General features: G+C 39.1%; 1 protein-coding gene, 1 long non-coding RNA gene and 1 pseudogene across 3 annotated transcripts; all 3 read left to right on the forward strand.

The window, feature by feature from the left end:
• The first annotated feature begins 9,177 nt into the window (after positions 1–9,177).
• Positions 9,178–10,295, forward strand: LOC311082041 (putative nuclease HARBI1; annotated as a pseudogene). Its single transcript has 3 exons — positions 9,178–9,426; positions 9,537–10,029; positions 10,151–10,295. The product of its transcript is annotated as a putative nuclease HARBI1 (transcript).
• A 1,958-nt stretch (positions 10,296–12,253) lies between these two features.
• LOC311080508 lies at positions 12,254–13,607 on the forward strand. Its single transcript, XR_014605616.1, has 3 exons — positions 12,254–12,525; positions 12,591–12,618; positions 13,194–13,607. It is a non-coding gene; the product is annotated as an uncharacterized lncRNA (long non-coding RNA).
• Positions 13,608–28,890: 15,283 nt separating this feature from the next.
• On the forward strand, positions 28,891–30,424 carry LOC311082042 (uncharacterized protein; the record flags this gene model as incomplete). The annotated part of the gene is made up of 2 exons (XM_084112786.1): positions 28,891–29,470; positions 29,587–30,424. The coding sequence occupies 2 exons, from the start codon at positions 28,891–28,893 to the stop codon at positions 29,832–29,834; spliced, it is 828 nt and encodes a 275-aa protein (XP_083968912.1). The 3' UTR covers positions 29,835–30,424.
• Positions 30,425–72,089: the final 41,665 nt, after the last annotated feature.

Here is a 72,089-nt window from a genome sequence, read left to right on the forward strand (position 1 = left end):
ACACTCGGTCTCTCTCAGGCGCACTGTCGCTCGTGGACTCTCGGACACCCTCTTTCGGACACACTCGCTCTCTCTTGCACAGTATCGCTCACTCGCGAGTTCGCTTCGCTTTTGTCCAGTCCTGCGCTTCATAGCTCTGCCCTGCGCTCAACTCAGCTTTTTTTTAATTATACTCTATTGCGCCACTCAATAAGTCGTCGAGATTGTCACGCGACACAACGAATAAATTCATAATCGATTCTTTTAATAATAAATTTGTTGTTGCAGCCCTATATACAATATAATAAAACAGAAACATAAAGAGCAATCATGAGTCAGACAATTTTTTTTAATTTACTGCCTCACCATTACAGTCATGATTGTATTAATGCAGATAAAAGCACTGCTGTTAGACCTGATGCATCAGCTAACTTTATCTTACTACAGATACCTGATGCATCAGCTCTAACATCAGTGCTTTAACCTGCTTTAATACTGCACTGAATAATAGGCCTACATTACTACAGATAAAAAAAAAAAAATCTTAATTACATTTTATGCATTAGACCAGGGTTTTCCAAAATCGTAAGGGACTGTTGTTAATTCTAGCCTAGCCATTTATAAAGTAAAATATTACAGATATTGAATAATCATCAATAAAATAAAAAACGTTTCAGTGTATAAATAAAAAAATGCTACTAGGTCAAGACCAGTGCGTGATTTTTTTCTTTGTCTTTCGTTGTTTGATTATAATAGCTACGTTTACATGGACACAATCGGAATGAAATCAATATGATTGATGAATCCAAACAAGGTGTTTACATGAATGATAAATAAAGTAATCGGGTTGATGTGCGTGTTTATATGATGTGCGTGTTTATATGTCACAAGTTTCAAATCGGATCTGATGTTTTGACATGCGCACACTGCACGAATATACAGAGTTTCCCGCTTTTCGCGCAGAAATATTCTCCTCTATTGGTTCTTTATTTGTTTTAAATAGCAGACGTAATATTAATCCGTCTCTGGTCATAATTTAGAGCAGTGGTTCTCAACTGCAGTCCTCGGGACCCACTGCTCTGCACATTTTGTATGTCTCCCTTATTTAGCAGACGTAATATTTATTCGTCTCTGGTCATAATTTAGAGCATATTAACCGTTTTGCCGTGCTGCTTATTGATCACGCAGTAAAAATGCCCCTCCCTGCGGCCAAAACCAGTCGTCTGTGGATGAGAATCCAAAACAAGGACTGGTGGGACGTTGTCCTGCTTCACTTCAGACGCGTGAGTGAAATGAGAATTTTAGAATGACGGGAAACTTATTAATATGACTTTATTCAACAGGAAGAACAGCTCGTTCCGCGCGTCATACGTCATTACGCTAGTTAACGTTATTGCACATGCGCAGTCCTTTCAGTTTAGGTTTTCATTCCGATCAAGTGTTTACATGTTCTCTCGATCAGATTACAAAAGGGATAAACCACCCCTTTCAATCCGATCGAAATTTCATTCGGATCAAGCTCAATCGGATCGATTAAGGTGTTTACATGAAGTTTTTTTAGTCTGATTGAGCCGTCAATCCGATTATAAGTGTCCATGTAAACGTAGCTATTGACACTCGAGCAGACAAAAAGCTTTTCACTGCACACGTTTCAATTAGTTGCGCACGCGTATGGCACTCACCATACAAAAAAAAAAAACGCATTCAAATCTCACATTATATTCTATATTCCTCTGATAAACCCTGACATTTATATAAACATCTTAAACTTACTAAATGCTTTCAAACTAACTTTAATGTGAAAGCCAAGGTTTGACAACCGCACTGGATGTCAAATTCTCCGCCATCTCTACCTGGGAAAACAACCAAATTAATACACAGGTTAATAAACAGTAACATTAAATAAAAGCGTAAATATTTACATAATAAGCGAATAGATACTCACTGATGCAGAGTTTGATTTTTTGTAATTTCACTGGGCTTTTATTCTTATTTGCCTGCAAAAAAAGATGTTCGTTTCTCTGCCGCGAAAACAACGATATTATGAAAGTCATCACGGCTGGTTTGAAAAACTGCATTAAAAAAGTTGTTACCAGTCCGAGATGCTTTTTTCACAGGACTGACATTGTGCACATATCCACAAATAACGTCTTTACTTTCCTCAACCTTAACTTTTTTGACCGGAGAACCCATTTAGCACGTGCTACCATAGATATCATATAATAAAGGCACATGTAAAAATTAAACTATACATTTTGAACATGGAGACATTTAATCAACAAGTATTAAATGAAATACAAACAACGTTTTCACAGTGGAAAGGAAAAAAATATTTCATTTCTTTTTTCGTTTTTTTACTGACCGCAAGTTTTTGTTTGTACCTTTTGGTTCTTGGACATGTGCTGAGTTGGATGGTATGTCAGTTTGTGTTTCCTGGATGGCACAAGGAGATGTGTCTGTTGGTGTAGGATGTGTTCCGTGTGGTGGTGTGTGCATTTGCAGGAAAGTATGATCAAACTCTGTATCTTCGAAGTCTTGTTTAGACTGTCCAGCTCTTTCAGTAGTGTCATCAGTCATGGCAGTTGTGTTGGTCTCCAGTGAAGATATTGGCTCAATTCTGATGATAAACTCATTGTGTGTTGTGACTTTCATTTCTGGTAGTTCAAGCAGACAATCAACAATATCATCATTAGATCTGCTGCGTTTTACATCAACAAGTGTGCTAACAATGCTATTGCCAATTTTTGCTTTAAAAATGTTGCCAGAGGAAGATTTCATAGTCAGGTTTCCATATGTTTTAACTTCTATTGCAGTTGATTTGAATTGGGTTTGACATTTTGGACACAGTATTTTTGAACTGGATAGTGACATGTTACTAATGGGATGTTTTAATGGACAGATGTAAGTGTTTGTTATTTGTGCACCAATTTTTTCACAGTTTTGAGTGACTGGAACAAAGATTGCAGTGCCTTGAGATGGAATGCTTGTAAACTCAGTGTCTTTTGTCGTACTCAGACATGGTTTGTGGTCATAGTGTCTCACTGAGATGTTTGACATACTATACCACTGTCCAATGTGAAGGCAGTGTTCGTCCAGACTGGCAGTTCTGCAGAAGATGATGTGTCACATATGGTGTAAATGGTTTGTGCAAGAAAAGTTCCATCCCTAATGACATTGTGTCCCTCACTCTCTTGCTGAGCAATTTTCACCTGGAGTAATACCTACTGAAAGATAAATTTACACAGATTAGTAAAATAGAGTATGTTAAAGCTGTTCTTTTCAATTTCAGTAATATTATATTGAGAATTGTGGCATCAAAGTTCCTGTAAGGGGATCTCTATTAGTTAGTGGTTAATGATTAGGTAAAGTGTGAAGAATTGCATCCATTTAAAATAGATACATCAATTTAAATTCAAATACTTAATTTTGTTATAAAATGTACTTACTCGTTCATATTGGGAGCTTGTTTTTAGAATATGCTCCAATGGCACAATTTTTGGATCCTCTTTTTTGGAGTTATAACTGAACCCAATATTTGCTGCACATGATATTTTGGAACGCTGCGTAAAAAGAATGTCGGTCTTTCCAACATATCCCTGTGAAGGTTGTAGCGACAATGAGAAGGAACCAACCACAAACTAATCTTCTTCCAGAATATTAATTCGAACTCGCTGCTTCTCGATTAATGAGGAGAAAAGATTTGTTCAGAACATCTCATGATCATCACCGGTCTGACTAATTACAAGAGCCCCCAGCACTAACATATAACTGGTCAATGCTAGCTTTGTTGCCAAAATACTGGAGACAAATAGAGAAAGACAGAGACCAAGGTCTCACACAAGAGTCCTCACATTCCAGATTCAAATTACCCAACCCAGAGCCATGAATCATTCACAGTCTCCAGAAAGTCTGCTAACCAAAAACTTTTATTGGTTAACTGAAGGAAGAACTGGTCAACGTTTGATAGTTTTGCAAGACGGATTAGTTCACAGATGTTACTGCTGACCCCTACGACCAACAGACCCCATCTTGGTCCTATGAGAGATTAACAAAACCTCTTTTCAGCAGGGACTATCCATGACCTTAGATTGGAATGTCTAAACTTTACACACCAAAAAGACTTTACATATCAAAATCCATAAAACTCATTCAAGAACAATTTTCAATGGACTTATAAACCTCATACATCATTCTATGTGTTTCTACGATATATGTGTCCATTTAATATGCCTTGATCCCATATAATTCATGTAATTGTTATAACTAGTATAGGTGTGTGAATGAAAGTGTGTACTGTTTCATATCAATGCTATCTTACGAACACCACTAGCAAGATGGCTGGAATTAAATCTGTGTAAAATGTTTCATATTCTGATAATAAGAAATCATGCCTAAACTGTTGCATCTGGTCTCTAGAGCTAGAGAACCCCCCAGGGGAGACATGATTTATGACTTTGCTAACAAAACAGCAGTCAGGACTCCATATTTGTAGGAGTAACAAAACCTTTTTTGTTTTAAAAGGAAACCCTTTAAAAACCCAGCTCAGAGCGTTAGAAGTTGGGCAGAAGTGAACAGAACTTGAGCAGAACGGGGGCAGAACCATTTTAGATAACCAGATTATTTTCCAGTCATCTAGCTAGCTCCTTTCCGTATCTCATTTTCTTTCTTTCTTTGTGTTATTCTTCTTTTCCGATTGAAAGTCTCGGTTTTAAGTTAAGTTTTGCTGCAAAGTTTCGTTTCACGATTCACGATTCACGGCTGCAACGCATGCTTTCAACTTCAAAGACCTTCAACCATCTGATCCACCAGCCACCACGTGACTGGTTCTCCCTAAACTCTATCCAAGCACGAGGAGATCAATCAACGGACCCCGAAAAACACCCTTTTTACCCAACAAAAGGGAACCCTCAAACGGAAACGCAAGTAGACTACCTCCAGACTCTTAAGCTGAACTGGTGTATTGATATACATTTAATAACCTGTCTAAGAAACGGCCAGGGTTAAATTAATGATTGATGGTTCGTCCAGGTTATGTCTTATAGGTGCATAGAATCTTGAGATTTCATCATCTCACTCTTAAACTCATTCTTTCCAAACTCTTTCTAATTTTCTTTCTAATTTTCTTTCTTTCTGCAACTTGTATGAATGCGTGTGCGTTTGTGTTAGATATTAGCTTTGTGTTAGTATATAATCAATAAAGTATTGTTTGTATTTGAAAAGAGATTGCTTGTGTATGTGCTTTCGAATTTATTGTCTTGAACTTCGATCTAAGTTACCGATGCTTTTACCCGTGATTATTTCTTAATTTTTTTGTTAGCTGGGGATTAATTCTTTCTTGGCCAGGAGGATATTATATTTCCTAGAGTTAATAATGGTTTATGCTTTCTGTTCATTGGATGAACTGATAAAATCATCATACTATTGATTCTGCTACAGTAGATTCTGAAAATAAGGTTAGGTTAGGTTAGGTCAGCCAGAACTGGGAACACTTCCCATAAATCCTGATGTACTCATTACATCATGAGAAGAATGGCATCTACGCTAATTTTAGTGTCTGTGTTTTTTTTCCAAGGTTTTGCCGCAGCCTGCCGTATCCAGATCTGACGAAGGACCTTCGCCTGGACCTGATGTCAACACAGTGCTGAAGTGCTAACTAGTCTCTCCCTATGGAGGATCCCGTTACCACTCTACAGATAAGGCGTTGTCGGGAAAATTCGTTTCGTGTTCCTACCCCGAAGTGACAAAATAAAATAAAATAATTTATCAAAATTTATAAGGAAAGACAAGTACTTTGTTTAGGCTTGGCTTGTAGGGAATTCCAAACCTGCGCACATACAGTGCAATGCATAAGTGAATACACCCATGCTAAAGTTGACTAAAAAGAGGAATAAAAAATCATATTTTGGAAATTGAATTAATGCCTTAATTTAAAAAATTAGGAAAAATCCAACCTTTAAGGACACCAATTTTCTTTGTGAATGAATAATGTATCGTAAATAAATAAATGTTCTTCCTTAAAATACATGGTGCATAAGTGAGTACACCCCTATGTTAAATTCCCATAGAGGCAGGCAGATTTTTATTTTTAAGTATTTTTTTTAAAAAATGTTTAGGATACTATGCATCCTCATAAAGTTCCCTTGGCCTTTGGAACTAAAATAGCCCCACATCATCACATAGCCTTCACCATACCTAGAGATTGGCATGATTTTATTTCAGTTAGCCTAAAAGCTAGTTTGATTTGCATTGAGAGATGATCTTATGGAAAGTACCCCATGCCAATCTCTAGGTATGGTGAAGGCTATGTGATGATGTGGGGCTATTTTAATTCCAAAGGCCAAGGGAACTTTATGAGGATGCATAGTATCCTAAACATTTTTTAAAAAAAATACTTAAAAATAAAAATCTGCCTGCCTCTATGGGAATTTAACATAGGGGTGTACTCACTTATGCACCATGTATTTTAAGGAAGAACATTTATTTATTTACGATACATTATTCATTCACAAAGAAAATTGGTGTCCTTAAAGGTTGGATTTTTCCAATTTTTTTAAATGAAGGCATTAATTCAATTTCCAAAATATGATTTTTTATTCCTCTTTTTAGTCAACTTTAGCATGGGTGTATTCACTTATGCATTGCACTGTATATTCAAACGTACATAACTATAGAACCAATTCTAAATGCGCATGTGAACGCCATCGTGTTTAAAGTCTGTGTAGAGAGAATGGTGTCGTCTTAGCGGCCCCTAATTTAATAACAAATGATCGTTGCGACGGAAGCAAATCAATCAAAACTAACTTTAGCTGGAAAATAACTTTATTAAAGAACCGCTATAAAGCCAAAACAATCTCTATTACCTTAAATTATACGTTTATCTCTGTAAAGCTGCTTTGAAACAATCTACATTGTTAAAAGCGCTATATAAATGAAGATGACTTGACTTCTACAGCTGACCACTGAGAGCAAGTGCACCCATACAGCCATCAGCCACCCGAATCAGACTAGTAATATAAATGAAGATGACTTGACTTGACGTTTCCCAGCTTAATGGGTCTCCTAGGAGTTGCATGGATAAATGAGATATAGTTACTCTTCTGATATACAGTTTAAAGAGTGAAGTCACACAGTCTAAAAATAAGATTGTTCTTTAAAGGTTTTTTACGTTTAGTAACATTTCTTTTTATAATTGTATGATACTAATAAACCTTCATATATAAATGGTTCTTTGTGTTACAGTTTATGGTTGTTTATTCCCACCTCTTTTTAAAAAAGAAAAATCTTTAACTATCAAAGATGCATAATTAAAACAAAAAGCATCGACTAACATCCATAACCTTTTCATGCTTTCATTTTTTTAAGTGCTTTCACTTCAGCAATAATCTGCTGAGTATCTTCTTTAAAACAAGACCAAACTTAGGTCTATAATATATAGGTCTATATAATTCTTGAATTACAACCATTTAAGTTTGAATAGTGCATTTTAATGTCCATTCTCAAAAAGGGGGCTGAGAGTTAAGGGGTTTAAGTACCATTTTTAGGTCTGATTTCAAAACAGTTTTCACAGGCTGAATCTTGAGTTCGTAAGCTTTTGAATGATATATATAGGGCTGTACCAGAATATTCGAGTATTCGAATATTCGTTCGGTGGGTTGGTATTCGATTTTCAAATTTGACATTCGAATATTCGTTTTAATTTATTTTTTTTTCACACCTGGCATCCCCCTAGAAACGGTTCCCATTCGCGCTTGAATGGGGCTGTCATGCGTTTTCTCAGATGGATAACTCTCTCTGATTTGTCAATATGAACAATGAACACATAAATGTGTTTTTGCATAACGGATATGAATCCGAACTTCAAATCCCGCGCTATAGGCAGATGTAATGGAGTGCACGTCACCAGCAACAGCTGCATTTTACTGATCGTCAGCTAAAATTTCTAAATCAAAGACCGCAATAAGAGAGCGGCAACAGCCCTGGTAACATCATTTCGGTTCTTTACTTTTAATGAAGTTGATTGTGTGTTAAAGCATCTGCGACCCACTTTCACTTTGGTTTGCGATAGTTTGCACGTTGGCTTGATGAATAGATGCTGATCTGCGGTGACGCGTGCTGTAAGCGTCGTCATATCTGGCTATAACATGATATAGCCTAAAACGCTCTCACACGGTTATTTTTTTAGCATTTTTGGGCGAAATACAATACTCTTATTTTAGAGCGCAGAACAGCGGAGTTTGTATGGGCAGAAGTGCATGCCTGAGCTTGTAGGCTATAAGCTGTGTTGCTTTGACATTGTGGAAATAGAATAGAAACAATATATTAGCCTACCCTTTACTGTGTCAGTAATTACTGTGCTGCTGATTTCTGATTTGAGGGTTATTTGTTACTCAGAAAAATATTAGGCTGTGTTTTGTATCACTAGTCGGAGCCCTGCGCGTGAGGCGCGCGCGCTTCCCGCTCGCGCTGTTCTGTATTAAAAGTTGATTAATTCTGAACGTGTCACGTCTCGCGTGTCTATATTGCACCAAATGTGACACTGCACTCGTGAAGTCGATTGGATGAACGGTTCAAAATGCAAGATAAATAATATAAATGCAAACAGACAGACACATAGAGATTCCTGCCTTTATTAGTGAGAAGAATATGTTCAGCCCCCTCCCTCCGAAGCTTCGAATATTCGATGTTAATTCCTATCGAAGCTTCGAAGCTCAAAAAATGGTATTCGGACCAGCCCTAGATATATATATAATCAACATTAGATCAGAAAATGTATAGGATATCATTTTTTTTAAATGCAGTGGCAAGTGGACCAGTAACAGTTAACAGATAGTGACTTGGTCCTTTTTTTATACCCTAATCAGGCAACGTGACCTGGGAGTCACAACTCATAAAATCCAAAATATCAAATATTTAAAAAATTCTTTTGGATATGGTTTACCTAAGTCCAGGGGCCGGTTTCACAAAGCTATTTTAGACTAGTCTAAAATTTGCTCATAGACTAGTCTAATACAAGTTAGACTGTTTCACAAAAATAAAGACTGACTTAATTTAGACCAAAAAAATTAGACACCTTACCCCCAGGCTAACTTAGGTCTAAGACTCTGTTACCTTGGCAACCAACAGTAACAATCAGTTACATTACAAGCAGCCAAAAGAAGAGGGAAAATGGCTCATAATTTGTGGTTTGCTGACGACGTTATGGAGAGAGCTATGAGAAGGGAAAGGGTTTTTAGGGACCGCAGTAACCTACTGGAAATATATAATAATGAGGACTTCATCGGTCGGTTTCGTTTGCACAAGGAAGCTATACTGAGTCTGACAGATGAATTAGCTGAAGTACTGAGCCCTGCCACTTCAAGAAGCCACAGCATCCCAGCAGTGCCACAGGTTTGCACTGAGCTGAGATTCTATGCAACAGGAACTTTTCTGAATGCTGTTGGTGACACAGTGGGTCTCAGCAAAGCTTCTGTTTCAGGGGTGGTATACAGGGTATCAAGAGCACTTTCAAATAAGCTCCCTCAGTTTCCAAACCAACTGGCTGAGCTTAACAAAGTCAGAAGAGATTTTCCAATGTTGTTGGAGCAATTGATGGGACGCATGTCAGAATCCAGGCTCCAACAGCTCATGAACATTTGTTTGTGAATAGAAAAGGATATCAAAGTCTAAACATTCAGGCTGTTTGTGATTCTGATCTCCGGTTCCTCAACTGTGTGGCCCGCTGGCCTGGATCAATTCATGACTCTCGAATTCTTCAAAATTCTCAACTTTTCCTTGCATTTGAGCAAGGCATTATCGATGGGGTCCTGTTGGGGGACTCTGGCTACCCTCTAAAACCTTGGCTCCTTACTCCCTTCCTGAATCCTACTACACCTGCACAGAGAAACTACAACGCAGCACACTGTTCAACTCGTAACACTGTAGAGCGGGCGTTCTGAAAAGATTTGGTGTTCTGAAAAGGCGTTTCCATTGTCTACATGGGGAATTGCGAATGGCACCTGACAGAGTGTGTAACATCATCTGTGCGACTGTTGTGCTGCATAACATAGCGAGGTAGGCTACCTGAAAACAAACAATTTAAATTTCTAGCTTTTTTCGATAGGCCTAGTTTAATTACTATTATTTACCACATGCTACAACTTTAATCAAAATAGTTTACTTCATTAATCATTAGGGATCTCCAGCTACTTGACCCTGAAGGAGGGGATATCAGAGATGACAATCACAATGAACTGGAGGACAGAGAAGATTTAGAGGAGCAGAATGGAACTGGTCGATATGTGCATCAGATGTATGTTGACAGGATTTTCAATGTCTGAAAAAACAACAAAAATCACATTAAAGTGGCCCACCATGTTGCCTGTCTTTACCTATTAGGCTTAAATGAGTAGCAAACAACTCAATAGATATATACATTTATTTTTATTTATTTTTTCTCAAGTGACATACTGTTCATTCAATAAATTATTCCAAGAAAATATACAGCACCTAAGTCTCTTTCATTCATATCAAAATCCTCAAGGTTATTAAAAGTAGGCTAAAACATACTAAAACTGTAAACCATTGTAAAAGTAATAAGACAGTGAGGTGTTTTAGGCATATAAGACGTAACTCAACATATTTACTTTTGTAACTGCTTTAAAAAACACACAAAATAATTAGCCTAAAATACCTCATTGTCTTATTGGAAGTACTCAAGATATTCACAACTCCAGCGACTGTTTGTGCAACTCTAATTTTAATTTATCTCTCTGAAGCTGTAAAACTTCAATCTCGAGCAGCAATTTCCTCTCTTCCAGTTCAAGATTTCTGTATTGTTTGTCTAGCACCATTGACATAGTTGTTCCTTTCGACACCGATGGGAAAACAGCTGTAGCTGATGCTGACGCTGACTGAGACTCTTCATCTTCCGTCCCCTCCCGTCTCTCACCCGGCTCCTCCTCCACTGCCTCACTTCGGTCCCAAGTCAAAGACAGGGTCACTAAAAATAAGTACAGACATAACATTACCTTACTTGCTTCATGAATCCGATCCCTACATTATATATATTGCAGACCTAGAACATAGGTTCCTTGTATTATAGGCTGAGTCATTACGTTGTTCACGTTTATTTGCCGGCTAGCAAGCTTACCGGTTCACATTAGCACACATCAACTTAACTTTATTAGCATCAACTTCGACGGCAATGAAGCAAAACTTTAAAACTTTAAACTTTTAAAACTTTTTCCTTTAAAACAATCACCCGCTGTTACCTGAATTCTCCTCTTGACTGTTTGGCTCTTCCTCTTGACAAGGCGGGGTGCTGCTGTCAGTGGCTGAGGGAACTCCGCCGGTAACGTCAATGTTGACGCCACACACTCCACTTTCCCGTCCTCCGCTTATCCCCCAGAACATAGACGACTGTCCACCATAAATGTTCATCACCATTTCAGTGGTGTCTTTAAGTTTCTCTTGGGGTCCTCCTCCCGTGGGGGGGTCAAGTTCGTGACATAGAACTTGTCCACCGTCCACGTGTCGTGGCACATAAACTTTGAGAGCTTCACCCAGTCATCATTGGAGTGGGTGAATTTTACCTGGAAAGACAGAGACAGAGAAAAGTCAAAACCAATGCCACCCGGAAGACCACCGAAATACGTGCCTGAGCGCCAAAACACTTACGTGACTGGCAATGGATGTCCAGACGTCTGTGAAGGTGGGGCAGTCGGGAAGGCCCATGGACTTGTTGAGGTTCTTGCAGGGGTTTTGTGTCGAAGTGAAGAAAAGGTACTTGGCCGTGGGTCTGCCCGTCAGCTGGTCCTTAATCCGGAGGAACCGCTGCACCCACCCAAACTCCTCCTCTGTCAGGACGATCTGGGCCGCCCCAAACGCCATGTTCATCTTGTGGTGAGCGACCTGTGGACACACAAGGAAAAAAATGCACACATGCCACTCAGGAGAGGCAGCAAACAGCTGTTTATCATATATAAACTGCTGGTGGGGGAAGTGTTAATAATTTGACTATTTATACTGAATAATTGCTATGGTAGGCTACTAATGAAAGAAAAAATGAAATTAAACAATAGTTTAAGTGAAATTTTATTTTATTAACAAGATAAGAGAGTCCACTTGAACGCTCCCCCGTAAGGCTCCCACTGCCCCATTGTTAGTGTGGCAGGGTAAAGGAGCTTGTTTATTGGTTTATTAGAGGATGGGGAGAGGACCAATGAGGTGAGAGCAGCGCGAGTATTTAAAGACATTTATTTTGACATCTGTTTACGTGGCTTGCTGATTCCGGGCTTTCTCCCCCCTGGCATTTCCTGTCCCACTCCAGGTTATCTCCAGGTATGTTAAGGCTAGCAGTGTTTTGTAATGGTGTGGATCGCTCTCTTGTAATCTGTATTATTTATAGTTTGATTTGTAGCATTACTGGTGGTGTAGGCATTGAATGGTGGCTGTATGCAGTCTCAGCTAACATAGCAAATGTGTGTGTGCTGGCCGGCGGACTGAACTGCGGCGGATTGAGTACCCATATATCGGGCATTTGGGCGGTGTTTATCTGTTCATCTAAACGTAAGTATCTCTTTCCCATTTTCCCTGGGGATTTCATAGACTTAATGTGTCCTGTTTGGTTAAAGGGAAAGAGATTTACTGCTCGTGCTAACGGTGTGTGAGTGTTGACTGGCAGATTGGTCTGCGTGCATTGTGAGTAACCATACACGGAGCGCGTGAGTGACGTCATCTAAAATTGTAAGTAGCGTATTCCCTTCTTATTTCAGCTGTTATAGATCGAGTCTAATGTTTAGTGTTTTATGACTTAAAGGAAACTTCCTCATCTGTAAACTCTATCTGGTGGGAGGACGTTAAGGAGATGCCGCTGCTGTTTTGCTTATTTGGTTTATTATTTTGATTCTTTATAGTTTCTTTTATTTTTTGGGGTTACAGTTGTTTTGTCTCACTGTGTGGTATTAACTTTGTAACTACGGCGTGTGAACTATCACTAGTAGTCATTATGTCTAGTGATTTTCCTTAACATTATTTCAGACTAATCCGTGGTTTTCTTGCGTCATAATTCATTTATGTGTGGTGCTGGATTCTGTTCCGCCAACTAAGCACTGCTCCTCGTTAGCCTCACTTGTGAGGAGGTTGGAGTGCTCTTGATGTGACACCTTTGTGTATGTTATTGTGTGTTTTGGTATAAATGTTCTTTAATCAATTGACCATCTTTTGTGTGTCTCCAGGAGCCAGTGTAGTCGTGGTGGAGCAGGGGAGGCCGGTTGTCGTGATCTAGAGGCACGCATGTCACAGTGTGTGATTTACATTGACACGATTTCCTTGCAGTGCTTTGCAGTCTGATTTGGGGTGAGTTTAGGGAGGGTTGGATGACCTCTCGATTGCGCCCGGCCTGCCTTGTCCCTGAGAAACCTGGCTCTGAAGAGAAATGTTCTATACCATGTGATTTTAAGAATAATTGTGATGTTTTAAATACAATAAAATATATTTTGTATTGTGACCCTGGTCTCACTGGTTTAAGTCTTTGCCCTCAGTGAGTAATACTTACCTGTGTGTCCTCCGTTGAGGTATTTCCCTGGTTCTCCACCAGGGTGGCGTAGTCTGGTACAAACTTATCGTGGTTTCTAAATCTCTTGCTTATAATAACGCCACATTAGGGAAGCCTGTGGAGCATCACAACACAGTCATATGGATCCCTGCGTGCCCTTTTTGGAGGAGGCCCATCAGACGCATCCATCCTCTGCTCTCTGCTCGTGGACGCAGCAGATCCAGGTCTACAAGATCAATGAATATACAATAAAGAAAGTGCAAATGAATGACTGCTTTGAATAGCAACATTACAAATAATAATCATCTCGTTCACTAGATTTCAGATTGCTTACCGTGTTTTTCCAGCAATGTCCTGCGCCAGGAAAGCGTCTGCCGGAGTCCTCATGCGGTAATGCTTCTCGGCTGTCTCCGGAGAGACCACGAGATCAGAAGGCATTGATAAAATAAAAGTTATTAAAATACACTTACGGTCATGTTGGTAATGACACCGGGCCGCTGGAGGAACTTGAGCATAACAATCGCCTCCAAATGGTAGAGGACAAGCAGGCGGTCATTCTTCAGGAAATCCATGAGAGCCAAATCCAGGATTGCCACGCAGTCTGCTGACAGCTTCTCCTTCCCGTAACCATGGTACCTAAGAAATAAAATAGTAATGTTGAGCTCATCTGCAATTTCCGTGCAATAGATAAAAAAGGAGTGAAAAAATCATAAAAAAAACATACCGTTTTTTTGTCAACTCTTTGTTGACCTTCTTGGACACACCTGCCCGTATGTCGTCCAGAGGATCAATGAAGTCTCTACAGTCAGTGTAGAGACTTTTGTCCTTGCTGTGAAGGCTAGTAGGAGTGACGGTGTACTTCATGAACATTAAAGAGAGAGAAAGAAATGATTGTTATAGCCAGAAGACAGCCTATCTGATATTTATCAGTTGATAGTAACATCATGTTTTTGTTACGTTACACAGTCCTGACCTCTTGAGACTCTTCCAGTAGTTGAGCACCGTCTGCTTGGAGAGTTGGGTCTGGGTGAGTACATTAAAGTACTCTTGCACCTTCTCCACCTCCCGAACAAATGACAAACTCGGCTCATTGGGGTCCATGTAGTGCATGAACCGTGAGACATTTTCCACCTGTAATTATACATTACACATTAAAATTGTCTTATATCTGGCAATATGAGCACCCAAATGTCATGCTTGGTTTCTCCAGCTTGGCAAGGAATATGTGACGTATGAAAATGAGATTTTCTTCAGCAAGAAGTTACATGATCCAGCTGACTTCTGTGACGATTTTGACAGGTAGGCTATATTTTAAACTCAATTATTTTGGCTATTACCCCTCCCTCAGCTTCTTACAACTATAAACCTATAATTAATCTACTGTTGGTGTATACTAAACATTTTGTACAAATGAATGAGAGAAGAATAATGAAATACTTCACGCTTCCCAGAGTTTCCCACCAGAGGAAGTGGCATCCCTTGGTCACATGCTTTTTCAACAAATGCTTTGGAGGGTTTTTTTTGTTTTATAACATAGGTAACAGAGTTGACCAGAATGTAGGGACAGACACGAAATCTATTTATTTATTTATTAAATTACAAATAATACAGAAAATATAATATATGCAATTGTTTATATAACTTAAGTCTAATTTTCAAATATTTTTTGTTTACACTCTTGTTTCATGATAATTCAACTTGAATGTATGAATCAGGAGGCGGAGACTGTCAATAATAGGTCCAGTGGGAGTCATTTAGTTAATATTTCCCCATTACATTGTATTCCTAAATATACATAAAGCATTATTTTTAGTGATAGTGTAATATAATTTGTGTTATTCAAAATTGATTAAAAAAATATTGATTGGCCAAAGATACACTGACCCCGAATCCAGAGTTATCTCTTCCTGTAATTCGGCTACGTTTCAACTACCATATTCCGCTGTCGGCACGATCAGAGACGTGGGTGGGTCTTCGCATACCGCCAAAATAGCAAAGAGAGAGCGGACTACCGCCATTTCATGTCTTGCCAGCCATCTGAACCAAATAATGGAAGATAAAACGCTGAATCTGTGAGTATTGAGCTTTGTAGCTTACTAATGAGTATTGAATAAGCCTAATTGGTAACGTGTAACGTTAGGCCTATTACGGTCATAGTGTCGTTGGCTGTGATGTTCCGTTTTGATTTTTAGGATTATTGAGCTGACAGAATTTCATTTGCATTGGAAATATGAAGTAATAAAAATAGGATCCGGTCCGAAATGTAAAATGTAGGCCTATTTGCAGTCTTGATTAATCTACATATAACCTTAAGTTATGGTAAGCATATTGGATAATTTCAAGATTTGTCTTTTCTTTTTTTTTACTGAATCAGCGATCAGTAAAGCTTCCATGAACTTCGGTAATGTTAGTTTTTTAATTTGTCTGCATTATTACTAGAGCACATGCTATATCTAGCTGAAGTGTATGCTAACCAAACTACGACCGCTTTCGGCTCATAAAGAAATGGAGCATTGTTTGCGACTTGTTAAAGGGATAGTTCGCCTAAAAATGAAAATTCTGTCATCATTTACTCACCCTCAAGTTGTTTTAAACCTGTATGAGTTTCTTTTTTCTGCTGAACACAAAAGAAGATATTTTGAAAAATGTCTTTAACCAAACAGTTGATGGACCCCATTGACTTCCATAGTATTTTTTTTTCCTACTATGGAAGTCAATGGGGTCCATCAACTGTTTGGTTACCGACATTTTTCAAAATATCTTCTTTTGTGTTCAGCAGAAAAAAGAAACTCATACAGGTTTGAAACAACTTGAGGGTGAGTAAATAATGACAGAATTTTCATTTTTGGGCGAACTATCCCTTTAAGTTTTAAAAAGCTGCAGAAACGACGTCTCTCACTCTAGAAACCCTTTTTTTTAAGACCCTTCTTCTGAGGTAAATCCAAGGTAAACAGCACAGCACAAACAGTCTTCCAAACTCGATGAAAAGCAGAGGAGTAAGTTTACAGGTCTGCGTTTCTCCGTGTGGATCATTTGCATGTCAATCGCGTGCGTGTTCGTGGTCACATTAAAGTTGAGGATGCTGTAGTGGCCGTTCGTCAACAAAGTAACAAAAAAAAAAAAAAATCTTATGTCAAAGTTCAAATCAAACAAAATCAAAAGGCCACTGATGCACCGTGGGTTTTGGTGTACGCGGGTGGGAAAAACATCAGGTCCAAACAAGTATTTAAAATTCAACAAAACGTGGTTTATTTTTTAACTGAAGTCGAGCAAACACAGAACAAAGCAAATTTCATGTGCCTCTCCCGCTCTGGTAAAAAACCATATGCCTAACCTGGTGCATACTAGTTCCTGCCGTGCGCTTACCTAAATAACCCATAGTGCCCCCTAGCGTGCCTGAAACAAACAAAACAAAGAATAAACTAACAAAACACTAACAGAAATTTAATCATAATTAAATCAAAAAATGAATAAATTTATCATAATGAAATCTAAACACAGCACTAAATAGCTCCAACAGACGCGTTTGAGAAACTGTACATGCCGCATGCCGCAGAGTATTTTGCACTGATATTTAAAAAAACGAGCAGATCACGCCGGCGTGATTGCCGATCTCAGGGGGTTAAATCGTGGTAGTTGCTCTCTGATTGCAAGCTACTTTCCTTGGCAGATCCGTGACTTTACCCAGTAATGATACATTGGATGAGACTCGAGTAAGTACCAATTAACACCACAAATAAATTTCAGGGTTATTCCATGTGTAATCTGACATAATTCAGTGAAGTGATAGCAGCAACATCTCAGGTTTTTTGTTGGGTCTCAAAAGTAAGTGCTCACCCACTGGCAGGCCTCCAGTTTTCACTGATTCATTACACCAAAACTGTTGTGACATTCAATGCAATTCAGTTAAAGTGATTTAGGCATAGGTGAAGTATCACTTTAATTATGTCTACTAACTGAATACATAAGTTTGTAAAATGTAACTATTTCCTGACAGGCCAGATTTGGTGTCTGTACTACAGAGGCTGGAGAACGAGCTGGACGCTGGACCTGCACCTATGTCATATTTAATAAATGTAATGAGAGACACCGTTTTACCAAGTGCCTTAAGAGCATTCAGTTGCCTGAATTTTTCTACAGAAAAGAAGCTGAATGTAGTATTCATTGATGCTGAAAACACAGGAGAAGGAGCAGTGGAAGGGAGTTTTTCCGACTGCTTAATGTGGCGCTGAAAAACAGCCAATACTTTTGTGGTCCAGACGAATCAAAGAATTTGACTTTGGTGTCTCGTGGTAAAAAACAATGTTCACTGGCAAAAATCAAAAATATTTTTTTTGTTATTGGGTTTTGTAAATTTGTGAAATTGTTTTGTTTGTCTTTCTTTCAGCTGTGCTGGCAGGCGAGTACAGAATTATTGGGAAGATGCCGGCATTACACCATCATTTTTTTCAGAAAGACTGTATAGTCTCATTTCCCATTGTCCTAGTCTTCCTGTTGACATTGATGAAAAAAATGACTGGGAACTGTGGCAGATGCTTCAAAAGGTAAGAAAAAAAAAAAAAGAAAGTTAATCAAAGTTTGACATTGCCTTGAAAAAGCCGGACCAGGAAATGTGACGTAGTTTTAACAGCTTTAAGTTAGAAATGTATAAGTTTGAAACTTTTAAAAAAGGTTTTAAGGTTTGCTTTAGTATTTTTTTAAAAGCTAGAGTGTTTGATCGATTGAAAGATATATAGATAGATAGACTGGTCGTCATTTTTATGGAAAACCTTTAGAAAGGAGTTTGTCAGAACAAACTGGCAATGTTTGGGGAAGCTACTCTGAAACTGTAGTTTGATAAACTACTTGTAAATTAAAGTAAATAATCAAGTAAACTATTTGAAAAAGCTACACCGTTTTAAAAGCAACTGAGCTACTGTCAAGCTACTGAAAAATGTAGTTGGTATCATCAATACTTGTGGTTAACTACTCTCCAACACTGCAGTCTGACGGTCTAATCCGAGTTTGGTGAATTTAGCATTAAAAGCTCTAGGAGCAGATGCGTCTAGAAGTTTTAGCCAAAAATAATAAGCTAGGTGTCACGTTTTGATGTGTTGAGTTCTGTGATCTTGTTTTCCCCTGTCTTTGTGATTTTGGTTTAATCCTGTTAGTTTTTCCCTGTCTGTTTAATTAGAAATTTCCATCACCTGTGTCTTGTTAATTATCCTGTTAGCCCCAGTACATTTAAACCCTGTGTTTTCCCTCAGTGTTTGTTGGTCGTCGTCCATGTATGGTTGTGCGTACTGAATTCCTGGAGTTTTTCCTTTGTTCCTGTATGTTTCTGGAAGCTTAGTTTGTAAATAAATCAACTACATTGAAGTTTCTGTGTCCTCGTCTTCAGTATCCCGCAACAACCCTGACACTAGGGGTGTTGGAGACACCCCTAATGTTTAAATAAAATTTTCATGAAAGTAGATTGTTATAAGCCGCTCTGCTCGGAAACGCTGGAAGAAACACAACCTGCACATGTGTAAATAGTGAAAGCGTTGTGTTAATTATATTTCAAAAATGCAAAAAAATTGGTCTTATGATTAATAAATATGTATAGTATGCTCTGCTGCGAATTTTTTTTTTAACGTGCGAAAATTTCGGATGCGAATTTCGGACTCAGTGTGCAATGGCCTGTAGAAATCAACTCGTTTTCTCCCCCCAGGTCACAGAACCCTTCGGATCATAGCCCGGGTTCTCTTAACCCTTTTTCTGAATTTTATATTCACTCTTGTAATATTGGTCTATATTTTGAATTTTGCAACCTTAACAGTTCTCCCCGGACTCATATAAGCCCACCGTTGGGTTCCCCGGGTCATCTTACCCCCTTTTGAGTGGTGTAATTGAATTTAATTATTAATTGGTGGTGGAGCAGGGATCCAAGTAACCGAAGAGGTCGGTTGGCTTAGATCAGCAGTTGCATTTGGAACTGTGGGAAGATTAGATGGGAAATGTTTAGCTACTTGTGTACAAAACATTTGAGTTAATAACAGAGGTAGAAACATATTGTGGGAACAAACTAAACTTACCAACTGTATCACTGGAACCAGCAGGGATAAACTTATAAACTTGATATCCTTTTGGTCGATTGGAACTTCGGACGCGCCTGGGGACGGCCCCTGCCCGGTCGAGAGACCGCTATGGGCAGCTTGCTCCTCCCCGATTTGCGCGATGACGACAACGACTCATTCGAATGTCTGCCCTATCAACTTTCAATGGTACATTCGGCGCCTACCATGGTGACCACGGGTAACGGGGAATCAGGGTTCGATTCCGGAGAGGGAGCCTGAGAAACGGCTACCACATCCAAGGAAGGCAGCAGGCACGCAAATTACCCATTTCCGACACAGAGAGGTAGTGACGAAAAATAACAATACAGGTCTCTTTCAAGGCCCTGTAATTGGAATGAGCGTATCCTAATCCCATGGGCGAGGACCCATTTGAGGGCAATTCTGGTGCCAGCAGCCGCGGTAATTCCAGCTCCAATAGCGTATACTAAAGTTGCTGCAGTTAAAAAGCTCGCAGTTGGATCTCGGGAGCGGGCCGGTGGTCTGCCGCGAGGCGAGCCACCGCCTGTCCCGGACCCCTGCCTCACGGCGCCCCCCGGATGCCCTTAACTGGGTGTCCGGTCCTCGGGGCCCGAAGCGTTTACTTTGAAAAAATTAGAGTGTTCAAAGCAGGCCGCCCGTCGCCGCTGAATATCGCAGCTAGGAATACTGGAATAGGACTCCGGTTCTATTTTGTGTGTTTCTGGAACCCGGGGCCATGATTGAGAGGGACGGCCGGGGGCATTCGTATTGCACCACTAGAAGTGAAATTCTTGGACTGGCGCAAGACGGACGAGAGCGAAAGCATTTGCCAAGAATGTTTTCATTAATCAAGAACGAAAGTTGGAGGTTCGAAGATGGTCAGATACCGTTGTAGTTCTGACCGTAAACGATGCCGACCCGCGATCCGGCGGCGTTATTCCCATGATCCGCCACCGGATAGGTAATGGATTGAAAGGCTGAAACACAGGAGTTGATGGAAAAAGCTATAAGCAACCCCTGCTGGGGATCCCTGATTGATTGGAAACATTTGCACCAGGGAAGGCCCCCACCTGGTCGAAAAACCGCTATAGGTGGCTTGCTCTTCCCCGCCTTGTGCAAACTCTTAGATGAGGCCTACCCTCGGGTAGCTAGCCCGTTGGCCCCACCAGAATCACTGGCTTTACAGCAAGAGGAATATGAAGCCACCTCTGGTTGTATGGGAACCAAGGAGAGCACCCCTCCTCTGGTAATATAGCTGTTAGGGTAGCCTGGTGGATAGGATGACGATACGCCTGGGGAGGCCTTTGCTCGGTCGTCAGACCATTAGGGGCAAATTTGCTCCTCCCCGTTATGCATGTCATGCGGATAAGGTTCAGTGCTTTAACAATGTAGATTGTTTCAAACATGACATCTAATTCGGTCATGAATGAACAGCCAGTTGGTGGTTTGGGGTCGAACCCCACAGGTATTGGAAGATCCCCGCCCAACCCCCAGGCCTGGGTTGCTGGTGTATGCGAAGAGCCTTCAAGCTACATGTATGACGCCGCTGGCGTAAGATTACGAGAATGTTCCGTGGTTCTGACTCGCCTAGGACCGGGGCGGTCAGTCGTTGAGTATGGGACGGCCACGGACAATGATGCTATGGAGAGCGGTTCACGGGAATGCTTTGTGTTTGCGACTGGCTCGGGACCGGGTCAGTCGCCCGTTGAGAATGGGACGGACACAAGCAATGAGATTATGGATTTGACGGAAAGCTCAGTTGTGTCGGCTCTCCCCCAGGGGGGAGGGTTGGAGACGGCATGGCGAGCAGTACTGCTATGGATGAAACACACCTTGGAAGAACGGGCAATGTCCAAGACCCTCTGAGTGCAGTGCAAGCTGCCGCTTCCCAGGGGGGTGATCCCGCCCAGGTCAACCTCCCTACGAATATGATGCGGGAGGGAGATACTGGAGTGGTGGTTTTACTGCCGCTTCGGGACTTCACCTGTCTCCTGTGTGGCATGTCGGCAGGCGCTCTAGCGTGAGTGAGAAGGCACTTCTCTACCCAGCATGGAAAAGCGCTTGTTAGATACAGTTGTAGGTCATGTGGCAAAACATCAGATTCTGCACACCCCATACATAGCCTGCCATGTTCCCAAGTGTTACGCCCTTATTAGGGAGCAACAATGAAGGAGGAGAAAACGTTTACGGCGGTTACAATACTCTTTTATTTTCACATTCATAATTACAAAGACTGTCTCTCAAATTCTCGCAATACGCCGCAACGCTGATCAACATCTCGGTCCTGGCTAGGGATCGATGTGACAGAATGGAACGCTCAATGAGGACGCCAAACAGGACGCTTTTAATGACAGGCACACCTGTGCACCGGTGTACCCAATCCACCTGATTGCCTCAGCTCCGCAGCACACCTGTAGGAGGAGCAAAACACACCCAGACACGGCAAAGACGACAATACACAGTATACAGCCGTGACACTCCCCCCCTTAAGAAAAGGAAACTAATAAGTTTCCGCCAACAATAAGCATTCATAACCGCACCAACACATTATCTTAGTATAGGCCTATACATACACAATATGTATAGGAAAAGCGTTTCAGCTTTTCAATTCACAAATAGGCGGATAATATACAAATATATTCAATTCAAATGTCCTACCTTTTACCCTCCTTCAAAGACAACGTTTTTTCAAAATCATTCGCACGAATCCAAACACAAATTTAGTTCGACGAGCCCCCAATTGTTACGCCCTTATTAGGGCGCAACAATGAAGGAGGAGAAAACGTTTATGGCGGTTACAATACTCTTTTATTTTCACATTCATAATTACAAAGACTGTCTCTCAAATTCTCGCAATACGCCGCAACGCCGATCAACATCTCGGTCCTGGCCAGGGATCGATGTGACAGAATGGAACGCTCAATGAGGACGCCAAACATGACGCTTTTAATGACAGGCACACCTGTGCACCGGTGTACCCAATCCACCTGATTGCCTCAGCTCCGCAGCACACCTGTAGGAGAAGCAAAACAGACCCAGACACGGCAAAGACGACAATACACAGTATACAGCCATGACACCAAGTGCCGGGGACCGAAGGTTGCCGCACCGGCTGGTGCGGTAAGATGCGAAGCATGCGAGGCTACATTTAACACCAAGATGGGGTTGAGCATACATGAACTGCACGTCCACCCGGATATTCGAAACAGGAAAAGGTTACAGATGAGGAAAAGAGGAAGCTCCTCTTCTCAGAGGACGGATGGGGAGACAGGAGCTCAGACGGCCTCGGGGGCTATTAGGGATTCCTCGGCTGAGGATTGCCCTGCTAAGAGACTCAGATCCCATACGTGTACAGACAGCGATATCTTGCGGATGTCGGTCCCTCCCATTCAACCCAACTTGCCAGAGGACGGCCTCCTGATACTCCTCAGAGAGGTGGCCCGAAAAATGGTGAGCGAGGGGGAGGGCGATGACGCAGATTATTCCAACATACTTAAAGCCTGGCTGGATGGCTGCGATCAGTTACCCGAACTGGTTGATGCGGCGACGCAAAGAATACTCCAGGGGTACATCCCCGGAGGGGAGAGAGGCCCCACTAGAAGGATGCAAACCCGGTGTAGAAGGTCCAGGCCCAAGTACAGGAGGTGGCGCAACAAAAAAGCTCTTGCCCGCAAAAGCGCACATCACACCTGCCAGTACCGATACCACACTGATCCGGCCCGCCTCGCTGCGGAGATTCTAGATGAAAGGGTCAAAGGGCGCTGCCCAATTTCAGATACCATCATTTTCAACACCTTCCAGGCCAAATGGGGGGTTTCTCCCCCCTTTAGAGGACTGGGCCGGTTCAGGGCCGAAGGGAGTGCTGACAACACTCACCTCATGGGGCCACTCTCCCAGGGCGAGATCCAACTAAGCCTCCAACGGGCATCGAACGATTCTGCACCAGGGCCAGATGGGACTGGGAAACGGGACATTCTCAATTGGGACCCAGAGTGTAAGACTCTCACTAGACTGTTCAACATGTGGTGGTTTACAGGGATCGTACTGACACGCCTGAAGAAAAGTCGAACAGTGCTAATTCCGAAGTCATCTGACCCAGGAGCGGTGATGGAGATTGGCAACTGGCGGCCGATCACCATCGGGTCTATGATTCTCAGGCTCTTCACAAGGGTGATAACAAAGCGAATGGCAGAGGCATGCCCCATTCACCCTAGACAAAGGGGATTTCGTCCTACCCCCGGGGTGTGCGGAGAACATTGAGGTATTGCGGGGCCTCATCTGACACTGCAAAGAAGAGCGTAGCCCACTCGTGGTAGCATTCATCGACTTTGCACAGGCGTTCGATTCCGTCTCCCATGAGCATATCCTGTCGGCTCTTGGGCAGATTAACGTGGACCCCCATGTTGTGGGTTTGATCCAGCAGATCTACACGGACAGTTCTACAAGTGTCGAGGTCGGGAGTAAGCATACCCCTGATATAAAAGTGAGAGTGGGTGTTAAGCAAGGGGACCCGCTGTCCCCAGGGGCGTGGCCACAAGGGTGGCACGGGGTGGCAGCTGCCACCCTAAAAATGAGCTTTGCCACCCCATTTGCCACCCCAGATGACAGCTCAGATACTGATTTAATGTACAAACAGTTTTCGGAATTTGTTGATGGGTGGGCGTCGACTTACGTTCCCCCCATCGGCTTTTATTTAAAAAAAAAATCAGTCGATCAACTGCATCAGGAAAAGCACATCAAATATGATCTAGAAGGCAGATCAGAGTGAATCAATAGCAGAAAGCGTTGGTGCGGTAGCCTAACTGTGTCCGACTCGGAAGAAGAATGTGCTTGTCTTGTTCAGAGACGAGTATAGTTGTGAGAATCTCCACGCACACGAAAGCAGACTTTCCATTTGAATCGCACATTCTGACAGGTGTAATGGTATTGAAAACATTTTCATTCAAATTGCAGTGATTTCAGGAGACAGCCAAATCAGCACAATATATTGGAGATCTTCATTATATAAATGTTTTAATTAATATGGTAAAAGTTTTTATGTAACTTTTAAATGATTGACATTTTAGTTGTAACATCTCCGAGATTATCTTGACAACAGACTTGATTGCGGATTAATTACCAATTGATATTAAAATGTAAATGTATCAAAGCAAATATAGTAGCCTAAGCAAATATTAAAATGGCAGAGCTAAATATTTTTTGGGACAGTGTTCGTCGTATAGTGATGTCACTGGCTTATCTTCACCTCTTCCCCACTCCTTAACTTTTTCGCCAAAAATATCACATGTGGCAGGCCCGTGACCAAGTTTCAGCTAGAAGTTTAGTATGATTTCTCATTTTGATGCAAAGAAGCAGGCAAAGTCAGTCATGTGTCTATCTTGTTAATCTAAAAAAGTTACCTGAGTGGTGGCTATGTTACAATGAGTTATGTATATATTCAATCAATGCACTAACGTTAGCTCGTTACAATACTAAGGCTTGTCCGTGACACAAATGTTTTTTTTTTTTGAAGGGGCAAGTGAAAGAAATTGACTTCCCTGACGAACAAGTAGACTGATTAAAACTTCAGTGACAAAAAATAACTAGGAGAAACGCAAGAATGGTCATGATTTTATTACATTCAGCGTAAACAGCGATTAATAAACCTAATGGATAAATTATTTCTGGTAAATCTGAGGCCAGAGCTGAGAGAATTTAGTGGAGAAATCAAAACAAATGGGCAGCACCCACAAGAAACCCACAGAAGAAACAAATTCAATATGTTGAGTTTATTATTAATAACATATGATATACATTTAAGTAATAAAATGACTATGTTTTGCCGGATATTATCACGATTGCAAATATAACATTGATTAAAGTTAAATGTTCAAGTAGTTAATATTAAGTTAATTACATTTTAGACACATTATTGACTGTTTTTTGTTCTATTTTACCAATGAAAATAGTTCCAAATAAAGAAAAGCAGCGCTCAACAGTGTTTTACTAAATGATTCAGCGTTTTGAACGAATCGGTTGAATCAATGACTCAGTTATTAAGTAACGTGCTGCCACCTACTGGCAGATTAGTTTCATGTTTAAAAGTATCATTACATTTTTTCCAACATTTCTTATTTGTATATTCAAAATGTTTTTTAAAACATTAATCTCATAGCCTAACATTAATTATTGCAGTTGTAATTACGCAGTACAAATTATTTAATTTCATTGGTACAGCCCATAGTGTGTTATTATTAACACTGAATTTAATGATCAAATGTAAACATTTGACATGAAAGATGATGCATACATTTTATAAGGTTACAAAATTGGCCTTTTTCAAAACAATTAATGCCCTGGGATAAATGTGTTCATGCGACGAACAACCGTATAAGTCCAAAAAAACAAAAATTGAGATAACCATGGGACTTGAATGTATGTGTGCCACTTTGTATACAGAATCACTTTGGGGGGTGTTCGCGCGACCAAAACTCTGTATTTAAAAAATTTAAAATAGTCTCACGCGGAAAAACCGTTTATGTCCACTAACGAAAAATGGAGACGCCGTTTGCTTTCATGTCCGCTGCGGACATTAATAGGCAAAACCTCGGCAAAAAAAGGAGAGCGAACGTGAATGAATGGAAGGACAGAGCAAGGAAGTATTTGAGGAATGCTGGGAAACCCTATGTGAACCGGAGAGGAGAGCAAAAACAAGGAAAAGGTCCACCAAAAGAGGTGAGTGAAAACCCGTATACAAAGTATCTAACGTTAAGTTAGCGGTTACAGTCAGAGGGGCGTGTAGGCTCTGTCTACTACAGTTCATATAGCTCACTCTGTTTAAAGGATAATTTCATGAATGGGTCGAAATGAAAGCTGAGAAAATTAGGATTCAGGGGACGTTTTAAACATGTCTGTACTCCTTATAACCACGGAGAAATGAATCGAAACGCTTTAGGTGAGTCTCTAACACCAGCCCAGCTGCGTCATTCATAGATTGTGTTATACATAACGTTACTGCTGGCAGAATTGTATATACATAAACAAACATAATATGTAAATTCATCCCCAATCTTTAAGATGTTTAGAGTAGAATTTGATTGCTTTATGTCTTCACTGAAATTGGTAAAAAAAATAAAAAATAAAATAAAAAGTCATTGACGTGTTTAAAATATTTTGATATAATTTTTGGATCCCGTTACCATTTAATGCAACACGTTGTTTTGTAATATTGTATGCTATGTTATGTTTGTTACTTGTTATCTAATAAATAATAAAAATAAATTAAAAAAAGGTAATAATAAAAAAAATGCATTGATTGTGTAAGCTGATATTCTAGCAAGTAACCTTAATAGCTGCTAATAGCTCTAGTTTTTATAGCTAAAAAACAAACAAAAAAAAAACGCTTATGTGACTTTGTTTCTGTTAAGGGCAAGGTGTGCAAGGAGACGTGTCCCAGGCAATGTTCAAGCCTAACAGATGAAAGAAAACTCCAGCTCTTCACAGAGTTTTATGCTGTCTCTTATGAGAGGCAGCAGGCTATCATTCTCTCTGGTTTGGAGCAGGTAGGCTAACTTAAGCAATACATGACCATATCATGTCAACAGTATGCAATGCATTACAATGTAGGCCCATGAAATAACCAGTGAATTGAATACTACTGTATGCCTTCAATTCACTAAGACTGCACATGTGCTTGATCACTGTAAATGGTAAATTTTGTGAGGATGGATGAAGGATGACCAACATCAAGTAGGCCACCAAGTGCATTAAAGACCACAGTGCTTTGGTGCCCTAAAAGGCACACACATGGCTTATTCATTCTCCTAACCAAAGCCTACTCACATACTTAATGACCTTAACTTGACAGCATACGAAGGCTAGCCTGCTACGCTATGGTAAATGTATTTTTACTTCATGTCTTTTTACTTCTAGCACAAGGTAAGTCGCAGACGACCACGTGGGCCTGACACTGAGAATACTAAGAGGAAGTACACCTTCAAGTACAATGTGCAACAAGGAGGCCAAAGACTTGCTGTTTGTAAGCTTACATTTATGTCAGTCTTTCAACTGACCAACAGTCGCTTACAGGCAAGTTTTCTATAGCCTAGCGTTTTCCGTTTAACTTTTCATTACATGCATGATTTTAATTAGATACATTGTCCATAACATATTTATTTAAAGTTACATATCTTTGAAAAGGTTATTCAAGAAAAGTTAGGCAGTCAGTCTGAGGGAACAGAGCAGGTAGCTAAAGTCAGGTCTCCATTAGAGGACTTCAGAGGAAAACATAAGAACAGGTAAGTAAAAAAAAACAAAAAAAACTTCACCTCAGGAAAGATTAATGTGTATTTAAAATGGGTCATTTATGTAGTAGAAATGTGAAATTATTTTTTAATTTGGAGCCTTCTAGACTGAGAAAAGCCAGAAAATTAATTTTTGATTTATGGGAATGAAAGACAACAACTCCCAGAATGCACTGGGACACAGAGACGCACTGGTCTCGTAGGCTATCTCTCACGGAGGAGAACGCACATCAACTGATCACTTGGTTAGCGTCATGTAAACACTACATTCAGATTCACAAATCATAATAAATTCAGTTAGATTTAAACAAAAGATGTGCATGTAAACAATGACGATTTTTGCGTCATCGCTGGATTTTTTCCAGACAAAAAATACATAAATCTCTCGTCTCGGGGACATGAGGGAGGAAAGCACGGTAATTCGAAAATACTACAGGTTTTCTACTGATACAAAGCGTAATGCTAAATCCTGAAGTAACCCTTTAATGACTGTATGTGAAAAACAAAATCCTATAATTTAATGTCAAAGAAACAATGCAATTTTGCAAAACAGACCAGCATAGTTTATTATATTTCCCGTGTTCATGAGTTGTGTTGTTTATTTTTTAGGCCTCATAGCATTCATCCTGCAGTGAGAGAGGGGATAAGAGAGCATATCCTGAGCTTCCCACGCCAACCGAACCACTACTCACGGTTGAAGGGAGATGTGGAGAGGGAGTACCTGAGCCCTGATTTAAACCTGCTCCGCATGTTCCGCCTGTACAAGGAAAACAATCCAGCATCCACTGCAAAGTTCTGGCTCTATAGGGACATCTTCAAGCAGCAGAACCTCAGTTTTGGGCAGCCAAGAAGTGACACTTGTGCGAAATGTGACGCCCTGTTCTCAAAATTAACAGCTGCTACAACAGATGGAGAAAGGTTGAAGATCGCAGCCGAGAGTGAGCTTCACCACCGGAAAGCTGAAAAAGCGTACACCCAGTTGCAGGCTGACACAGAGTGGGCCAAAGCCAATGATGACTGCCATGTCATTTGTATCGACATGCAGGGGGTAGTGTTCATGCCAAACCTGACACACTCCAACGTGTACTATCAACGGCAGCTGGCCAACTACAACCTCTGTATCCAGGAGATGGGCACTGACGATCCTCCTACAATGTGCCTCTGGCATGAGGGCATCGCTCACAGAGGTTCCATCGAGGTGGCAAGCTGTCTTTTGAAGTGGGCAGAAACATCTTTCGCTCCCCTAGTCCAGGCAAAGGAACGGAAGCTCATCATCTATAGTGACCGATGCTGTGGGCAGAACAACAACTGGCGAGTCCTAAACCTCATGGCCCTGCTCATATCTAGAAGGTACTTCAGTCAGATAGAGCAGAAGTTCATGGTGTCTGGTCACTCCTTCCTTCCCTGTGACCGTTCATTTGCCACGCTGGACAAGAGGCGTAAGGTGTCCACACTCCACACCCCCAGCGATGTTGCCGAGATGATCCGTGGAGCCAGGCAGCAGCAGCCATTTAAAGTAACTGAGATGAAATGTGCGGACTTCAGGCAGCTCCCTGATGCAACATTAAAGCGTCCACCTGGCCTCCTAATCACATCCATGATGTGGTTGAAAGTGACAGGTAAAAAAACGAAGAACTAAACTAAAACTAAACTGGTTTTCTGAGATTAACAGTGTTGGGGATATGTGCGTGAAGGAAGAATCTTTATTGAATTTCTTGTTGAATCATGATTTCAGCTGCTGATCCATGGTGTGTCCACACAAAACGGAGCCACAGCCTTTACGAGGGATGGAAGACCTGGCTGATCACCAAACAGAGGAAGAATCAACCACCTCCAGCTCCCTTGTTCTCCACCACGTATGCTCGTGCTTACGAGGACCCTCTGCCCATCAAGAAGGAGAAGCACCGTGACCTTATGAAAATGCTAGCCTACATGCCAGCAGAGGCCCAAGCATTTTATGGGACATTAGAATGTGAAGAGTAGCCTGGTATGTGTAGGTCATGTGCAGGGTAAGGTGGGGTATATTGTGTATATTGTGTAAAAGTAATCATAAAAGTAGTTGTTGCTTATCTTGTATGCCTTATCTTATGTTGTATAATAGGAATTTATAGGTATTTATTTATTTAGTAAATGAATGAATGGGATGATTATTTATGAAATGTATTATAAAAGTTAAAGGAACAAAAAAAAGGAAGATGTACATGTAAACTAGCATGGAACTATAGCATGGAATGATGATGATGTATGTATTGTAAATATGTATTGTTTACTGTTATTACTGTTGTTTATTGTTTGTATGTATTGTTTATTGTATGTACGGTTTATTGTTTGTACTGATGTTTATTTTTTGTACTATAAGTAGGCCTATGTATTGTTCATTGTTCGTACCGTATTGTCTGTGTTTTTGTTCTGTGATTTACATGGCAAGAAATTGAAAGAAAGAAATGCTTAATATTTTCTTTAAGGTTCTGTTACTGTATTAAAACTAAGATAAAGCAATCAAATCTCCAGTGGCTTAAAATGATAGGATGAATTGGACTTATACTGTTATTCCACATTAACTGGACATATACTGTTCTTCCACATTCCAGAAATGTAAATTACTCTAATTTTTTATTTTTAAGATTGATACTAAAAAATCTTATCTCATTAGAATTGGGAAGCTTTTGTTGTCTATCTTCAAGTAAAAAAAAAAATATATATATAATATTCAGAGTCCAAATTAAAAAAAATGTATTATTCAAAATTTGCAAATATGGACTTATATGGTTCTTCGTCTCAAGCCCTCAAATATGCACAAGTATATAAAAGCTGATAGAACACTGATAGGATATTGCTTCAAAATAAATTATATTTACACCACAAAAAATAATTTTCCCCACACAGAAAAATAACTTTTTTACTCAGAGGGTTATGGGTTAGGGCTAACAGATAATGATTTAATGGCTACTGCCTTATATGTTTGACTATTTGTCTGGCTAGTGTAACTAGGTTCACATAATCAGTTACAGTTGTATATGCATCTTACAGACAATGCAAAATTTCTTTTGAGGCTCACTATTTCCTGAAATTTTTTCCAAAATGCATTGTTTTTATTTTTTGGTAATCAAAATATTCTGGATTCCTTGTCTTTTTATCAATATGAATAAATAAATAAATGCAGTTTTGTGTACAAATTAAGTAATCCATTTATATTATTTTAAAAGTAGTTGTTTTTCACCAGTAATCTACAGCAAGGCCATTTTTCCATGATTACTCCCATTACACACACATTCCCATGCTCACACATACAGACATACACACACACACACACACAAAATGCTGGAAACAGATAAGAAAATTACTATTCTTTAAAGACTTCTTATAAAACGTTAGTATCACAGCCTTCATCTTTCAGTTGAAATGGCTGATAGGTAAGAATTCATGCCCCGTGAAAAAAAAATCATCGTACGGCCACAGTGGCCTGTGTGCCCTGGCCCTGTCCAAGTTCCACCCAAGTAGTCTCTGAACTTCAATTAGTTTGTGGATTCGCGCAGGTGCAGTGTCATAATCACATCGATGATCTCACGCATCAAAACAGCAGTGCAAGATGCATGTAACGTCAGCACCAACAGAAGAACGACACTCTGTTGTCGACACTGGTGCATAGATATATACACTAGATTTCGCCTTGGCTACGGCATTCGTTCATGAACTGCCGTAGCCAAGGCGAAATCTATATGTGTATCTATGCACCAGTCTGCGCACACGTCACACAGCAGGAAGCGCGGGCGCCCTCAGATCACTTGGACGTCGCTGTGTTACAAGAGGTAAAAACAATATAAATACTGTTTGTTTTCTCACACAAACCGCTCGTTTCGTGTCTTAGGCCATCAATGTGTACTTACGATGGGGAATTGTTTAATTTGGCCTCTGTGGATGCTCTTTGAGACCGTGACCGTAGACTTGCATTATATGACTGACAGACAAGAACGGTTTGACCTAAAAATATCAAAATCTATTTGCTAGTAGATAAGTGCCCTTTTCAGAAAAGGGCCCTATGCAAGGTTCCAGAGGTAACGGCGTCGGAGCACTGAAGCGTTTTTTTTTTTAATAGTTCAAAAGTTACTATAAGATTTAATGTTATTACCTTGACAAACTATAACTTACATAATTTAAAAGATATAAGACTCACGTTTCAGTATTTGACCACTATTGTATTCTGAGAAATTTATATTGACAGTTATGTCTTAATTTGTGTCAGGAGTTATGAAATGCAAAAATGAGTCGATACCTTTAATATGAATTATGAGCGTCAGACGCTCCCATTCATAAAAAACTCCTGTGCTGTCGTCATGACAGCGATTCACAAAACAACGTCCCTCAGGGCTTTTAGCTCAAAAGTGTGCAGATTTGGAGAAATATTGATATATTCTCAGTTTACTTCAGATTTCTATTGACAGGAATTAATTTTATTGAATTTATAGCCAAATGTGTCGATGTAATCATTATGGCATGAGCACTGTATACTGATGTGCTGTGTTTTCAATTCATACCAGCAGCCTGAGGGCGCTATACTGAACATTATAGTCCATATTTGAAACACATGAAGAGCGTTCGACAATGCAGGAAATTATTAATTTATTGGCATTTGTGGTGTTTCTATTGTTGTGTGAGGGTGTATACCTTCTGGATGTAATGGCGCTCTCTCTCTCTCATTAAATTTTTTTTTTTTTTATTAAAAAAGTCAATCCATGTCTTATTCCAAATTAGGATGTTATGGTATCAATCTGAATGGGAAAACCATCGAATTGTACAATGGCCTTTGTGCCCTGTCATATGGCCTTGGTGCCCCTGAAAAAAAAAAAAAGGTGGAGGCCAAATGGCCTTGCCCCTAAAATTATATAATTCCCACCCTGATCATAAATTCATGAAATGTCCCCCATAAGCAGTATAACTTTTTTTTTTTTTTTACTTTTACATATACAATGGGAAGCCTAGTTGCCCCCCCTTTGCCACCCCAAATATAAAATCCTGGACACGCCCCTGGCTGTCCCCCCTGCTTTTCAACCTGGCCATGGACCCCCTTATCCATGGTCTCAAACGTTTCGGCAAAGGATACATCCTGGGCGATGGTCTCTCAGTAGTGTCTTGCATTTGCTGGTGGTTATAGGAGGTTCTTGCAGTGATATGGTGTACAATTTGGGACTCCTTGACTCATTCTGTCAGAGCACTGGACTCCTTAACCCTCTGGGGACCAAGGTGTTTTTGGAGCCCTTGAGATGTTCTGACATGCCTTGAAATTTGTGCTTTTTTCAGTTATTTATAAACATGTTAATGGCAAAGGTGTAAAATCACTCTATATAGCACAAACAGGGCTACCAAAATATGCGGGCAACGTGTATGTAGATGTTTGTATTTTTAAGAGAATAATGTTTATGCGTGGTTATTGGAAAAAATAAAAATGAAAGTGGCTGAATTAAGACCACAAAACACATATTAAATATGTGTCCACAAGACTTTTGTCTAATTGATGTTGTACCTTTGAGTACTGGCTTCAAAATTATGTGAAAATAGTCTTGCTTTATCGTTCACAAAAAAAAATACATTGATTTAAATGGTGTAAAACAGGTTTTGCTTGGAAAGCCAATATGCGAGGGGGGCGTGAAGGAGTAGTTTACACCTGGGTTGTCCCACCCACTCTGCATAATGACTCTGCATAATTAGCCATTCATTCAGGTGTGACACTGACTGAGCCACAATGCAAGGACAATGCCTATATAGAAGAATACTTATATTGACCATTTAAGATTTCGCTTACATCTATCTTGTAAATATGTTTAGCTATTTTATTAAAAATGTTACAATTACAACAATAATTACAATTTCAACAATATTTCAAGTGTACTCTTTCTTTGTAAAAAAAAAAAAAAGAAAGAAAAAAAAGATTATAGGCCTACATTTTATCATATGTATTCATTAGTTTGAATATAGCCAACATTGGAACATCTAACATCTTAGTCTATGACTTTATTTTTGACAAAAATAGTGTGACTAACGCCTGACTAACGTTGTTTTATTGAAATATCAGGGCATATAAATGTTAATTTACGTTGCTTATACAAATACATTTTATTTCATCTCAGTAGGCTATGGCAAAGCAGTTTATTCTTTCACACACAGACACGCGATTCATATTTAGGCTAAACACTCTTTACAAATATGTACCCTTCATTCATCTCACAGAAACGCGAGTCATATTATAGAAATGCGATTCATCTTTTTGCGGTTTACAGGCCTACACTAACGTTATAACGTTATTCCACACTTGAGAAAAGAAAACAGCCTACCTCACTCCTCAGCGCGATCTGCTGCTCATATCAGGAGATATTTCGCCTCATCAGCACTGTGGAAACTTTTCTCCATAAAGGCTATAATGTCTCACTCGCAACCATGCTCGCGACGCGCTTTGTTTACAGCTGATGTGGGGGCGTTTCACAGACTGAAATGGTTCTCAGAATTTGCATTTGAATAGCGCGCGCTCTCCGGGGAGTGGTCAAATTACTGTGAATCATCTCGTAATGAGGTCGACTGGAGTCGCTCTCTTTGTATACAGATTACAGAAACTAAGAATATTTGTTTTTTATATAAATGACTTCAATTAAAAGCTGCGATCTCAAGCTTTATGCCCGTGGGTCTGTTTGCCTGTTTGACTGAATTTTCGCGGAGTTATAGATCATTTTCGAACGCGTTTCAAACGGGAGTTTACTGACAGAGAGAAGGCAGAAATCGCATCATCTTATTTTTTCTTTATTTGTCAAAAAGCAAAACACTTTATTTTTATTGTGAGTATACAGAAAAAAAATAGAAACTGAACAGGATCGATTGATGTATTACACGAAAATGAAAGATCAAAATTAACAGAGCATTTAGTGTTTATTTTCATTGCTAAAAAAAAAAAACGAGCAAAACGCGCGGGCGCGTTTTTGGTCCCCAGAGGGTTAAACCCTCACAGAGGGTAGTCCTCCTCAATCAATATGCGTTACCCCGGTTATACTACCAGGCTGACCTAGGTGAGGTTACGGATGGTGTACTCCGAGCCGCAGATGGGAGGATCAGGGGGGCGGTCAAGAAGTGGTTGCATCTGCCGCCGCCCACCTGTGATGGGCTGATATATGCAAGAAACCGAGATGGCGGACTCGGGATCTGCAAGCTCGCTTGGCACATCCCATCGATCCAGGCAAGAAGAGGCCAACATTCCAGCGGTTGGTAACATCTCGAACGAAAGGGGAGACACCACCGGCCCGTTGACCCACACGTGCGTTCCTCCGTTTGATTGGAGACAGGATGAATTCCTTAAGTGGATGGGACTGCCAGTACAGGGCGTGGGGATCTCCGGCTTTAGGGGCTCAACGGTGAGCAACACGTGGTTGAGGAAGCCCGCATGGCTGTCTGAGAGGCAGTACATCGCGGCTCTTCAGCTGCGTGCTGGAGTATACCCTACTCGTGAATTTCAGTGTCGGGGAAGGAGCAAGTTTGGTGCAGCTTGCCGGCGGTGTCCGGATAGGTTGGAATCCTGTACGCACATACTTGGACAATGCCCGACCATGCAGGGGGCCAGGATTGCCAGGCACAATAAACTGTGCTGTCTCCTCGGGGCTGAGGCTGAGACTCTCGGGTGGGAGGCACACCAGGAATGGGAGTTCAGGACCCGTTCTGGGGTTGTGAGACGACTTGACTTGGTGCTGGTTCGAGGTGCACTCGCCTTGGTCATTGATGTAACGGTCCGCTTTGAGCTCGCTCCTGATACCCTCGCGGTTGCGGAGCGGCAAAAGGTAGACTATTACAGCCCCTATACGAATCAGATCGCTACGAAACTGGACGGGAGGAAGGTGTTGGTTTTCGGATTTCCCTTGGGCTCCCGAGGCCTGTGGCATGACGGCAATTACAAGCTGCTGGAAGCCATGGGCATGGGGAAAAGGAGGATGAAATCTTTCGCGAAGCTGATGAGTCGGAGGTGCCTCCTCTACTCGTTGGACATTCTGCGGAAATTCACCTCTGCTCGGAGGAAGGGAAAGGGAGGACAAGGTACCCTGCTGACCCGGGCTCGCCCTGATGTAAGCAGGCCGTTTCGGGTGGCGCAGTGACCAGATCCCGCGCGGTGATGGATGCTGTGTAGCCTGGACGGGTTTTGCTGCATGGTGGGTTTGGATCAGTGGGGCAGGGTGGGATCCTGTGAGGCGGGAATGAGGCCCGGGGGGCTGGTTAAGGGAGGTGCAGCTCCCTGGCTGGTCCCCGTGGCTGTCTGCCCAGTGTCGCAGGGTCCCTGGAGGCTTGAATCGCTCCCCGAGTCCTGAGCCTGTGATGGGACTACAGGATCGGCACAGCTTGACCTTGTTTCGGTTGCATGGCTATGGCCGGGACAACGGGTCTGGAACCATCTGGAGAGGAGGGGAGGCAGCCCGGTGGGGGAATGGGGAGGAGGCACCCATTGGACACCGCTGGGAGGCAGCCACTCCTCGGAGCATGAACGAGGGCGGACAATTACCATCAAGTCTGTGTTGTTTGGCCGGGAGCGGACAAGCCTGGAATGCCAAGGAGGGTGCCACCAGAAGTAGAGTTTGCTAGTAAAGTGTCTCTGGTAACCCAGGAGCGGATCAAGCGGTACCATCACCTGCGAATGGGGTGAAAGATAACATCTCACGCTTTGTGAAGGAGAACTCCGTAACATCAGCCAAGGGCTACACAAAACCGAAAGATGGGCAATCATTCTCGATTAGTCATTGACTTTTCAATTACATGAAGTGGATGGGGCCAATGACTTCCTGCATGACCGGACTCCTAGCGAATGGACATGTCTCTGACAGGAAGGCTATCCCCGCTGGGGAAAGTACATCTCGCTTAGGGAGCGAGGAATGATGGATATAAGCCCCAGTCTAATGGCACCCTCCTCGGCAGAGAAGCGAGGGGTGGGTGGGGGTTGGGCAGAGCCAAAAACAAATACTAATCTACTCTCTTTTCTGTTTCCTTGCAGGTGCAGAAAGGGATGGCGGTTGCACAGTTGCGGACAAGGCCGGTTGCCCGGATGGCAGGAGATGGGAGATAAGGGCAATCTCATAATGATTAGAAGAAGTGCTGCCCACTATGAATAGGCTGCATGGCACTAGTGACACCAATTCGCAGTACGAATACATTCATGCCTATACGGTGACATAAGTATATTACTACCAATGCTTAGAATTTGCATTACGTCAAGTACGCTGGTCGGTCGGCCTTTACAAGCGTGCTGGTAGTATGGGTGAACGGGCATCCTAAACAACTCGGAAAGTGTCACTAGCCAAATGCCTCGTCATCTAATTAGTGACGTGCATGAATGGATGAACGAGATTCCCACTGTCCCTACCTGCTATCTAGCGAAACCACAGCCAAGGGAACGGGCTTGGCAGAATCAGCGGGGAAAGACGACCCTGTTGAGCTTCACCCCTTCACCGGGCTCCTGGAGCACCTCAGAGAGCTTGACTCTGGTACCCATGGGTACACGAGACCGTACCGATGGGTCTCGGGGGGCCCTGAGCGATCCTGACCCCCCGATGTCACGCTGGGACCCTCACTCTGTCGCCCCGTGGGCCTTTTTACGCACTTTTCACGTTTTTACAATTTTGTCAAAATTTTGCACGTCAGTGTAGCGATGGGTACCAGGAGACCTCACTCTGGCCCCATTCGCGGCCCCCGAATGCTTCTTGCACCCTGATGTCACGCTGTGACCCTCACTCGATGTCCCCATGGGCTTTTTTACACACTTTTCACCTTTTTTCACAACTTTTGCACATTTTTGAAAAAACTCTGTGTCATTGTACCAGTGGGCGCCAGGAGACCTCACTCTGGCCCAGGCAACAACCCCTGAATGCTTCTTGCACCCTGATGTGACGCTGTGTCCCTCACTCGATGTCCCCATGGGCTTTTTTACACACTTTTCACCTTTTTTCACAACTTTTGCACATTTTTCATAACTTTGTGTACCAGTGGGTACCAGGAGACCTCACTCTGGCCCATGCAACAACCCATTAACCACCCCTGCACCCTGATGTCATGCTGTGTCCCTCACTCGATCACTCCATTCACTTTTTTTTACACACTTTTCACAACTTTTGCACATATTTCACACAACTTTAGTACCAGTGGGTACGCGTGGGAATCCCAAAAGAGTGACAGTTCCAAAAATCTCTCAAATAAAAACAATTTAAGTGCTAAGGTGCATACCTGACTGGCCATTCTTTTTATTCTTTCATTTATTTCAAAAGGGACGATGACATTATCTTGATTTTCAGCAGACTGATGCTGACTAAAGGGTAAAATCACTTGTAATCAAAAATGTTTTGCTGATGTGTTGCATAGTTTAAAGTATAAAACAATTTAATTGCTTTTCTTTTGACAGTTGTTCTCAATTGTTTACACACATTTTCTGAAAGCATGCCTCATACTCTCAGAACTCAACACACACACACACACACACACAACAACAATGTACACAGTGTACATCCCAACCAACACAGAGAGAGAGAGAGAGAGAGAGATTTGCCATTTGTGCAAATACTGTAAAGCAGAATAGAGAATAAGGGAGAGGAAACAGTCAATGACTGTAAAACATCAGATTGATCAATAGAAGGGAGACAGATGGCATCAAATACAGCATTTTACATTACAGTATGCCATGTGATACTGTAAACAGATTACCATGGTAGAGACTGCCACATTACTGTAACTCAAACTTCATCTGAAAAGGTCTACTACAGTATATTCAGTCAAATAGTAAAAATCATTAATTGTATTCATTGCCAGCAAACTCTGTTCTAGCACAGAACCTCATGGCTGTACTTCATCACACCTTTTGATAACACACTAGAAAGATACTATTACAAACATTATGGATTCAATTACATAAGTTAGGTAATGCACGTATGTTTTCTAATGTGGCAACTGTAGCCTGTATTATTGTAATTATTTCAGCAACAACGGTGATTTGAAACAAGTACTAAATTGAAAGAAGATCATACTGTTCTGTTTCTGTGATTAAACCAAATATTCTCATTACATATGACAATAATCTTGTGTTTGAAACAATGATTATGTGGACTGAAATGTGTATAACAGTAATGAAAAGCATGAGATCAGGTTTTAAAAGAATGACTAGCTGTGTTACAAGTGTGATCAGTTTGGATTTTTGTATTAAGAGTTTTGAAAAAATACACCCTTACTTGTGAAAATAGTGCCAAAGCGAATAAAAAAAAACCCTGTATTTGTGTTTGGATAAGCAACCAGAGCCTGCAAACATATACCTGTCCACCGGATGGCAATGTGGATCTAGAATCCTAAAAGACCATGGAGGGAGTGGGGGGATGTTTGTAATTAGCTTTTCCATTGTCTCATTGTTTCATTGTCATTGTCAGTGTGTGAGTTGGGGGAGGCCTGGCTTAAGCTGAAGCAGCAGCTAAAAACACATGTTGCACTCTGAGAGAATACACTGCATGCTGTTTGCACATTTTATTAACTTGCCACTGTTTTCAGTTTTATTATGTGCATAACAGACAATAAGGATTCAACAGACCACAGCATGTAACTCATTCACCAACCCCCTGAACCAATCCTGCTAGACTACAAGCACAGTTCCTGCTTTACACTTACTTTGCAGTTCTAAAACACACTTCGTTCAAAACACTACACACAATTCTCGTAGCAGTGGCCCAAACTATATTTCCCATAAATCACTGCCCGGACTCATAAGCGCTTGTAGGAGACAGCGGCACGGCCGCGCGCGCTTTCCACAAATTTTTAGACACAATGGGTCTCATTCATGAAACATTCGTAAATATACGAGTAAATATGTGAGTGATTTGCGCGTAAAGAGACATTCCCGAAAATTCTTCTCCTGATTCACAAATACTTCGTAAACGTCAGATTTGATAGTGAAATGTGTGTGTGGGTTAATGAATTCCAATCACTCGTAAATGGGACGCGCGTGCACGCTCATTCTCAATTACCATAAATCCCGCCAATTAAAACCGACTGACAGCTATATATGGGCATCATATTATGACACGAAACGAAGGATTTCAACATGTCTTCTCAAAAGCGAATGCTATTGTATTATTACATGTATAATTTTGAAAAAAAAAAAAAAAAAAAAAGCGAATGAAGAAGAGAAATTTCTCAGATGCAGAAATTGAAGTTTTATTATCAGAAGTTCATTCAAAACGCCACATTTTATTTTCAAGCGTACATAGTGGCGTATCAGGTCCTAAAAAAAAAGGATTTTTTTAGGTAATAGGCTACATGCTTTAGGTAAAAATGCTTGGCAGCATATTACAGATGCAGTTAATGGAGTTTCATCTTTTAATCGAACAGTCCCAGAAGTGAAAAGAAAATGGTTCGACATGAAGCTTGACTGCAACACTTGTAACTTGCGGACTTGTAAAAAAACAAAACAAAAAAAACAGCTTGAATATAAAAAAATAAAAAAACTTGTGGACTTGTGTTCCGTTTGCAGATGCTATTACTGGCTCTCGTAATACAAGTAAAAAGAAAAACCGTATGTAATTACTATATATAATACTTTTTCAAAATGCTGTGTAAATATGTACCCGATTACGTTGAATTAAAATGCAGTTTATTAATGAGCAAAACGTTCGGATGTTAAACGTACTATTTACGCGTGGCTGGGAGCAGGTGTAGATTTCTTTCGTACCAACTAACATTTGGGAAATACGAACATTTTAATGAATCCGAAAATTTACGCCAGAAACACTTTACACACGATTTACACAAAAATTCGTTCTGCTCGTGTTTCATGAATGAGACCCAATATGTGAACGGCCTCTTGCAGAGTTGGCCAATTACAATATTTTTGCCATCCTTGATGAAATACTTCCACACATCTGACGTGTGGTGTCTGTTGGTGACGTTCGCCATTTTTAATTCATTTATGGTTAATGGACGCTCGAGTAGTCGATTGTTTCCGACAGTGTTGATTAGTGGTTGAAGTAGTCGATCTATCGACTACTCGACTAGTCTATGCAAGCCCTAGTATATAGTTCTTTACTATGTTTGTTTTAGTGTGTATAGTTTACTATGTTTTTTAAATGTGTGTGTGTGTGTGTATATAGTTCTTTACTATGTTTTTTACTTGTGTGTATAGTTGTGTAAATGTATATAGTTCTTTTTATATATATATATATATATATATATATATATATATATATATATATATACACACACAATAAACCTACAGAATGGTAATTAACAAAATAAGTATCAATATGTTTGCCTAAACTATGCTGTATTACAAGTAAATCCTGCTATACACCACACACAATACACACACTGATGAACATACCATTAATTATGCAAAGTTATATAATTTGTGAGAATATTTACTTTGATTTAACATTTATTCTCTTTCAACCATATGCAAAGCATGCTGGGAATCTCGCGTTCAGGCGAGCGTCTTTCTGTGTGCTATTTCTGTTGGATTAGAAATATTAGAAAGAAAGGCGGCCGCCATTTTGAGCCCGCTGGTTTTCGGCAAATATCTCCGCGAAAAAAGCACCAAAAACCATGAACAATGTAGGGGAGAGCCGGGACAGTTGAAACACTTTTCAGATAAATGTCGTTTTCTAAGATAAGGTTACAGATAGATTTTTTTTTTTTGTGATTAACAACTCACATATGTGTTCTCTTAGTATCATGTGTTATTCGGTACAAATATAGAATGATTTAAGTAAAATATGACTTTGAACGGGAGTTGTGCTTTGTTTCAATCGTCCCACCTGTGCGGGACGGTTGAAACACAGGGGTGGGACGGATGAAACATGACAGTTTAAATGGCAACTATTCATCTAATACTTTTTTTGTGAACAACACCTGACAAGTAACTTATGTACATATTGTTACAAACATATTTTGTAATTTATTTTCATTTAAAGGTTCATATTAACCATTTTTGTTCTGTCGCCCAATAAACAATAGGCGATAAGCCTATGCACATTTTGTAATCTTTTTAACAGGCTATTTTGACGAAGACAGACAAATCAGTTTACAATTAATTTTCTTACATTTCTTCCTTGAGTCATATTGAGTGTTTGCTAGTTAAATAGCCTATTATTATGAAGAAAACGAGGTCAACCAGACGACGATAAATGAAATTTATTGAATATTGGACAATTGATGATTATTACAGAGATAGCATGTGTTGCGTAATTGAAAATTAATTTGCATTAAAAGAAACACAAGTCTATAAACAGTATATGAATCAATGAACAGTATAGGCTATGACCAGGTTTAACGGGCAGGACGTGCGGGCGGGACGGTTGACAGCGCATCCTGTCATTTAAACCTCTTTTGCTCTTAAAGTAAAAAACTCTGATATTGCCCACTTAAGGGTGTGTTGCAGTACTAATACACCTGCCGTATTATCATTACAAAGGCAAATGAAACAATAAATCCAACTTGTCTGTCAAAAAAAAGTACCGCACGAAAGAATTCACTCACCGCATCCAAAAACAGCTTTGCGGCTTTAACTCCAAAACAACACGACGTAAAGAAGAAATGTTTTTGCGGGTATGTTAGGCATTGCGTGCTGTACGTGCTGACGAAATTTGACGTACATGACGTGAGTGGTTTTCAAGAAAATCTCAGTGTTTCATCCGTCCCGCGTTTCAATCGTCCCGCCTCTCCCCTACCATTCTTTTCAGCTAGATTATACGTTTACAAAGAGCTAAGCAAACGACGGATACGTCGTGTTTCCGCTGAGATATTTCGCCAGGGGTTACAGTCGCGTCCAGGCCCAGCCATAGGCCCTCTTTCAGCGCCTAACACACGTGATTGTTTATGTTTAGGGAGAAGATGAGTGCCTTTTTTGTTTTAATTTTAATTAACATTAATAACTGAAAAACGCTGAAAAACGGTTGTCTTGCCCTGGCAACCAAAAACCCACTTCTTTGGTGACATTGACTTCCCTAAAGCCGAGCAGAGCGCTTTGATGGCGAACTGCTTTCGCTCTCTTGCCCTGGTCTACGGTTTGCGCGCGCGCCCGCGGTTCTTCCGGCAGAAGTGCCCTTAGGACCCGTATAAGGAAATTCCGTAACATCTGACGTCACACATGCCCATCCTCGAAAAAAACTTTCCGAAACTTGTGACAAACCGGAAGGAGCATTTTTGGAACTAATTTAATACTCCTTCAAACGTACAATTTAATTTTTGAAACTTTGTCCATGTTTAACATGGGAATCCAACTCTTTAACAGTGTAAAAAACTCAGTATGCATGAAACAGCATTTCACCCCCCCTTTAAACTATGCAACACATCAGCAAAACATTTTTTATTACAAGTGATTTTACCCTTTAGTCAGCATCAGTCTGCTGAAAATTAAGATAATGTCATCGTCCCTTTTAAAATAAATGAAAGAATAAAAAGAATGGAATTCTTATGATAATAAGATACTACCATATAATAATAATACCATACTGATAGACACTGGTACACAAAGTTATGAAAAATGTGCAAAAGTTGTGAAAAAAGGGGAAAAGTGTGTAAAAAAAAGCCCATGGGGACATCGAGTGAGGGTCACAGCGTGACATCAGGGTGTCAGAAGCATTCGGGGGCCGCGAATGGGGCCAGAGTGAGGTCTCCTGGTACCCATCGGTACGCTGACATGCAAAATTTTGAAAAAGTGAGAAAAAAATTTAAAAACGTGGAAAGTGCATAAAAAAGCCCACGGGGCGATAGAGTGAGGGTCGCAGCGTGACATCGGGGGGTCAGAATCGCTCAGGGCCCCCCGAGACCCATCGTTACAGGCTCGTGTACCCATGGGTACCAGAGTGAAGCTCTCTGAGGTGCTTTCATTACCTCTGACAGTCACCTCAGGCTTTGTGCTTCTTTGAAGACCCCGGGGGAGCCTCAGAGACATCTTCAGCATCTTGAAATGTTCTTTCCCTTGGAAATGTAGAATGAATAAACATATTCAATGTTGCCACATATTTCTGAAACTGTGAGCAGTGGAGAGACTGACCGAATCCCGAACTTATATTGGATCTAGTTCCAGATGGCTTTACGGAGCATGGAAGTCTCCACACCCTGGTGTATGGCCATTGTGTTGAGTTGCACTGCACATTCGTATAGAGGTTTTTGCCCTAGACAGAAAGAAAATAAAAACATACTGTAATCACCTTGACTGTGCTATACTAGAGTTTAGAAGTATTGGGAGAACAGACTCCTCCACTTGACATGGTCCCAGACCATAATGCAATATTAGTTGTGTGTGGCCATTGTGTTGTTCGTCAAATTGTGGGGATGGATTCCCAGATGATAGCAGTCCCTGGCGAAATAATCCCATTTATCGACATCAATGCCATTTCCTGCGACTGCTTTTGTTGAAGCAGTCGTGCACGTTGATGAGCAGGTGTAGTCAGGCCAAAACTGAAAGTAGAAGACCCTTGAAGTCGTCTTCAAGTCTTAAAATATGGGCACAACAACAAAACCCTCATTCATCAAATACATGTGGGTCTGGGTACTTGCCATCAACGCTTTCGTCAACTTGCTTCATCTGTTGTTCACATCGCTGTGTTCATCAGGCAGGGAGGAGAGTTGTCTGTTGTCCATCATACGGCCACACCCTGCCAACAATGTTACACCTGTACCTGGAACATACAGGGGAACTACAAATGGACACGACTGAATAAGTATGAAACTGACTCCCCGTTATGTGTCCGCCTAATAGCTTCAGCCAGGACCATAGAAATAATTAGGTTACCCTTTTAGCATTCTGAAATGTTCTTTGCCACGTACATGTGGAATGTACATCTCATCTTCAGAATAACTGGAGCATTGGACTCATTGGACTATGCTAGGAGGATGAGAGACTACAAGAATACTATTAAACACAAACAATACATCCTCTTATTGACAATATATCATTGAACTAAAAATATACATGGCTGAACAGATACGACACAGACAATAGGTACTGCCTCCTGGTTCAACTCTCTTCAGCCCCTGGATCACTGGCTTAACGTCACGGTGTTCATCAGGCAGCAGCCTTGTCCATTATACTTGCAGTGCACTTACCTGGTTTACCGTTGCCCTTGTAGTGTAAGCTGATCCTGCAGATCCGACATCCGGCGGAGCGTCAAAAGCGATGGTTAAATGCATTGTGCATAAGTTCGAAAGAGTGACATACAGATATGATGAAGTGAATGATCGTGTTAGCGCGTTACGGGCGTCGACATGTTTGTTTTTGTTGCAGTGCATTATGGTAAGTGAAGTTTTTTTGTCTACATGAACAATAGCGCGGTAGAAGCGAAGACGTCATATCCCAGAGTGCTTTGCAACAAAAACAAACATGGTGATACGAGGCCGCTATAACACAAATATCTCTGCGAAAACTCAACGGATTCGGCGAGCACCAAGCTTGTTGGAACCGTCTAGATGAACTGAAAAGAACGATATAAATTTCATGATTTTGAGTGGTGTTTTTCTCTGAGATCAGTGGACGCGCGGTGATGTCACGATTTCAGAAGAAAACCGCTCGTATCTTGGCAACACATTAACTGCCATTCTATCTAATATTTATAATCTATCTAGCCTATCTATAAACTACTTTAAACTTCAAGCTTTTAAAACTTATTTTCTTACAAAATTCAAATTTTGACAGTTGGAAAGGCCCATTAGCTGCCATTCGATGTACTATTTCTGTTAGTTCTCAGCATGCTTTGTATGGTTGAATTAAGAGAGAATAAATGTTAAAATGAAGTGTTTTTTTTAGAAATCGAGAAAAGGGAAGAACTTGATATTGTGCAATTGTGTTTAATGTTCAATTACATTGGAATTATTAGAACCATTTAAAGAAGGGGGAAGGGTTACCATTGTGGAGAGGAGTGGAGCATTTTTTTTTAAATATAAAATAAATAATATCAAAATTCTGGAGATACTTTTTTATTTATTTATCATTGCTTTAAACAACAGAATGATACAACATACCAGAGCCAGGGGAGAAAAACGCATATAATAAAATATATATATATATATAAAAAAAGGATTTTTTTTCTTTAAGGAATACAGAAAAAAATGGCTTTTTGTTATAAAAACTTACACTCATGGATGTGAAATTTGACTAATGATATTAATAGATTAATTACAAAAGCCTCCTTTATCACACAGTTATCAAACTTTGAATAACCAAAAATTACAATTTCAAAAAGGAAAACAAAATTAAAGAGTACCTTTTTCTTAATAAACGACGACAGCTCATACCACAACTTTTGCACATGACTACAGTACCAAAAAATACGAGGTATAGTTTCCAAGTGCAAGGAGCAAAAAGAGCAGCTTACATCAATGTCTTTCTTAAACTTACTAAGAAAATGCTTGACAGAGTAAAATTTGTGTCATATCTTGAAAGGAGATTTCTTTGACCTTGTTTGTTTATGAGGTAATAACCAAACACTTTCCCAATCAAGATCATTAACAAATTTAGCCCAATAGGCAATAGAGCAAGATTTGGTAACAACGTCCCTTAAAAATAGTGCGCTGATAGATTTATTGTTATTGGACTGCAAAAAACAATTTTTTTTTTACCACATACTGTGTCCATTTGGTTAATTACGGGTATATCAACTGATGACAGCACACCTCTACATAAGGAAATTATACCAGAATTGATTGCAGAAAATACAAGAGCAAATTCCTTGGTAGTCACAGGAAAATTAAAGTGCAAAAGAAACTCCTCATACGTCATAAGGAATCCTTTAGCGTTAAACAAATGACAAACTAAAACAATATTCTTTTCAAACCAGCTTTTAAAAAAAATACTTTTATGTTTATACAAAATACAACTGTTATTCCAGATTAAACAACACTGAGGAGAGAAGTTGTGCTTGTAGATCAGTTTCCAAGCCAATAAAGCTTGAGCATGAAAGGCAGAAAGTTTCACTGGCAATTTTTCTATTTTATAAATCACACATTAGTAAAAAAGAAAGGCCCCCAAGTCCATCAAAAAGAAAATTAGGAAAACAAATCCACAAAGAAGGTTTTTTCAAACAAAATTTTAACCAATTAATTTTAAAAGTATTATTTAAAGTAGAGAAATCTAGAAAATCAAGGACACCACTTTTAAGCGAATTTAGAACAAGAGATTTATGAATATAGTGCACTCGGTTCTTCCATAGAAAATATAATAAAATCTGATCAATAGTTTTGATAGTTTTATTGTATAGATGAAGCAACATAGATCAGTCTAGAAATTCCTTCAGCCTTTGACAGAAGGACTCTACCTCTGAGGGACAAGTCCCTTAATAACCAGAGATTAAATTAGCTTTTAATCTTTTCAAAAGCAGGATTGAAATTCAGAGAAACTCTAATCTTGCTCATTTTTCGAGACAACAACTCCCAAATAATTAACAGCTCCTTTAACAGGGATACCGTCTATAGGTACAAGGGAGGAGCTTTTCAAGGCTAATATTTCACATTTTTTAATATTAAGGCATAGACCTGAGGCATTTGAAAAGAGCTGAATACTTTTAATAGCCTGATGAACCTGGCTGGAGTTTTTTAAAATAAGGCTGTGTCGTCCGCTAGCTGACTAATTAAAATATTTCTGCCAGCAATATGAATCCCTTCTAGTTTACCATCCTTAATGAAATGACAGAAGGCCTGTGCTACAATAAGAAAAAGATATACAGAGACTGGACAGCCCTGTCGAATCCCTCTTTCTAGAAGAAATCTCTGGGTTGTGCCGTGTGCGAACTTTACGGAGCTATTTCCTCCTGCATACAAAGTTTCCATGGCATTACAAAAATAGGGCCCGAAACCAAAAGCAAATGACACCCTGCTTCATACTATATGTAAGCTCAGAGCAGTTTAAGCTCTCTATATACACTTTGAGGAGGAACGGGGAAATTATCTCCTTGTAAAATTCAGCCGTTATCCCGTCGTTACCAGGCGACTTGTTACATTTTATCTAGAAAATTGCTTCCTTAACCTCATCAACAGTAATTGGTGAATCCCAAAACTTTTTCATCCTGATTAATGGAATTAACATAACCAAGGTGCTTACAGAAAGTATCTAAATCAGCTACATTACATTTAGAACTATAGAGTTTTGAGTAAAATTTATAACAATATTGGGAAATTTTTTTAGGATTTTCTGAGACAGACCCCTCAATATTTAGTTGATAAATAGAGTTATATTTAGCCCTAGTTTTCTCAAGTTTGAAAAAGTAAGATGACATCTGTTCTCCAAGTTCTAGCCACCTTTGCCTTGACCTAATGACCTTCTGCTCTTAATTTATACAAGTCATTTAACTTAATTTGCAAGTCAACTAAATGTGCTCTTTGACTAACAAATTTTCAGGTAAAATCATAGTAATAGACAAAATTTCACTGACAACTTCCAATTCTTTAAGCCGTTTTGTATTAGCCAAATCGACACTGTGGACCATGATATATTGTTAGATAGACTTAGAAGTGTTGGATTGTCATACAATGTAGTCTCGTGGTTTAAAACATATTTAAAGGGAAGAACCCAATGTGTGCGGGTGCAAGGTATCAATTCAGACTCAAAGGAAGTGGTTAAGGGAGTTCCCCAAGGATCTGTACTGGGTACTTATATATATATATATATATACACGTATACGTATACACCAGGGTTCGAATTACAAAGTGGCTTTCGGGGGAGCCCTATTTTCCGATCCTCCCTGACTGACTAACGCTTTTGGTGCATGTTCGGGCATTTAAAATAATAGGTTTACAGTAAACAGTACAGAATGTACTTGGTTACTTACGTAACCTCGGTTCCCTTAGACTAGAGATAAGGGAACGAGTACTGCGTTGCCGTGCCGTTTCTCTCACGTCAGGTGTTTTCGCTTCAGTCGATTAGATCTGTCATATAACGAGTTTTCTCTGTATTTATACTCTTCTATTTGGCGCGCAGAGTCTGGCAGGGCGCCAAGCGCTCCTATTGGATCGCGCGCGCTTCTGCTTTCTCACCATTGGTTTGTGCAGTTGCCTCAGCACAGCCTATCAGCGCGCTCGCCTGAGCTGCTGCAATGCGTTTTAAAATAAAGGCTTCAATATTCTCGAGTTTTCCCTTGTATAGAATGTACAAGAAATGTACAGAAAATCAAAATCTATATGCGACACAAAAAATGGACAGTGTTTTAGAGCTCCCCCTAAATGTCTCAAAGTAGGCTTTCAGGGGAGCCCAGGTCCTTTTCAGGAGAGCCGAGCTCCCCTTAGCTCCCCCGTAATTCGAACCCTGGTATACACACACACACACACACTATAGCCTACTGTCTTGATGTTAATATTGAAAAAGCAAGGTTTCACTTTATGCAGACGACACTGTCATCTATTGCTCTGCTCTTACAAAACAAGAAGCTCTGAGAGATTTACAATCAGTATTTGATACTATGATACTATCCAATCAAGGTTTTTTATTTTAAAGCTGGTTTTAAATGTTGAGAAAACAAAATGCATGTGGTTCTCCAATTCTAGAAAATCTTAATAATTCAATTGTTCTGCCGACTTTACAAGGAAAACTGATTACATTAGTGTCAGAGTAGAAATACCTGGGCATCATAATTGATGACACATTTAAATTTAATTCACACATTAATTACTTGAAACAAAAATTATCTAATAAATCTGTCTTAAATAGTGTTCTTTTTGAAATTCGATACTACAGAGCGATCGTCGTGTCTGCACACTCAACAAGTGAAGTGAGAGAGTGAGCGCGCGCATTGCGCGTCCCCTTAAATAGACTGCCGTTGAAAAAAAGTTTTTTCCGAAAACCGACTAAACTAAGCTTTAAACAGTCAAAACAAAAATCCAAGTCGGCGAATTGTTAGTAAATAAGTGAAAGGACAGATGTATAAAAGGATTTTGTGAAAAAAAGTTTAAATGAAAGAGTTACACGATGTTTTAGTGTAATTAGGTCACTCTCTCCTCCGCACATGGTCGAGCAAGAGTGGAGAGACAATGAAACAACAAAGTCCACGAGGGAAAATGGCGATATAAAATCGAATTCTTGATACAATCGCATGGGAATGGTATGTACATGTAGCCAGGGTTGTGCCTAATCATGCTGATGTGAACATATTTTTGTATCTGTGTCGTGCATGTTGTTATTCATTTTTAAAGTACTCAACTCATGGCGACGACATCGGATGACGTCACGACCATCGTTCGTCGTGTGGTTTTCCTCTTCATGAGGGAGAATATTTATATTAGATCAAAATATCGAGTTTTAATGCCTCAAATCATGCTATACATATCCTTAACATCTCAATCAACTAATATTCGGGTAAGATGGATCATATTTTTAATTCTGGATGTTGTTTTTTATTTTTAATGTGTTCCTCAGAAGGAAAATAATTCATTTAAAATCAACCAAATGAATTTTCATGCCAAAAACGGCTTATGTGTGTAGTTAATCTTGGATTTAACTGATATTCAGATGGGATGAGTTAGGCTATATTTTTAACTTTGATGGGGACGATATCGTATGACGTCATAACCATCGTTCGTCGTGTAAAATGTTGTTGTTTTTCCCCCACAAAAATCCTTGTCCTTTTTAAAGGAAAATGAAGATAATATGAAAATGAAGATTGAAGAGCACTTATAGTTCTTTCATCTGTGAAGATACTACTTGAAAACAGTGTAGAAAATATTGCAAAACCGAAAGACATGTAGAAGGAGTATAAAATGTTATAAGAAAGAGAATCCTTGTAGTATTTATCAAATATTAGTGTCCAGATAATGAAAAAGGAGACTTTTTAAGCTTTTCAATTAAATCTTTTTATTATATGTTCAAAGAACACAAAATATATCAATTTATGAAATATTTATTCATTTATTTATTTATTCAAGAAACCCTCTTTTGGGTCAAAAACTTGTATCATTATAGCATTATTATATTTATATGTATGTGTATATTTACTAATACATTCCCTTCTCATGTCAGAAAAAAAATCAGGTTTTGTTCTGATAAATCTTTTTAATAAAAATAAATACATTCAATCTTTTTTAATCACATGAACTTCACTTTTTGAGTCATACTTATTTATATTTCTCCTCCTGTTTTTTTTTTTTTTAAGAAATTGTAGTCTGCCTTGACCCAGATTCCACTCCAAACTATATTTTTAGAAGGAGCTCATCCCCAAAATGGCTTAATTATCATAGAGATAAAAGAAAGTCAAGTTATATTGTTTCTTCACCATTTGGGTTGATCACATCCTGAGCAAAGGGTCATCATCAATTGTAGAATGGGAATGGGTGTAGGTAACAGAGAACTTTCTCAGACAATGGGGTGTCACAACTTCATTAACATACAGACCACAGCTGTTACAACAATAGCAACTTCATTTACATTAAGAGTGGTAAAACTGTAACAGGATAAAAGGTTTGAGATGTGGATGTTCTGGGTTCATTCTGACGCCGGTGAACCCAAGGTGTTTCGTGTACCTTGCCACTGCTATGCTGTAATAAACTTCATTTTTGAGATCTTCGACATCCACATCATTTTTTTCTTACATTATGCTTACAAACAACAACATTCCTTTGTCTTCAATCAGTGCTTAAACAATTTGCAAACAAACAACTATTTTGTTGCTGTATATAAAATGATTTATTGAATAATATTTTCCAACACACTGCTCTATTTTGCTGCTATGTAGTAAAATTTCTGTCATAAATGTTTATTACTAAATATTTAATTATATCAATAATTGAAGAATTAAAACGCTACTTCAGTTTGGGCCAGCTTTTTCCAGGCAAAACTAAATACAATCTTCAAACACATGTTCATTTGTTGTCATGAACAAAATGTTCAACTCAATATTAAATTCCACAGGGATCTTTGAATCCTTACAACCAGGGTGCGATTTGTGAAAAAAGTTTTTTATTTTTTTATTCAAATAAATCTCGAACCACAGCTTTGTGCTGCTGTTAAACTAAGGCCCCGTTTACACGATGGGAAAACGCAGATATTTCCCTGCGTTTTGGCCTGTCATTTACACGAAAACGCCGTTTTTATCCCTGAAAACGATTATTTCTAAAAACTCCTTATGCGCCAGAAAATGCTTATGTCATGTGAGCGCTTATGTCATGTTTATAGTTTGTTTGGCTACTGTTTGATCATGGATGCTGTTAAGGTGGTACTCATTTTTACTTTTGTGAAAAAAAAAATACTTTTGTGCAAACGCTTTTGGCCTGTTTGCATTTGCAAAACACAACTGCTGAACTATATCGAGGAGCAGAGGTGAAGGAGTACACGAAAATCAGCATTTTTACAGCAGCTTTTCCTTCCAAGACGCCGGTACATTGCCTCCCAACGTCTGTTGTTTTGAAAGGAACTGGAAGTCGCTCGTGCTATTTGTTGTTGTCGATTTTGAGGATTCTGATTGGCTTGCATGGCTTTATCCTTCTCCCTCCGCTCCCTCCCTCCGCTGCCCATAGGTTATGATGGCGCTCGAAGGTGAATTTATGCGGGTTGATGTAAACGACAACTTTTTTGAAAACGATGTTGTGTGCACGATGTTATTTTTGAAAACGGAAGGGGGGAAATATTCGTTTCTCTAAATACCCGGCTATGTGTAAATGTGGCTAAATAACATTTATACAATAATTATGAACTTGTATTTGTCAACAACATTCCTTTGTCTTCAATCATTGCTTATAAACAACTTGCATACAAACAACTATTTTGTTGCTGTATATAAAATGACAGGTATTTGTCAATGTTGTGATATTGTTTCATTTTAAGTTCATAATTATTTGATCTTTTTTTACAATTTAATTCAGGGCGATTTAGCCTATGACAGACAAACTTTTGTCGTTAGCCTAATATGAATACAAGTTTACAGTTTTGAATGATGTAGGGTATACTCTACTCTTATCTGTATGACCGAAAAACTACAGAGTAGCCTATTAAGTTATTTTAGCTGTTAAGAGTTTAATAAATCCAAATGAACGCGCCGCTGTGTTTGTCGAACACTAATTCAACATGCCAGAATAAAACCCGACTTAAAAACAAAAAAATGCATAGCGCCACTCGTCGTGGTGTGCCAAAACACTTAATTATAAACTTCAACATTTCATTCAAAACAATCTCAAAACGCTTTGTGACATTTTGAAAAGCCGTGTATGCATTACAGCCACTGGAACCATGAACGCAACAGAATACTGGTTCTGGTTTTATTGTTTATCGTTTAAACGTGCCTGTTGCATATCTTTATTTTATATATTTTATATGGCATATTGAATTAGCATTGATATATATATATATATATATATATATATATATATATATATATATATATATATATAAAGTTAAAAATATAACTCATCCCATCTGAATATCAGTTATATACAACATTGACTACACCTATATGAGCCGTTTTTGGCATGAAAATTTATTTGGTTGATTTATTTAATTAATTAATTTATTAATTATTTTCTTTCTGAGGAACACATTAAAAATTAAAAACAACATCCAGAATTAAACATATGATCCATCTTACCCGAATATTAGTTGATTGAGGTGTCAAGGATGTGTATAGCATGATTTGAGGCATTAAAACTCGATATTTTGATCTAAAATAAATATTTTCCATCATGAAGAGGAAAACCACATTCCACACGACGAACGATGGTCGTGACGTCATCCGATGTCGTCGCCATGAGTCGATTAATTTAAAAATGATGAATAACAACATGCACAACACAGATACAAAAATATGTTCACATCAGCATGAGGCACAACCCTGGCTACATGTACACACCATTCCCATGCGATTGTAACAAGAATTCGATTTTATATCGCCATTTTCCCTCGTGGACTGTGTTGTTTCATTGTCTCTCCACTCTTGCTCGACCATGTGCGGAGGAGAGAGTGACCTAATTACACTAAAACATCGTGTAATTCTTTAATTTGAACTTTTTTCACAAAAATCCTTTTATACATCTGTCCTTTCACGTATTTACTAACAATTCGCCGACTTGGATTTTTGTTTTGACTGTTTAAAGCTTAGTTTAGACGTTTTTCGGCGAAAAAATTTTTTTTTCAACGACAGTCTATTTAAGGGGGCGCGCAATGCGCGCGCTCACTCTCTCACACTTCACTTGTTGAATGTGCAGACACGACGATTGCTCTGTAGTATCGAATTTCAAAAAGAACACTATTTAAGACAGATTCATTAAAAATATATATTGTATATACATTATAAAATATCTTATTATATAAATATATAATAAATTTCCCTTTATTTATCCTTTTTGTTTACATTTATTTACAAGCCTGTCTGAAGAAGGTATTACATATACCGAAAAGTCCGATAGACTTGATCTCCATTTTATTTTGATTGTTTACATTTATTTCTCTGATTTATTTTATTTCTCTGATTTATGTTTGGGATTTCCCGAGATACTGTTAGGATGGATGTCTTTAGAGCAGTAGCGTAGCTAGAAAAGAGACTCTTATTAATATAATTTGTTAGTCTTTAAATTGAGAAATTCTAATCTAATTTCTGATTAGAAATATTACATGGTAAGGGTAAAACTTTAAGAGATCTGATCTCTGAACCCAGCAGGCGGACAGGCCTGCCAAATTGAATACACTGTGATGCTGATCAGTAGCTGAAAGAGTTGGCCTGAATTGTTGAGTCTGGACTTGAGGCAGAGGAAATCTACTTTGTAATTTATGGTATGTCTATAATTTAAAGCAATGCCCTTACATTTTTTTTGGTTGAGACCAGGATAAAACTCTGCCCAGGTGATTTATTTTTTTACCCTGGTCTGAACAAAGAGGGCAGGTTTGCTGCTGACTAAGGGTAAAATATAGCCTGGATTCAGGCCTTTCATTGGATTTTTGTTTTGCAATAAAATAAATATCACATTAAAGGGGAGTATGTATAAAATATTTTTATTTAAAAAAAAAAAAAATCAGTCGTCATCCTCTTGTTGTCTGCAAAGTACTGGAGATAAATAAAAATCAAATGAATAATTAACACCAGAATTGCAACTAGAGAGTTTGACATCCTACATTGAATATATCCATTACCTCAAAATCGTCATCATTTGCCCCTTGGCAGGGGGGATTGGGGCTGTTGGGTGGAGGAGGAGGAAGAAGAGGAGGAGGAGGAATATGACCTGGCTCCTCCTACGATCTCCTGCGACGAGGATGTGTGCTCACTGTCCTGCAAAATAACACAACACAACATCTGTCCAACTGCACATCATACGATAATCAAGTTTTAATGACAAATGTACTCACAGTGCGGCTTAAAATCACAGTGGGAAGACTTAAAAAAAAAAAAAAAACTTGGAAAAAATAAATGGAATGTGTATTTTTACCACAAGTTTTAATTTGTTATAAATCAAGTTAATAAAGATTAGGCCAAATGAAAAAGCATTTTCTATCAATATTATTTCTACTTACCAAACTCCCACTTCCACATGAAGTGTTCACCCCACTGTCGCTGGACACGTTTCCCATCTTCGTCTGAGGAAACCAAGTCGTTGTGAGCATTTCTTAAAAATAAAATCTTTATAAATAAATGAATAAATGCAGTTCTTTTTATTTTGCATTCATGCGACATTATATATAGAAAATTTTCCACCCTGGTGAACAATAAAGATTTATTCTATTCAAAATAAAAATGTTTTCTAACAATCTAAATCTTTACTGTCACTTTTTGAATCCATTTAACATTTACTTGCTTACAGGGCCGGCTCTGTAAGTCTGGGGGCCCTAATCAGGATAATTTTGGGGCCCTTCCTTGCAGTGAATAGCCTAATGGAGTATTGTCACCGCAAAGCAGCAACTCCAATCTAACCCTTACACGTTTCATCTCTACCTCTTTTAACTGCCCACAATTATTGTTTTATTAAAATTTTATTTTATTAATATTATACTAGTTACAGGTGTTGCTGGAGTCTCGATCTTTGAACTTCTTTTCCCTTTTCCACACTTTAAAAAGAGGAAGAAGTTGGACCAGTAAATTCTTTGCTTCCTTTTAAAGTGATTTAAACATATTATATTGATGTATCAAAGAGATAAACAATTCTACAAAAGATTCTAGTTTGAGTTGGTATTTATTTTTTTATATATTCCAACTACAAAAACACTACTTCAGCGAACAATCATTAGCCAAATGTGTATTTAAAATGTTTAGTTATAAAATATATACATAAATCTAATAAAAACTCTAGGTAACACTTTTTAACAATACATTTTACAGTAAAAAAAAATCATTTTACAGTGTCATTGTTACACGTTACATATGTAGTTCATACAAAAATAATTCTACAGTAAAAACTGCTTAAAATGTGGATTTCGTTAGAGTAGTGGCTCTACTATAATGGGCTTATGTCCACTTTAACGCACACTCCGAGGCTGCCGTGAAACAGCGCCGCGAATTGTGCAGAAAATGCAATAGGCGGCTCTTTGTGCATTGTGTAATGTCAAATTAAAAAATTCATAACAAAATAATTCTACAGTAAAAACTTCTTAAAATTTGGATTTAATTAGACTAGAGAATCAGCTCTACTATAATGGGTTTATGTCCACTTTAACGCACCCTCCGAGGCTGCCGTGAAATAGCAACGCGAATTGGGCTGAAGGCGCAATAAGCGGTTATTTGTGCATTGTATAATGTGCCAAGTTAAATTCATGCAAAAATAATTCTACATTAAAAACTGCTTAAAACTTGGATTTCGTTAGAGTAGTAGCTCTACTATAATGGGATTTTTTTCTTTCTTTTTTCTTTTTCCTTTTTTTTTTGCACCCGATGGATAGACTCGTTTCATTTTTGCGGTCAAATTTCCAAGTCCAGGGAAGACAACGATTTCTATACGGTTGGTTGACTGAGATTATTACTCGTGACAATAAAACAAAATATTTGGATATAAGAATGTGTATACAACATAACTAAATAACGATCTCATACATATTTTCTAATTTCACTAAACATTTCATTAAGTTTCTTGAACATTTTTTATTAAACATGGACCTTTATGTTCATTAAAAATACTTTTTAAGCTATTGTATGTTCCTTTTTTAAATGTAAGCAACTAATTTAGACGTGTAAACTGGGTGCCGGTGTGGTGAGAAGTTCGAGCTCGGCCAGATTCGGCTCGAAGTCGGATCCGGATGTGGAGCCGCGCGTGCTGTTACAAAAAAAGCAATGAACACCGCCAAGCGAAATGTGGTCTTGTGCACCCAACGCGCACGACTGCCCACACCGCAATGATGTCATTTTTGCTGCGCGCACCTTCGCGCTCGTGCAGAGGCGTTGAGAATAACTAGCTTTAAACCGCAGCGACACCGGCGAGTACCATCTGTAGTTAGGGGGCCCCCTAGTGGCCGCGGGGCCCTAAGCAGCCGCTTAGTTCGCTTATAGGGAGAGCCGGCTCTGCTTGCTTAGTATTAATTTATTCCAAAAAAGAAATAAAACAATGACTCACCCCAAACTTCTGAATGATAGTGCTGATAAACTTTGACCCTCTGGCTGACTTTCAGGTGTGGTGAGTTCTGATTGGCTAGTTTGATTACCAACTCAAGGGTCAGATTACACAGTGAATCAGTAGCACATTCGGAGCAGTTCTTCCTCTAAAGATGAACTGAACTGAAAGAATCAACATTGATAACGTGTTTATGACAATTAAAAGTAAATGACACTAAAAAAATAAGAATTGTGTTTTTGTCAAACAGCGACCCCTAGAGTTGTTGTGGAATACTTGCACTGTCGTATTGTTCAGAGTAGCATAAGCCCGATAAGCGAGGGTATAAAGGAAAAGTGTTTTTTTTTTTTTGGTCAAGTGCTCACGGAAGAGATGGGTTTTCAGCTGGGGCGGGGGGTAGAGAGTTGTAGACTGAAAGAAAATGAAAAATAAGCAGAGAATCGAAGATAGGCTTACCTTGAGTCAACTGGAAAACTGGATAACAGCAGAACAGGTGTATTTAGAAAAACACTTGCGCGCTCTCGCCGCGTGCACTAACTGACCACTTGTCCTGTTTGTAATAGTTTGTAAATTGTGCTCGTTTTTGTAAATTTGTAAATTGTGCTCGTTTACACTATTTACAACCTCTAGGCTTATTTATGTCCTGATAATTGTGTGAGATATTGACAACTGTTCTCATGATAATCGCAGGAATCAACGTCAACAGCGTCGTTTACAAATAAGAGATTTACTTACTAGTCCATCAACAAGGTCAGGTCAGCATCGCTGTGGAATCCAGTGCTGCTTTTTAGCTCGCGCCAACGAGTGAAAGCCTGACCGAGTGGGACTATGGGACTCTTGTCCGGTTCCTCACGCGGTCAGATTCTCTCTTCCTTTTCCTACACTCTTCCGACTGCACTTTCTTTGTTTTTTTCCATCGTCGAGTCTTCCAAGAATCACTTCTGAAATGTTCGCAAGTGTCTTCATGCTGTTGTTGATGTGTGTGACGTCGTTGCCGTAAAGCAAGTCGTGTTCTCGCGAGATTTGGCGGGGGCGCCCCTCTCAAACTTGCATTGCTGGTTTTTCCAGCGGCGTCCCCCCCCAAGCTTTACTACCAGGATTATTTGCCCTACTATGAATTTGTTTACCACCGAAATGACTTTGAAGCTGTTATATTAAGGTACAATTCTTGCATAGTGTGCCTTTAAAAGCAACACAAAAATAGCGTTTGTTAGTGTAAGAACGCTGGCAATTCTGATGACGTCACTGGAATGGTAGGATCTGCGAAGGTATATAGGCAGCTGCAGCTGCAGGTCCTTTACACACAAAAATTAGTCATTTTAGTTACGCGTTTGAGCCTGTGAGGGACAGGCCAGTAGTACCTGACTACCACCACAAGGAGGACGATCGGTTTCAGGCTCCACCTACAGTACAGGATCGTTTGGGGGGAAGTGACTGGTGTGGGCGCGGGCGCTGCCGGAGCATGGACACTGCAGCGGGATCGATCTGTTGCAGAGAGGTCAACCTGGAACATTTATTTTTGAAATGTGATATGGAATAAGACCAATCGCATATATGGATATAGTTCAAATTTGTGATCCTTGCTCCCCGCTCCTCCTTTTCCACTCTGCGTGCGTGTTTAGAGCATGTTATGTTATAGAGGCGAATCATGACTACTTCAGAAAACCCAGCACAATAGGAACTACCAGGCAGTGACATAAGTGTACGCTGAAATAGTCTTTCACCTCAGAAAAACAGACTTTCTTGTCCTGTCAGCCGTTATCCTCGTAGCGCACACTCTTCAATTGCACGCGCAAATGCGTATTTTTTACAGGTCATTTTAAACTTTGGGCTTTAGCAAATGAGAATGTAACAATAAATGTTGCATCTATCTATCTATGATTCTGGTTTCCATCCCTAATCCTTATCCTAAACCTACCCGTTCGAGCCCTGGGCCGATTTACCCCGGGTGGACATAACCCCGGGCCACACTAGCCCTCCTTTTAAAAGTACGGGTCATTATAATTAATTAATTTTATATTATAAAATCAATATGAGATTGTGGGGTGTTGCTTAATTATACTAACGTGGAATGAGACTCAAAATGAGATTTAAAATAAGATTCAAAATGAGATTCTATCCATCTATCTATCTATCTATTTATCTATCTATATCATTATCATGAGTTCAAAAATAAATATTGTTTACTAATAACCTTTGATAAAAAAACATGTGACTGCAAATTAAAAAGTCCATCAATTAAATCTACATAATTACAGTTTTTCTCGATTGCTTAAACACATTTCTTGAAACTATGCCTCGTATTCTCAAAACTAAACACAAATCCATAACGTCTCACCCAATTCCCCAAACATCCTATTTTCAGGTCAAAATGAAGCTCTACACTCAAAACCATTCACTCTTGCTGAAAATACATGGAAGTGTATTGGAATGGTAAAGAGTGTTGGTCGTGACAGGAGGGCCTCCACTCAAGGACACAATATGATGAATACGTCTAAGAATGTTTCACGTACCTATGGTTGAAATACCATCATTTGCCTAGAAAGATTACATTCTGGTAGTCAAGACTATAAAGGAGAAAGGATGCCTTCACTGTCACACTCTGTGTCACTCTGTGTGACTGTACGACTGCTGGCCTTTTCTTGCAAGAAAATACACCTCATCAAAGACTATTGGAAATGTTTTTTATTCAGTGATAGAATTTTGTTTGCCACCACACCTCCATGAAGGTTCTCGAGGCGACGGTAAAGCGACTCAAATTAGGCCTTACTCTTAGCCCAGCCTCCCTCATAGTCATACCATTGATAAAGACATGGGCAACTAGAGTGGCTTGAATTTCATCTGAGACTGCTTTGTCTTCTTGCCTTTCCATTTTTGTTTTGCAGTGACAGTTCAACAAATTTGACTCATGTGTCAAAACAGGGAATAGTGTTTATAGTTTAGTGAAATGGGTGTGCTTTTTGATAAATGGCATTGTGGTTTTGAAATTTTAGTTCAAAAGCCTGGTTATAGTGTTTAAGCAATCGAGAAAAACTGTAATATGCTGATTTATCATCGGTAATGCTGCTTAATATTTTTCATAAACTGTGCTACTTTGTCAAGGATTCTTTGGTGAATACAAATTTAAAAAGAAACAACATTTATTTAAAATAGAAATCTTTTGTAACAGTACACACTAGTGTTGTCACAGTTGTGTTCAGTTTGCTTTAGTTTTCATGCACAGTCAGTTTGTTATCAGTCACACGTCTTCCTTTGTTCAGTTTTCCTGCCACTCCATGGACACCCTCATTATGAGCTCATTTGGTTCAGCTGTGTTCTATTAATCATCTTGTTTGAGTTCCTATTTAAATTGTACCCTCACGTTCATTCTCTGTCTGGACCCCCCAGGGAAGTGTGATTAGTCCTTTGCTCTTCTCCATCATGATAAATGATGTATTTTCAGAGGTGGGGCTTGGGATTGGAAGATCTTTGTTTGCTGATGACGGGGCTATGTGGAAAAGGGGGAGGAGCAATTGATCTAGTAGGGCGGTGGTCAATGAGATGGGGTTTTAGATTTTCAAAAGAAAAATCACAGGTTGTTTTCTTCACAAGGAAAAAGTTGGGGGAAGAGATCAATCTTAATCTATATGGACATGTACTGGAGAAGGTTGAATCCTTTAGATTTTTGGGAATGGTGTTTGATGCTAGGTTGACATGGGCTGGCCATATTGAGAAAATCTTAGTTAAATGTAAAAAAGTATTAAATGTGATGAGATGTTTGGCAGGAGTGGACTGGGGTGCGAGTAGGGAAGCACTGAAGGGGATATATGATGCATTGATTAAATCAGTAATAGATTATGGTTGCATAGCATACAGAGATGCAGCTAAAACTACATTGGCCAAGTTGGATGTGGTACAAGCACAAGCATTAAGAATATGTTCTGGGGCGTTTCATACGTCACCAGCAGTGGCAATACAGGTGGAAATGGGTGAGATGCCTCTGCAATTAAGAAGAGAACAGTTGACAGCCAACTATTGGGCAAACCTGCAAGGACAGGATAGATCTCACCCCACAAGAGAAGTTATACAGGTATGCTGGGAGCACGAAAGGGTTAAAAGTCAGAGTTTTGGATGGGTAGGTGATGCTATTGGGAAAGAGATGGGACTAGAGGGAAAGGAATTTAGCCCAACAGTTCCTCTACCAGTCAGACCACCATGGCTTCTTTGGCAGACGTGTGTGGATCTAGAGATTTTAAATAGCCACACAAGGAATCGAGAGGGGTTGGATGTTTGCCAGGCATTTTGTGATAGGATGAATATTAAGTATAGTAAATATTTGGTCATATTCACTGATGGGTCTAAAGATCCTGAATCTGGAAAAGTTGGATCTGCTTTCAGTGTACCAAAAATGGGGGTAGAGATGCAAAGTAGACTTTCTGATAATTTATCAGTATTCACCGTTGAGTTGGTGGCTGTTTGGTTGGCATTAAAGTGGATAGAAGAAATGAAACCTGCAAAAGTTGTCATATGCTCAGACTCTAGTGCAGTTCTGAAGAGTTTGCAATCATTTAGATCAAAAGCAAGACAGGACATAATATATGAAATACTAGAACTTCATTCACGGATTTGTCAGATGGGGGTAAGGGTAAAATTTACATGGGTTCCAGCACATGTGGGGGTGAAGGGAAATGAAACCGTAGATAGGTTGGCAAGACAAGCCAGTAAACGGGAAGATGTGGACATAGCAATTACAATAAGGCAGAAGCCAAAGCACAAATCTGGTCAGAAATTAATAAAAAATGGCAGATATATTGGGATGCAGAGGAGAAAGGGAGACATTTATATAACATTCAACAAAAAGTTGGGACAGAGAGGGTTACGGGAAGGAATCGAATGGAAGAAATTATCTTCACTAGGGTAAGAATAGGACACTGTGGGTTGAATAAGTATTTACATATTATGGGTAAGGTCATATCAGATAGGTGTGAATTTTGTGATAATATTGAATCTGTGGAACATGTGATTTTTGAGTGTCAGAAATATGAGAAGGAAAGAACAAAGATGAGAGAGGGCATAAGAAGGTTAGGAGGACAAGGAAATTCACTTGAAGAGTTGCTGGGGAAACCATTAAATGATACGAGTACACTGTTATTTCGATATTTAAAGGAAACAAGATTGGCAGAAAGGATATAATTATTATCGTTGGAAGTTATTTCTTACAATGTTTTTTTTTTTTTTTTTTTAGTTAGTTAATTAGATATCTCCGGTCCACACTCCAGTACAGTAGGTGGCGGAAATGCACCATTAATGTTGGATGCCAACCGCCGTTAAACATCAAAGAAGAAGAAGAAGAAGAATTCTCTGTCTGGTCTTGCTTAAGGTGTATTGCCACATTCTGTTTACATGAGTGTTATTGAATCAAAATCGTGTTGAAACTTTATTCTTCAGTCCTTGTCTGTCTGCCTACAACAACCGTTCAAAAGTGTGGGGTCAGTTTTTTCCCCTTTTTGAAATAAATTAATGTCTATTCAGCAAGGATGTGTTAACTTTATTTTTTTTAATCTTTTTTAAAGTGATAGTGAAGATTTCTATTGATAAAAAAGATGAAATTTAACTCTTTAATCATCAATGAATCCTGAAAGAAAAAAATAAATATATTAACCAGCACAACGGTTAACGACTTAAATACTAACCGAGTGTAAACATCAACATATACATATTACAATGATTTCATATCTTAAAATGTCAAAATAGAAACCCATTCTTTTAAAGTGTAATACTATTTCACAACATTAGTGTTTTTTTGTTGTTTTTGTTTTTTTCCAAAAACAAACAAACGGTAGTGTATATCAAACAGTGTAGTCCCAAGTAGTATTGCATTAGTGCACCTAGATGTATACATGATTTTAGTATACTTGCTACAGCAGTCTACTTAAAACCTACTTGAACATTACTCAAGTACACTACATAAAATGGCTTGAAATGCACTTAATGTTTTTGTAAAAAGAGTAAATCCTGAAGCCCACCTCGCCGACTCTTGAGTATTACACACACCGGCGGCGCCAGGGGGGGTCTTGGGGGGTCTCAAGACCCTCCCAAAAAACGCCTTGCCCCCCCATTTGACCCCCCACCCCCTTCCTGATTAAAAAAAATATATATAGGCCTACCCGGGATAAAGACTTAAAAATGTTTCTCTTCAAACTATGCAGAACAATAATAATTAATAATATAAACATAAGAATCACTGCGACGCCCCATGAACGTCATTGCGTCATTGCACCATTGAAAGGTGGTGAGTATGAGAATTATGGAAGCTTGTTTCCGCCACAGAATAAAACATTTTAAAAGATAATTGCGACTTTTTATCTCACAATTGCGTCTTAAAGTCAGAATTCTGTTTTTTTTTTCTCGCAATTGCGACTTTATATCACGCAATTCTGACTTTATAACACATAATTGCGAGTTTATATCTCGCAATTCTGACATCTTTTCTCAGAATTGTGAGATATAAACTCACAATTGTGAGATATAAAGTCCAATTATAAGAAAAAAAAAACAGACTTTTTTTTTCTTTTTTACCTCAGTATAGGCTAAATATCTCACAATTCTGACTTTATAACACGCAATTGCGACTTTATATCATGCAATTCTGACTTTATATCTCCCAATTGCGACTTTATTTCTCAGAATTACGACTTTATAACTCACAATTGACTTTATATTTCTCAATTCTTAGAAAAAAAGTCACAATTCTGACTTGATATATCGCAATTGTGAGAGAAGTCGCAATTATTATTATTTATTTATTGTTCAGTGGCGGAAGCAAGCTTCCATAGAGAATAGATAGGCCTGCTATTTTGTAAATATGTTTTCTGTCATGGGTGTGGCTATGGCAATTAAAGTTCGAGCAATTGATTAATTTATTAAAAACAAAGTAGTTTATATGCTCTGTTGTTTTTGTTGTTTATAGCAGTAATATGCAGTTATTAGCCATGTCGACTGTATTTTTGTTGGTTTTCATGAGACCCCCTCTTGAAATGACCAGGACCCCCCATTGCCCCCCAATCAAAATTGTCTGGAGCCGCCACTGATTACACAGTGCAACACGATAGACCCCACACACAACAAGGCTAGCAGTTGTACAAAGACAAAGCATTGGGTGGGGGAACTAGGATCCTGTTGCTCACTCAGTCTTCCTAAGTATAGTGCTGAATATTTCCCCCACAAGGCGGTGGCATATTTCCCTCCGCCACAAATGCATTTATACATGTATATACATTTATAAATGACTTTGTGAAGCATAAACAAAAAAGCAAAAGTAAAAACGAACAAATTTATTTATTATTTTATTTATTAACAGATTTTATTATCACATTTGTATGGATTCTCTCCAGTGTGGATCCTGTGTGGCACCACAGATGAAAACTTTAACAAGTAAAGAATAAAATTATGAAATTAAAAAAAAAAAAAAATTAAAAAAATATTTTTGCAAACCACAATTTTTAAAAAAAAAAAAATACTTTGGTGCAAATGTAAGTACTTGTCAGTCAGACCATTGGACCTGGCCTATTCATCCAGCCATTCCAGGTTCAGGCCCTCTCCCCGGAAAGAATGTCTCTTTACACCATAGTCAAACTTAAGCTGGGTGCCTACACTGATGTCCTTTAGTGCTTTGAACAAGATGACTTCCTTGTCCTCCCCATTCATCTGCATCCTGCTATGAAACGGCTTCAGGTTGGGCAGCTTACACGAATGATTAATTCTTCTGCCAAAAGTGTTAGCATGAGGGTGGCACTGGGAAGGTCTGGGCATCGATGCACAGGTCTCTCTGTCCAGCTTTAAAGAAGCGTAACCTGGCTCGTCCTGCTGGCTCTGCACAATGGCCCTCCCTTCTGCAGCTGTGATGACCTTGCCATGGTAATCACAATGTCGTCTTTGCAAAATCGTCAGGTTGCGACAACTCCTATAATAAAGAGAACATTACATTTGAGTTAATGAATAAACATTACATGTAGTTCATGGCTGCTAAAATGTACATTTGTTTCTTCTGCCCTTACAAGATAAATGAAAGGTTTTCTTGCCTAGACCTTGCTCTGCACCAAAGTCTTTGATGGCCAGCCCCGTCCAGGTCTGCTCGGACACACACTGAATCACAAACTTGTTATCTTTAACCGTTTTCTTTGGGGCTGATCTCCACAGCCGTACAATGTCCTCCGGCCTTGGGCAGTTCACCTTCCAACCCTCCTGTGCAATTATCCTTGCCACCTTTGCTGCAGAAGGCTTGCAGAGTGTGAAGTGTGCTGAAAGACAGAATTAAATAACTTTACTCATGCGAGTCACTTGTCACTGTAAATAAATGGCCTAGTTTGTGTTGAGTCAATGCGTGTCAATGCTGTATTGATGGATTCGGAGACTAGCAGATATCTCTCTCTCTGGGGATACTGGGAGGCCCTCCACTAGTCATAAAAGACACGTTCTTCTGGAAAACCTGATTCGATCCTTTGTTTTTAAAGAATAACTTCTGCTTGAATGATATCCCAACATCTCCTGGTCTCTGCTTTGACGAAGGAATAGTTTCCAACATCACACTAATAATATAATTGAGAAATAAGAGGGGGTGCGTGCTTGTGAACTTGGTCTGGCTCGGGTTGGTCTTGAGTGGTCAGTGGACGGATGGACCGAGCACAAGCAGGATCAGACCTTAGGTTTGAGCCTTGGACGTTTCATTCCCCTAACCAGCCAGTGCCTCCGTCTCTGAGCTTTGGACTGGCCCTTGTCGGGCCTTGTCTGCAGTGCACGTGCCCCCATAACTTCTCTTTAAAACCACAAACAGTGTTTAAGAAGTTTTTGCAAGCCACATTCAGTCATGAGTCACTCTTTTCTATCCTTTATTCATGATATTTCTTATTGTGTAAACATCATGACGGGTACTAGAGTCTTTGGGGTTGCAGCAAAATAGAGCAGTGTGTTGGAAAATATTCAATAAATCATTTTATATACAGCAACAAAATAGTTGTTTGTATGCAAGTTGTTTATAAGCACTGACTGAAGACAAAGGAATGTTGTTTGTATTGCACAAACAGAAATATAAGTTATAAGTTCATGTGATTAAAAAAGATTTCATGTATTTATTTTTATTAAAAAGATTTATCAGAGAAAAACCTGATTTTTTTCTGACATGAGAAGGGAATGTATTAGTAAATATACACATACATATAAATATGATACAAGTTTTTGACCCAAAAGAGGGTTTCTTGAATAAATAACTGAATAAATATTTCATAAATTGATATATTTTGTGTTCTTTGATAATATAATAAAAATATTTCATTGAAAAGCTTAAAAAGTCTCCTTTTTCATTATCTGGACACTTATATTTGATCCTTACATTAAAATATTTTACAGAATGAATCCTTACATACATAAAAAAAATACTACACGGATTCTCTTATTAAACTATTTATTTTACTCCATCTACATGTCTTACGGTTTTGCAATATTTTCTACACTGTTTTCAAGTAGTATCTTCACAGATGAAAGAACTATAAATGCTCTTCAATCTTACATTTTCATATTATCTTCATTTTCCTGTAAAAAGGACCAGGATTTTTGTGGGGAAAAAACAACATTTCACACGACGAACGATTGTTATGACGTCATACGATATCGTCCCCTTCAAAGTTAAAAATATAACTCATCCCATCTGAATATCAGTTAAATATATAATATACGCCGTTTGTGGCATGAAAATTCATTTGGTTGATTTTAAATTAATTCTTTTCCTTCTGAGGAACACATTAAAAATTAAAAACAACATCCAGAATTATAAATATGATCCATCTTACCTGAATATTAGTTGATTAAGATGTTAAGGATATGTATAGCATGATTTGAGGCATTAAAACTCGATATTTTGATCTAATATAAATATTTTCCCTCATGACGAGGAAAACCACATTCCACACGACTAACGATGATCGTGACGTCATCCGATGTCGTCGCCATGAGTTGAGTGCTTTAAAAATGAATAACAACATGCACAACACCGATACAAAAATATGTTCACATCAGCATGATTAGGCACAACTCTGGCTACATGTACATGTATAATCGAATTATTGTTACAATTGCATGGGAATGGTATATTCCCATGCAATTGTAACAATAATTCGATTTTATATCGCCATTTTCCCACGTGGACTCTGTTGTTTCATTGTCTCTCCACTCTTGCTCGACCATGTGCGGAGGAGAGAGTGACCTAATTACACTAAAACATCGTGTAACTCTTTCATTTAAACTTTTTTCACAAAAATCCTTTTATACATCTGTCCTTTCACTTATTTACTAACAAATTGCCGACTTGGATTTTTGTTTTGACTGTTTAAAGCTTAGTTTAGCCGTTTTTCGAAAAAAAAAAAAAAAAAAAACTTTTCCAACGTCAGTCTATTTAAGGGGGGCGCGCAATGCGCGCGCTCACTCTCACTCACACTTCACTTGTTGAATGTGCAGACACGACGATCGCTCTGTAGTATCGAATTTTAAAAAAGAACACTATTTAAAACAGATTCATTAGTAAAATATATTGTATATATTATAAAATATATTCTTATTATATAAAAATATATTTTCCCTGTATTTATCTTTTTTGTTTACATTTATTTACAAGCCTGTCTGAAGAAGGTATATGCCGAAACGTCGCGATAGGCTTGTTCTCCATTTTATTTTGATTACATTTATTTATCTGATTTATTTTATTTATCTGATTTATTTTTGGGATTTCAGGAGATACTGTTAGGATGGATGTCTTTAGAGGCCGTTTGAAACACAGAAGCGCTCCACGCTACAGACTCAGACTCTCCAGTGTTCTCCAGCTCTGAACAGAACAAACAGTCTATGAACAAATATTTCTTATTTATACTTTATTTAACCAGGAGAGAACTTCACTGAGATTAAAATCTCTTTTACAGGAGTGTCCTGGCCAAGATAGGCGGCCCACTTATTCAAACACACATATAACAATAAAACAATACAGCACACAATAAATTGGTATTAAAAGTACAATCTCAGAAGAATTTGCAAGTCATTAAAGCTACACTGTATGATTTTTACCCCCATCTAGCGGTGAAATTGTATATGACTACCCAGTGAATATTAGTTTCTGTTCCTCTCAATTCCGAGGGCGTTTTAACTCCTACGGTGGCCGTATTATTCCAAGATTAACATGGCTTCCAGTTATCGACTTCGTCCATGACAATAATAAACAATACGTCTAAAATGAATAAAACTACAGGACAGATGTCAGGAGGTAAAGTCACCCTTGGAATCGGCTATCCCAGCATAATCAGATTAGGGTAACGTTACAATGTGTACAAAGTAAAAGCAATTAAAAATAACTAAAATTTAGTGTCCTTTTTTATATATAGCTTAAAAAATTGCGCCTTTAAAACTATTCATCACCTGTGATCCGTCGCAGCACAGATTTATGTTACAAGGTAAACAATACTTTTTCACCATTGACGCGAGGATTAAGTTATATTAGAGGTCGTTCTGGCGTTATGCACAACCATGCGTATGGTTAGACAAGCAACTATAAAACTTCGAATTTACACAAATGAATTACAACAGGCTGAATTACCTGTCGAGAAGAAAGCAGCAGCAACCTCGGCGTCCGTTTTAAAATCTTGTCCTCATGAGCTCTTTCCATCTGGGAAAAGTTACTCCAATATTGACTATGGTCTTGCTGATTTGCCTGTCGCGTTGACGTTTTAATTCTCTTTCAAATGTGAGTACACACACACACACACACCACACTATCTTTCAAATCTGCCGGCACTCGAGAGCTCGCGAGTAATCTCCCCCTCGCATTCGTCACAGTGTCACTGAGTGAAAAACGCAAAAGGCGAAGCTTGAATTTACAGGCATGTCCCTCTTTGGCTAATGTAGTTTCAAGATGGAGGGGCAACATGTCGACCGGCATTCGAACCCCTCACCCGTATGTATTTTCAATGGCAGATTATAAACTTAAGAGAATACTTTATTACTTGAAAGAAGTAAATATACATTAATGAGCACATATATTTTTGAAAGAACTAAGTGTTTTTTGCTAAGAATCAACTAAAAAAAGTTACACAGTGTAGCTTTAAAGGGGTGGTTCGGGATTTTTGACATCGGACCTCATTTTTAAGTCAGCCTGGTTGTTATTCATCAGTGGAGACATTTTTTTTTTTAAATTATCCAGTCCTTATATTTGGATAGTTAGCCGATGCTAGGCTAGCGCGAGTCAATGGTATATGTTAGCCAGCCATTAAAAACCGTTTTACCCACTCCACAGTGCACCAAACGCAAATCAATTATAACACTAGACTATCGATGCGAATGTCCGTTGAGAGAATAATGTTAGAAATCAAACTTACCTTTCATCACATTGCATTAGTTATAATTTGTTCCCTGTAATCATAAGCCTTGTCTACAGCAGCAGCGGAGTGATATTGATTACCTAGGCAACCGAGTGAGCCGGTACACACAGTTAGCTGGATGTAACGACTGTAGTGCACTTCTGTTCTGTGTTTACTTTTTGCCGCATTACTAACCGGAGCAAAGTAAAATTCCGCAGCTGCTGAGAAACTAGTTCCTTTGGGATCATTGAGATGAAAGGTAAGTTTGATTTCTAACATTATTCTCTCAACGGACATTTGCATCGATAGTCTAGTGTTATAATTGATTTGCGTTTGGTGCACTGTGGAGTGGGTAAAACGGTTTTTAATGGCTGGCTAATATATACCATTGACTCGCGCTAGCCTAGCATCGGCTAACTATCCAAATATAAGGACTGGATAATTTTTTTAAAAAATGTCTCCACTGATGAATAACAACCAGGCTGACTTAAAAATGAGGTCCGATGTCAAAAATCCCGAACCACCCCTTTAAATATTTCTCTAGCGCATGTATACGTGCTCTAAAATTGCTGAAAAACACCAAATGATTCAGCCTCAATGTCATTTGGAGAGAAGCAGTTTCACCTAACTTAGCTCTAGCTTGAGGTACATGCAGATTGTAATAAGACTGTGAACGCAATGAATAGTTGCCTGCTACTTTTTGCTTAAGCGTACCACAAAGATAAGATGATAAAAAAAACACAAATTGCTTTGTATATCAGTAAGTACCAATGCATTGTCCTTCGTGTACAGCAAGAGAAGACCAAGAAACTCTGTTGTAAAATGCACAATGATGTGTAGAAAATGTACTATTCGTAATAAATCTTATGGCACCGTGATACACAGCATCTAGGGACGCAAGAATATAAGAGGGAGCATGCTGATACACTACGGCCACCATAATCAAGAATCGGCAAAGAAGTCGCAGACAAACGCTTCTTCCTTGCATTAAATGAAAAGCAAGACTTGACTTCCTAACTTCTTTAATTTTTTAAAGAATATTTATGAGGGGCATTTGTGAGAACAAGATCCAATAATGTGGATTTTTCAGGAAATGTCTAATTAGGTCTGGTAAGTGAATCCACCAGTTGAAAAAGATTATAAGTGTTGCAGAACGCTTTAAAACCATCAGATACCTGGTGCATCCAATTCAAGTTAAAATCACCCATTAGTAGTAATTCTTTATAGTTCAAGGAGCCCAGAGAGTGCATCAGAGAGGATAAAGCATCGCTAGAGGCTGATGGAGGTCTGTAACAACCCACTATGGTGAGTTGACATGTCTTTGACACAGACAGATTAAGAGCTAATAGTTCATGCTGTTTAACTATTGATTCAGAGAGTAGCATGATAGTCTCAGCATTATTTAACGTAAATTGTAACACCCGCCCCTTTTTGGTCTGTCAGCTCTAAAAACATTGTAACTAGTGATACTGATCTCTTTATCTAAAATAGTTTTCTTACTAAAATAGTTATTACTGTAACATCTGCATTTGTGTTTCTAGCCCAGATATGAACCATATCCAATTTAGGTAACAAACTACGGATGTTAATATGGATAAGACCCAGTGCTGACCTAGATTTTACTTAAGTTGGGGTAGTAAAAGTTGAGGCGCATGTATTATATGGCCCTGAGTTTGGCCATACGTTCCCAGACATTAGTAGCATAAGGACTATAAATCTCTTTCGTCTAGCTGTTTTGTTTACTACATGATTTCTGTTAGTGGGCCCCACACGGGAAGAATAATTAATACAATAGTTCTCTTCCTTAGAGCACACCTAATCAAATCTGCATACATAAAAGTCAAAGGAAACAACATAAACTGATTTTGTTTAGAAGGAGCAATGTTTGAAAAGCAGTGTTTTAAATCACAACTAAACCATGATAACAGATGATGTTTGACAGTCCTACAGAAATGCATGTTGATTACTAAGTTTCAGGCATAGTGCAAACATGTAATGTTCGAGAAAGCTAATACTGGTGTAATCTTTGCGAGGTCTCACTCACAACGCAAAACTTTGTGTTGGCTGATCCAGGCATAGCTTTACTAAAATAAAATATTATGGAAGTCATTTACTCAAACTGTAACTATACCATATTTTATTTATTCATATTATGGCTTCATGTTGATTTAATCTTTTAACTAGAAAAGAAAAAAAAAGTCTTAAATCAATAACCATTTACTAGATAAGCATTATGTATCTTGTTGTTTTCTGAAAAAGAGATAAATCGAATTTCAATCTCCCTTTACCATTTGGGGATAGTGCAAAAAAAAAAAAAAAAAAAAAGCTTTTCCTACTTAGTATACTTGTCTTGTTTCCAGTCCAAATATCAAACATT

Source organism: Abramis brama (assembly GCF_963993115.1).
Source record: "Abramis brama genome assembly, chromosome: 4".
Lineage (NCBI taxonomy): Eukaryota > Metazoa > Chordata > Actinopteri > Cypriniformes > Leuciscidae > Abramis > Abramis brama.